The sequence below is a fragment of the Meriones unguiculatus genome, chromosome 16, assembly GCF_030254825.1.
Source record: "Meriones unguiculatus strain TT.TT164.6M chromosome 16, Bangor_MerUng_6.1, whole genome shotgun sequence".
Classification (NCBI taxonomy): domain Eukaryota; kingdom Metazoa; phylum Chordata; class Mammalia; order Rodentia; family Muridae; genus Meriones; species Meriones unguiculatus.
Window position 1 is genome coordinate 63,659,209 of NC_083363.1, and position 72,089 is coordinate 63,731,297.

At 41.6% G+C, this 72,089-nt stretch overlaps 1 long non-coding RNA gene across 3 annotated transcripts; it reads left to right on the forward strand.

The window, feature by feature from the left end:
* The first annotated feature begins 11,386 nt into the window (after positions 1 to 11,386).
* On the forward strand, positions 11,387 to 57,809 carry LOC132648256 (uncharacterized). 3 transcript variants are annotated; one of them, XR_009586629.1, is made up of 5 exons: positions 11,387 to 11,542; positions 52,843 to 52,983; positions 55,549 to 55,867; positions 56,148 to 56,263; positions 57,033 to 57,809. It is a non-coding gene; the product is annotated as an uncharacterized LOC132648256 (long non-coding RNA). The 3 variants fall into 3 exon arrangements; XR_009586627.1 differs by lacking the exon at positions 57,033 to 57,809 and having other exon boundaries at positions 56,148 to 56,291; XR_009586628.1 differs by lacking the exons at positions 52,843 to 52,983; positions 57,033 to 57,809 and having other exon boundaries at positions 56,148 to 56,291.
* The last annotated feature ends 14,280 nt before the right edge of the window (positions 57,810 to 72,089 follow it).

Below are 72,089 nucleotides of genomic sequence, written 5' to 3' on the forward strand. Positions count from 1 at the left end.
AACCAATTTACTTGGAAAGCCTAATAGATGCTTACTATAATTTTACAAGACAATTTATCCAAAATAGTTGATTAATAAATTAATGGAAGATGTAAAGTTGATAATAAAATGTATGCACTGGAAACTGATGAACATAAATATTTTATTTGCACAGATTTTTTTTGCTGTTGAAAAGGAAAGAAACTCCTATTAGTGTATAAAATACTAGGAAGTACTTTGAGGAGGCTTCTTTTCTTTCTTAAAATTTAGCTTTTTGAGAATGTCATACAGTATTTTGATTATATTCACCCCATCTTCCAGTTCCTTCCATGTCCCTCACCTCCCAGCCTCTTCCATAAACTCTGTGTTGTTATTATTGAGCCATCAAGACCAATTTGTTCTTTCCCAGTATTCCAGGGGTGTATGGCCATCCGCTGGACTGTGGCTAACTTACCAGGGGCTATCCTCTCCCCCAGCAGGTAGCAACTGACCATAGCTTCCCAGCTCAGTCCGGCTCTCTTCTGCACTCTGTGGTTTGGCCTGGCGTGAGCTCACATGGGTCTTGTGCGCCGTCATGACCACCGTGAGGTCATATGTGCAGCTGCCCCAGCCCAGAAAACAGTTCCCTTGCAGTAGGGCTCGACCTACGGGTCCTACACTTTTTCTTCTTCCTCTTCTGGAGTGACCTTTGCCTGAACCATGGGAAGAGGGACTATGGTTGTATGTTCCATCTGGGGCTCCTCACCCTTCAGTTGCTTCTTCTCTGCATCTCAGCCAGTTGTGAGTCTCTGTGTTAATTGCCATTTGCTTTAAATGAAACCTCACTGATGAGAGTTGCGGGATGCGTTAATCTATGAGTATGATGAAAAGTCGTTAGGAATTGATTTCATTCTGTGTCCATTTACCAAATTAAGAGCAGCAGGCTCTCCTCTGGAACATGCGACCTGGCCTGTCTAGCCACAGGTGTCTGGGGCTCTAACTAATCCAGGTATGGGCTTCATCTTGTGCAAATGCCTTAAGACCTCCCAGAAACTGGTTAGTTTCTCCAGTGATGTTCAGGCCACAGTTGTATCATTGAGCATGTTTCTCTTGAGCACCCATTACTGTAGCTTACTAGGGGTAAGACTGTGTTTACTCTCCTCCAGCACTATGCATGCTAGCCGATAAGGGTGAGGCTCTGGTCAGTGTCTGCTTGACTGACTCAGGTTGTCTGACTCAGGAATAGGGTATCTTCAGCACTCGGGTCTTGTCAGGTTCTAAAGGGTAACCAGGGGTCCTGACTATACACTGTCCTATTTGGGGATCTATAGGACCTTAGTGACCAACGACTCCGAAAGAAGTATTTACTCCTGGCACTTTGCTTTTCATTTCTCAGTCTCTGGTATCTAGTAAGGGCACTGTTGGCCCCACTAAATAGAAACTATTTTAACTTATTTACATTTTATGCTATTTCACAGTTCTGTCTTTTTTTTTTTTTTTTTACAATTTCATGCTTTCTAGTCATACTCTTTCGACGCTAGTGGTATCCTTGGCAAGAGAGGGTGATGGTAGAAGCTGTTAATCAGGACATGAATTATGGGTTTTGCCAGGGCTAACTGCTTCTCCTGTAAGGCAGATCTCAGTGGTCTGACAGCTCTTAATAAGTGACCATGTCCAAGGTGCATAGCTGAGGGGAGAGAAGATGTTTGGGTGTGAAATCAACACTCTCATTTGTTGTTCATGCCAGGGACCTTGAAGAGGTTGTTTAAAAACAAAGCAAAGTGAAACTTGGGTTGGGGCGATGGCGCAGTTGGCAAAGGGCTTGGCCCTTTGCCAAGCATGGGGACCTGGATTCAGATCCCAGTACTTCCGTCATCCTGGATGCAAGCATTTATAATCTTGGTGATCCCGCAATGAGGTGGGAGGTGGGTATGGAGAATCCTTGCAAGCTCACAGACAAGCTAACATGCCATCTGCAGAAGCAAATGACAACCAGAGAAGGTGTAATGAAAGGACTAAAACCCAGAGGCTCATCCTCGACTTCCACATGATGGTACCAAGTGCCCCACCCCTCTCTCTTTCTCTGTGCGTGTGTTTCTCTGTCTCTCAGTCTGTCTCTCTATGTCTCTCTGTGTCACTCTGTCTATCTCTCTTTGTATGTCTCTCTCTTACACACACACACTCAGATTTTAAAGGTGATTTTAAACAACTCTCTCAGCCGTCCCCAAAAGACAAAGGGCATTCTTGTGCATATCCTACACTCTGTAGTCCCGATCTGGGCAACGGAGTATTTTTAAAATGGTCTCCTTTCCATGTGTCTTTTTTAAAATGATTTTTGTGTTTCTAGTGCAACAAGAATAAGTTTAATTCTTTTTATCATGAGACTGACATGATACTGGACTAAGGAGTCATATAACTTTACACTGTAAAACCTGTTTATCATTTGTACGTGTGTGTTTGGTGCATATGCCTGGCCATACGCCACTCTTTGAGTGTGTGGGGTCACAGACACCCCCAGGCCGTCAGCTCTCTGCTCCAGGATCTGACCTAAGGGCCTCAGGCTTACCTCATCTGGTGGCAAATGACCCATCCTGCTGTCTCTCCAGTTTTGTTCTTCTTTTGCTGGGACCATGCTTTATTTTTGTGTATAGAAATACAACTTACATATTAAGTAACTCTGCACTGTTGGTTTTGAGACAGAGTTTCTCTGTGTTTAGCACTGGAGTTCTGAAACTAGTCCTGCAGACCAGGCTGGTCTCTAACTCACAGAGATCCACCTGCTCTACCTCTGAGTGCTGGGACCAAAGGCATGCACCACCACTGTCTTGTTGATAGAATGATTTGATATGGTTTTAAACAGAAGAAGAAAAAGGAAGAATTATCAGGTTTCAATCCCCCCCCCCAAAAAAAGGTTAAATCAGTCTTCCTAAATGGGTCATTGTCGTAGGATACATACCATGTCTGATTATTATTGCTCAATGGAATTTAAAAGAATTTCATTCTTCAAAAATAATCAAAGTGATTGTGCAGTTTCATATTTCTCTGTTAGTTTAAATCTTGGCTTGGATCTAATGTTCACAGAACTCCTTCAGGATCAGAGGTCAGAGGGCAACTCTAGCTCCGCCCCAAGCAGAACTCTCTGGTTCCTGGTCTCCTCCTACTGCCTTAACCCTACACCATCTCATATTGTATCTAAGAGTATTTTAATTGATGTAAAGCATGGGCAAAATCTCCAAGGACTTTAAGTTTGCCATTCAAAGAAACAAAATCTACTTTTTTTCCCTTCCACATGTTTCTTCAGGTCCTTATATTTAAAAGCAGTTCAATTTAATAATGCAGTGTGTCTTTTCTCCAAAGCATGGAACTGTAAGTTTTTGAACTTGTTTGGATCAGAAACATGGTTTTTAAATGAAGAAACTGAGGGAGAGAGTGACTAAGCAGTTTCCTCGGGACACTCATGACTAAGCACAGGCTCACAGGGCCTTTGGAGTTTAATTTATTCCAGAGAAGGGCCAAGTTCCAGACTATGCAACTTGCACATGAAAAAGCCACCCAAACAAGACTACTTTCCTGAATTTTAAATAGAAGACTTAAATTGCTCAGAAGTAAGCACAAAATTCCAAGTTTCGCTATGTAAAATCCTTCAGAATAGGCACAAAATAGACAGAAAAAAAAATGAAGAGAATAGTGACACACACACTCATCCCTCACTTTTTAATAATATTAAAGTTATATTGTATGCTGCTTTGTATATACTACAAGATGAAATAATTTTTACCTTCTGTATATATTTCTTAGCCATTGTTACCAATACTTCTTGAAAATATAATTCAATACAAATATTTCCCTTTTGAAAGTTTGAAAGTTTTAAGCTCAATCATATATTTTAAAATGGAAGTAATCCAGACTCACCCATGAGTCTTAAAATTTTGTTTCCTAAATACCAAAGATCTAAACAAACCAATCCTACTGAGTTTGTTAGCTGGAAGCGCTGTACGTTTGAGCGGGAGGTGATGGATGGGTTATATTTTCTAGGTTTGCCCTTGTCAAAGACACAGAAGCAACATTTTACCAGGACTGGACACTTGAAGGGTGAAAAAAAAAAAAAAAGGAGCCTCAGCATTTTAAACCTCAGTGACTGTCAGAAAGCTAGCACATGCAGAAATAAGTTAATAATCAGAAATAAGAAAGATTTGTGAAGCTACAGGCTCAGCCAGGTGAGCTGAGAAACAAGATGGAAGAAAAGAGTCCCCAGCATAAAGGAAGTGGTAGTCTCTTGGCAGAAGGCACCATGTCGGCAGGTGGTGAGCCCCGGAGCTGGATGGACAGTCTTCTAAGGAGTCAGGCACCGGGAGAGTGCAGTAAGACTCTTACCAGCAGAGAGGATGAAGCAGCTCTGTAGTTTTGCTTTCTAGGTCTCCAAGTATATGGGTCACGTTGCATTTTTTTTTTAATTTTTATATTGAACTTTACATACATGCGAATATGTTTGTGTGTCTGTAACAAATCCAACTGAAAACAGCTTTGGATGTTTACATAAAGAGTGAAAAGATTAAAAGTTTCAAGGACTTTTAAATTGCTCCCTACTGGCTGCTACTGTTTACCTACAAAGGAATCCTCTTTCTGGTGCTAACACTATTATGACTTAATGCATGTGACATGTGATTTTATCTCCTCACTGTTGGTTCATAACAATTACATAATTAGGTATTTTTTAAGTTTTTTTTTTAAATAGAAATTAAGCAGTATGGAAAGAGATGCTCTACAAAGCACAGAAATGAATATAACCAAATTGGAACAAATGCACAAAATGCACACAAAAGAGAATTGGTTTCATAAGTGGGGTTTGCTATGCATCTCTTCTACCCCAGTTTAAGAGGAGAAACAAATCATGCTTTAGAGTACTGATCTTTCCATAAATTCAAAATTGTCAAGGTGTAACAACACTTAATACTATATGACGGCTTGTAGGGAAATGGATGTATGCATACATGCCCCCAAATATATTACTGAAGGCAATATTAGCAATGGAAAGATTCTCTACCAATAATTCTTTCCAGAAAATATGGATGAATTAACACCATGAGCTTGAAGTAGTAACTTTATGTTAATCATTTCTACATTTCAGAAAGTGTCAATACTTTAGGGCATTGAGTACGTGTTCTCGTGTGTACATACATTTGTTTATGTGCATGTATGTGTGTGTGAGTGTGTGCGCTCATGTGTGTATGCACATAAATGCTCTTTGTGTGTCTGCTTTCCATATACAGGCTGGGTTCATCTTAGCAAATCCCAGATGAAGAATTAAGCGTCCTTGACATTCCGTCTAATAGACAGTGGGTGGCACCATCTTAAACAGCACATGATGGAGATTTGAATTTGGAAGTATTTTCTTTATTTGGGCTACAAACTCTACCCAAATCTGAAGGACTTTCCACATTAGTAATTAATAGGGCCCCATTATGCTAACTATCATCCAACTTAGGACATCTTACAGGAAAGATAAGAGATGAATAATTTGAAGTAATTTTCTTGTAATCATGCCAATCACTTGAGCAAAGTAGTTATTAAAGGGAACGGCATTATGATGAATTATAGGACATCTCACGTTGAATACCTTTTCTTATCAGCTACTTAGAGTCTCTGATGCTTGAAAAGGGGCAAACAAGTAGGATTCTGTTCCGAATAACACTCCTGTTATTGTAAATAGAGGTTTGTTTAGTAAACCCCGCATTCTAATGAGGCACGAAAGCAGCCTTTACCTTACTTTCTGCCCATCTCTTTGGGAAGAGCCAAAGTTCACCAGCTTTGCTCTCCCTCGGAAGGAAGGCATATCAAGCATGAATCACCTTTGATGACAAGAAACCCTTCCAGTTCAGATCTGCTGAAGTGATTAGACATTATTTATCTAATTAAATGTTCAAAACACATCATTATTGAAAGGAATAAATTTAGTACATTTGTTGAGCGGTGTTAACTGAAATGTAACTGCACATCATTTGACTTTTTAACATTTTATTATATCTATTAAGTCTTTCTGTGCTTAATTAAATCAACTTATTTTTTACAGTTAATTTAATGTGATTTCATTTTCGTTACGAAGTCTGAATCAGATATTACAGAGAAAGCCAACTGTATACACAAATTAAGCCCTGACTCCTCAGGTGTTCCCTTGCATCTCATTCGAGTCTGCTGGCTCGGAATGTGTGCCATGATTTCAAATAGATGTTACTTTTCACACAGACGGAAGTTCATTTCCCATCTTTGGTATGATCTTGTGAACGCAGCCATTTTTAAAGAGTGAAGAACCATCGCAGTAATATTATTTTGCACCCGAGATCACAGCCACCATGATCTAGGGCAGGGAGCCACATTTTTAATACTTGGGGATGTAAATAAAAACAAGAACGGGAGCGTATGAGCATGGCTTGCAGCCTCGATGGACGCTGGACTTTTTACTAGTTCTTCCAGGAACCAGGGCGGTTAACCATCAGGGCTGCAATTTCTCACAAGCACTAAGTAATGGGGCAACAAGGGCTGGTCAACGGGAGGTGCAGGGCGTGTAGCTCTTTATCCTGACGACTCTATTCAAGTGAGCACCAGTCTGTGATCACACTAAACAGTATTCTTCTTGTCCCAGGAACCCTAAACTCTGAAATGGGGCTAAGAAGAAGAGCAAGATTGAGGCCATAATGATTGGTGTCAATCAAGCACTGTGGAAAATGACATGCAGGGAGGAAGGCAGCGTTTTGGAATATTTAAATCTACACTCATAATCTCAGATGGAGGTTATGGCTGAAAATAAGCAGGGAAGGAACATTCAAAGGTTGTAAATTCTAATTAAGCATTTACGTCAGCTTGCAAAGCTTCTTATTTTTTTTCCCAAATGTTAGGCTGTTTCATATTCTGTCAGCTTTCTACTAAGAACACTGAAAAGGAAGGCTTTTGAACTCCCATCTGACTACCGGATGGAAAGTTTAAAAGGTAACCAGAGATATAGTCAGGGCTTCTCTATTCCTCACCAGAGAACAAATGGGGGAGGGGGAAATGAGAAAGTTAAAGGGGGGAAAAAGAAGAAGAGAAAAAAAGAAAGAAAAGAAGAAAGAAAGAAAGGAGAAAGAAAGAGAGAAAGAGAGAAAGAGAGAAAGAGAGAAAGAAAGAAAGAAAGAAAGAAAGAAAGAAAGAAAGAAAGAAAGAAAGAAAGAAAGAAAGAAAGAAAGCGAGCTTGTGCATGCCTAGGTGCCCTCCCCCACCCCTACAAGGCCTGGGGACATCACCAGCCATGAATCCCTCCGTGGGCTCCAGGTGCCCATTCTGGGTTTACCCCATGGCCACTTGGACTGGCTTTGATTCCCCAGGGTAAGTGTTCATGATCACAAATTTGGCCAAAAGATTTTTCATTACCCTCCAACATTTCTTTTCACCTCCAACCTCTAGGCAGGACCCTGGCTTTCCCTTTGGAAGCAGGAATATAAAGACATGGGGCCATCGGCCTGACCCAGAGGGCCCTGCTGTCAATCACAGTCCCGCCATCTCTGCTGCCTTTCACAGGAGGCAGCTGGGCCCATCGCTGTCAACCAGGTAACAACCCCCAGACAATAGAGGCCTGAAAGCCTGGTCTAGACACTATTTTAGCCACTTATTCGCTGCTCTTGGCAGCTGTTGAAGCATAAATAAGCAGTTTGTAATCAGAAAGCTGACATCATCGCAGAGCGGCTGAGAGGGGAGATTGTTCCTGGGCACTGAGCGGGTTTTTTTGTGTGTGTGTGACAACAGATTCTGGGGTGGGGATGCAGATTTGTGCCATGCTAAGCTGGTCTTTCTTTGATTTACAGAAGACAATTGGATCAGGTCCCCAGCTCCAGGGAACACCAGGATTATTTTTTCATGTTCAGCTCCTGATGGCCAGTCATATAGAATAATAAACTGGGTACAAGTGGCACAAGAGCTCGGCAAAGGTGGAGACATAGCAGGGTGGATTGACAGTTTGATAGTCATGAGGTAACTCCCCAGCCCCTGGCAAAGGACTGTGTGATATGGTTTTGGCGGGGGACACAGGGTAGGTTGCTACTGCGTGAGAGCCGGCCTGCTCTGCAAGATGAATGGTTTCATGAAAGGCAGCAGAGAAACAGGGCACGCTTACTTCTGCTGCCTGTGTCTGAGCGTGCCTGTGTGTGTTTCAGGATCAAGTCTGCCATTCAAAGTGACTGGCAGCCATCCTCAGGAAAGGGAGTAGGTCTGAGCATCCACCAGAAACACTGACTCCCCATCACCTCTGCAGCAGAGCTTCTTGCAGATTCTCCCCTTTCCCCAAGACTGCCTCTGCCATTAGGAGGAGAGGTAGAATGTGTTATTTGCTTATCATAACGGGTGTCTTACCATTATTTGGGGTTGCTCGTAAAGGAGGAAGGACTTATTAAGCACTATGGTTCCGATTGTCCTGCTGTCTGCTGGAGACACCTGACTCAAGCTCTGCTGGTCCATAGTGGTCGAATCCACGCCAGGACACTACAGACCTTCCCACCTGAATAGCCCAGTTAGCTAGCTTTGCCCATCTCCAATTTCCTCTAAAAAAAAAAAAGTCCAGTTCTACAAAAATATTGCCTCCGTATGTCCCCGAGGGGTTCTGGTATTAGTTTGTTCTAAGTAGCTCATGATTTAGAATACAAAGGCATTTCCAGAGTGCATGTTTAACAAAATGACATAGCAGATAATTGAAATTTATTTGCAATTTTCAAACTACAATAAACACAATTCTCCTTTTCTTTCATTAATAATCGCACGGCTAATGCATAGCAATCCCTCTGCAGCTTTTACAAGCAAACTTGAGCTGCTGTGCTGTAATAGCTGGAAAAGTTAATGTAGCTTGAACGAGGTTTCTAATTGTCCCTGTCTCTGTCATATTTGTCTACTTGAATGGTCCTAAATACCACAGCGATTAATTACTACAGAGCAGGTATTACAAGATGTTATCATCCTTCCCCAACCGTCGGGTGAATGGAGAGAAGGGGAGATTGTTGCAGTGTTTCATCTTTGCTCTCGCTGTAAGACACTTTAACCAGAAGATTTAACGTGTCAAAGTTACCAGCGTAGCTAGCAGATACTCACATTCTAATTAAAGATTAAGAACGTGGTACATTACACTGCGATTTGTCATACATGGCTTGTTAAATAGGAAACCTACCGGGATTCCCTAACATTTTATAAACATTATTCAGGGCTTTTAATGTGGGCAAAGTGAAAGATTGTTCAACTGCATTGCAGCCTGGAAAGCAGGTCGCCCTCAGTCCCACCCCCACCCAGCTCCCAATAAATAACAAAATGAGACAACTTGGGCTGTGGGAGGCTGGTCTGCAGTGAAGGTTCTGTTCAAGCCATGAATCACCGCTGGTTAGTATTTGGCAGTAGAGGGAAGATCTTCATTATTAACCCTACAATTCCTTTTTTCCCCCATGTTCTTTCTTTTAATTCTCTCCCCTCTCCTCTCTCTCTCTCTCTCTCTCTTTCTCTCTCTCTCTCTCTCTCTCTGTCTCTTGCTTTGGCTGTCAGCTAAGTGGAGGAAGGTAAGAGTCTTTGTTTGAATTGGAGTGCCAAAGGACAGAATAAAGATGAAACAGTATTTCAATGTGCAGCCAGAGTCTTCAGCTGCCTCTAGGAGCCCTGATCACACCAGCTCCAGCTCTGGTGGCCCAGGACTGGTGCACATTCGATGATTGCCTGAGGAATAAATTAATGAGGTTACTGAGATACTGAACATTTGCATATTCACGGATGCTTATTAGGTGGAAAGTGAATGCCAGGTGCACTGAATTTGGGGGTTAGAAGATTTGCTAAGAAGTCACATCTTTCTCTTGCTCAGAAACGGGGAGCCCTGGCAGTAAAAACAATACTCGGGCAAAACTCTTGCTTAATGAATATCTGAGTAATTATATCAGCAAGGCAAGGCAAAACGGATCAGTGTAGCTTACAAGCCCCAGTGAAGCCAGCATTCTGCCCTACTTATAGAGAGACCTGGATGCAATAGTTAAGGGGCCATAGAGGGAACAAATCCCACTTGCTCTGTCTGGATTTTAGGCTTTAATTATGCTGCTGGTGTGCTCAGCTGAACACAGGATGCCATGGTACCTAATGCAAAATGATCAATTGAAGGAGACCTTTACATTTGTAAACATTATTATTGACTGGTTGCCAATCTAAGTTGGAACAGGGAAAAGCTGTTCTAAAAAAATTACATGCAAACCCAAACAGGGGGGTAGATCTGTGCTGTTTCAGTAGGGAGTGTGGGTCTCCACATCTCTGGCAGTGGCCACTGCCAGGATGGGAGGAGGCACATTGTTTAAAGCGTTTGTATTTCACGGTGGAGCTAAGTTTCTGTGCAGCTGTGGGTTGTGGCTTGGAGACTCCCTCAGAGCTGAGCTACTCCTCAGGTCCTCAGACTATTGCAGCACAGAACAGTACTGTCCATGTTTTCCAGAGCACTGTGCACTGGGAAAGGCTGTCTCACATTTTTAATAGTTTACTTTTATTTTATACAGGTTGGTATTTTTTCTTTCAAGTGTATTTTTATTTTCTCTTCCAACAAAGCGATTAATAGCACTTAACCTCAAGGACTGCTCTATGGAAATGAAAGTATAATAAGAAGTATATATATTTTTTAATAATGATGCATATTTACTAACAAGTCCCTTTCTGACCTCCTGTTTTCACGGGACCTCTTGTATCGTCTGTTTCTGGCAGAGCAGGCAGTAACCCCGCATTAGAAACAGTTGTGTACACACTGCAAGGGCACACGCATAGCCAACGTACCCCATGGATTCCACGACGGGCGTGCTCTGCTCCACAACGGGTGTCTCTGCACAGCTTAGAGGCCTTCCACTCCATCTAGAGATAGTATTGCCAACATCTAAAGCTCTTTCTAAAAAGACTTTCTCTCCATATTTACAAACAGTCTCTGAATATGAATTATTTAAGTGCCTTCCCAGGGAAAAATCAAAGAGGCTCTTAGTACCCGTTTCAATGCTGCTTAAAACTTAAGCTTTTAATTTATTTTATCAAGGCTCAGAAAGTACAGTAATTGTCAGAACAAGGCCTCCATCCACCTCAAAATAATCTGCACATTTGAAAATTCAATTTCTTTTTCTCATACAAATTTTGATATGCTCACAAATGTAGAGAAATCAATTACTTTAAGGTGGCACAATTATATCCAGGAAACTACATATTCCTGTAAACTAAAGAAATATAGATTTATTATTATGTATCAATAACACCACTTAAGGATTTTTGAAGGCGTATTTCACCTTGGAAGGACCTGCTTGAAGCCTGCTCGGCCGTGAAGTCACTGTAGCCCAGGGTTTTTGTCACACACACAGAGCACAGATTTTTTTGATTATGTAGATTTCTTTTCCTACTGCAGTTTCATATGCAAAGCATGCATCAGCCACATTCATGCTATCTCCTAAAGCAGTCATTCTGAAACCCAATCTGGGGACAGTGCAGACTAAATAAAATTTCATTTTGATTTGGCCTCCCGCTGCGAACGGGACTGCTTTGTCTCAGCCGACAGAACCAGCAAGCCAGAAAGGTATGTGGCGCTTTGCATGGCTGGCGGTGTGTCTGGAGGCTCAGGATCGCCTCTGCTCCGGACTTGCCGCTCTCCCAACGCCTGCTCCCTTTCTCCCTTCGCTGAGTGCCTTCTACCCGGCTAACCCTACCAGTTGTTGACTTTGGCATATGTTTAATTGCTCCTGTGGCTGTTTGCATACCTTCCACCCCACCCTACTGTCTTTGTTATTGTTAGGCTTTGGTTTTTGTTTTTGTTTTGTTCTGGGTTTTTTTTTTTCCCTCCTCTGCCTCTATTTTGGTTTTTTGTTTTGTTTTTGCCACCGTTGGTTGGCTTCCCGTGTTTCTCAAGGTGTTGAATACTAAAATCCTGACTGAAAGGGAAATTGTGTTAGTGCTGTTCTGATGCTCCTGAGGCTTTACTGGAAAATTTGTCATGCTGGATTTTATTGTAAATTTGAAGACGCCTTTAACAGCTTTGAAGGACTTTAGCTTTCATGGCCCTTTTGAGTCGCTTTGGCAGAAAAGCAATCGCCCATTTTAGAGAAAGAGGAAGAATATAAAATAAAGAATATCTTCCAAGGGGACTGAGTTGTTTACCATCTTGATACGGTTTGGTGTTTTGTTTGTTTTTTTTTTTCTCTCACATGCGTCGTGGTGCTTGCTGCATGGCTGCTCAATATGGCTCTCCTCCTGAACAATGACCTTCACTGGGAGTCATCTCCGGAGAGGCCACTCCTGTCAAAGCTCTTCTTAAACTTGTCCCACCTTTCAGAGAGTGGGTTGTTGATCAAGTGACAACCTGCTGTGATGTTCTCAGAAGCTTTCCACACAATGGCAGAGTGCCAGTGGGGGTGGCAGTCCTGGGAACTCAGTGGTCAAATCCAAATGTCTCCTTGGTACTGCCCTTGACCAATTCGCAAGGTTCTGTGAGGGAAAGATGTGTTTCTCCCTGGTTTACTTGTTGGCATATCATTAATCTAAATTAGATTATAACAAACTGGTTAAAATGGATGTAGACTAAACAAGATCTGAATCCCTCAGAGGAGTTCAGGGAGTACCTTCACTGTGACCCAGGACCTCTGCACAAGCGAGTCCACCGAGAAGGGCGAAAGCGTGGAAACACAAACAGTTTCTCAGGGCTAACATAAAATAAGACATGTCATATAACTTTGTACAGGGTCAGAAATAACTTTTAGAAACCCCAAATATGGCAGCCTTCTGCCCCAGGGCCTTCTGCTGTGACCACTGGGCTCAGTGGTGAGCACTTTGCCCCTGAAGCTAGAGTATCTCCAGGCTTGTTACTCTTCTTCTGTGATGCTTGAGCCTCAGGTGGGGAGGAGATTGACGGACAGCTCAGGAACTTGCTACAAGGCCTCCCGCTAGGATTTCATGTCAAACAAATGGAAGAAGAAAGTAGAAGTTGAAGATGATGTTGGAGGAGCAGGAGAATGAATCAGAAGCCAGATGCCATTTGGTGGAGATGTCACCATTTATGGAGAAGAATGTGGCAATGCTAGGCTGACTTGAAAGTCTGGTGCTACCTAACAGGAGTGTGTGCTGTAGCCTGACTATGAGAGCTGCATCGTTAGTCCATTATCTGCTAATGATAACAACATACCAGTTTGGTTTTGTTTCTAAGGGACACTTACTGGAATTTTATAAACCTCCAGCACTGAGTGAATGTTTTAGGAAGTAATATATGCTAGGTGCTATCTACATTTCTTTAAATTAACAGCTTTTAAGTAAGAATGCCTTCTTAAAAGTCTGAATTTAAAAATGAATATTTAAAATATAAAAATAAAGTATAAAATATGGAAACACAATATTTATACTTTTAGTATACAAAAGTGTACAAATATTTAAAAATAATGTACACATAGACATATGAATATGGAAAGAGACTGAATTATTTATTTAACAAGAGTCAGCAAGATTATATTGAGGACAAAAGTTGATAAATTGTACCTAGTGTGTCTAAACTCTAGTTCACTGGGTATGTGTAATATGCACTAATGGTTACTACTATGCAATAAAGTATTAATTGATGTGCTCATTTTGGATTCATTTGGACTCTCTCTGAAAGAGAAAACTATTGCAATATGATTTAAGCAACCATGAGCGTTTTGGAAGGCAGGGAACTCAGTGAAGATGCAGCATGTTCTCCCTGGGATGGGATGGTGTACACCTTCCCCCTTTGGTATCTGCCTGAAGCTTATAACCCTTGGAGTCCACATGCTCCAGAAGCATGGCATTTCTGTGTGTCTGCAAGCACTAAATACACTCTTTGAAGAAATGTTGACAGCACCTGTAATGGAGTCTCTTGTGGCATGTTTCTATTTGTTTTCTGAGAAGCATCCTCTGGTCTTGCACATTTCATTATCTGGGTCTGTTTTAATACATGGGAAGGCTAGATAACAAGAGTTCCACATTCTGGCCACAGGCAGAGAATTCAAGAAGAACCTATCAGTCCTGGAGATGGTCAAGAGTATTCAGTGAGGGAAAAAGTGAATGAAGCAGTGCTACTAAGTGAGAACGCAAAGGGCAAATACATTCTATGAAGAGCTGCTCTCTTCATGACACCTCAGAGTCACCGTGTGTGGGGGGAAGAGACTTAAAAGGCACAAATCCTCTCCTGTGGGATCCAGAGACCACCTAGGCCTCTCCGTAGACCTGTGTGAGCCCCAAAGAAACTGCTTACCGTGATAGGTTCACACTGTCCAAATAGGGCATCTGCATCGTAAGAACCTAAGATGGTCAGATGTAGGCAAAGAAAAGTCCTAAGGAGCAGAAGGAGAATTATGACATTCTCTAAGTCATTGTGAAAACCACAACAGACGTTCAGTGGACCTCCTGCAACTACTTCCCCTACAAAAACAAACAAGCAAAGCATCCCGTCACAGAAACTAAAAATAAATTTATTTTTAAACCGTTTATTTACAAAGAATTCACCTTATATTTCTATAGGTGAGGCCAGCAAAATGTGAGTGACTAAAGAAAATGCCAACTAGAATCCAGATCATGGGAGCTTGTGAGGTACCACTGAAGAAACAGACTCTTTAGTAGTATTCCTCAAAGCATCACCTGCTCTTAGAATAAAGCAATTTATACTATCTTAATACAAATAATTATGTTAAATAAAAAGATAATTTACTATAACCACCATGACCATACTAATCTGAAAAACCCACAGGATTTGCAAATATGTAATAAATAATAAGAGACAATATTCTAGATCCATTAGCCCTCTGAAGAAGCATTTAGACATTTTCTTTACAATTAGGCAAACTTGGAAATTTTCCACAGCTCAGGTGATAAGGCAATATTAGCTAGAGCTAGTCTCTGAACAAGATTAAGCCCATATTTGCTCTTGAAGGTGAGACTTGTGCTTGATGGATCAGATCAAAAGTGTGTAGTGAGAGGCCCTGCAAACCACAGCTTACCTGTACCCAGAGCTGATCTTAGACCACAGTATCTTATCTCGTCGGAATGTCCAGTAAATTTTAAAGTCCAGAATAGATAGGCCCTAGAGAGATACAACTATTCTCCATGGGATCTTCTAAAAGAATGGAGGAGTAGTCTCTGTCTACGAAGTCCACAGAAAGTGAAGATTGTTCTTGTCAAGTGATTCGGTAGAGGTAGGCCCTTGGTCTGAGTTTTAATGGCTGCTCTTGGCTATGTGAAGCAAAGAATAGATTCTGACGTCATTGGGCAAAATGGCCTGCATGGCAGCTGGACTGAAAGCATGGTCCAGAGTCAAGGTTCTGTAGGCAGAGAGATGGAGGATATGTGTATAAGGTTCGGTGCGGGTTTTCCATAGCCCAAATGAAGGGCCAGATCCTTACGAGCCCTGCTTGCTGCACATTACAGTTCTCTTTTCAACAACGACCTTCATTTGGAGTCACCTCATGTGTGGTTATTGGGTTTCATAGAAATGGGGTGGGAGCAGCTGGAGCTCAGAGGTTATGAACACTGGCTGCTCTCCCACGAGAGCTGGGTTTGAGGGGCTCAAACCCTCACCTCCATGTACTGCTCACAGCCTGTTCACAGCTGCAGCTCCAGGGGACCCAGTATGCTCTTCTGGCCTCTGCAGACACCAAGGTTGCCTGTGCTGCACAGATATGTACCTAGGAAAAACATCCACCCACATAAAATTAAAACACTTCCTTAATTTTTTAAAAGAAAAATGAGATTGAGTAGCAAGATTTAAAAATGACACACGGACACTACGTGAGTGGAGGAATCTAATTAGTTCCTATAGCCACTATGATCCATAAATTGCACATACTTTTCCCCACCCTCTAGAACATTATCTTAAAGAACCGAAGGAGTATAGGAAGAAAACATGAGACTGGGCTTTTTATCCAAATGGAAGAATGAACACCAACTGAGAAGGACGGTTTAAATTATGAGGCATGACAGCTCAAAACTTGATTGGACATTTAATTAAATTCTCGTCCCTATCCTCACTCATTGACTGATTGAGAGCTCAGGAAGATGCCTGGATGAACTGTAACCCAAACACAAACAGTCAATTATATTTTCATCTTATGTACAAGAACTATTGTGACTGAGACTTTGAAGGTCAGGTACATCTGAAAGATTCCAGATTTTTACCCCCATGTCTTTGCTCAATAATGTTTTTAAAAATATTAGAGACAAGTATATATTAATCTCGGGAGGGAGGGGACAGCAAATGTGCACAGAATAAAAACTGATTACATAAGACAAGTTAAAACTTCTCAGTAGCTCCTTGAAATGTAACTTTAAAAGTGCAAAGAATCGGGTATCTTTGCTGTGTAGCCCTCTCCCCGCAAGCCCCCTTCTCTGAAAGGGATATTTAGCACAAACATGGGCCCAACTGTTTTGCCAATGTCTGGTGTCTAAACCCATGGTCTAGTTTATGCACCAGGCTCAATGGGGGCCCAAAGAGAGCCCATGTCTCTCCCAGGAATTTATAACATAAACATAGAAGCCAGCATGCTAGAGTTGTTGGAACAGGATGCATTCAATGACATGGCAGAAGACGCATGAATGCATACATTTTACATTTGTTCCAGGAAGCTAGAAACGGGCCGGCTTTCTCTGCCTTTCATAGACCTGTTTGGTCAACTCATGTTGTGTTCTTAGAAATGCCAGAGAGTATCCCAGCCAATTCCCTCCCTTATGCTTAAGTTGGCTAAAGTTTATTTCAGTTGTTTTCAACTTAAAAGAGCATTGTGATGCCAAAAACATGTGAACAAGAAATTCTTAGAAATTGCTGTAACATTTTGGACCTTCTACCAGTCTGCCAAGGGAAAAAAAAATACAGATAGTGAATGCTCACTTAGTCTTTGCTCATGAATTAAGACTGAAGAGTTCTTGAAGCTGATAATGACTGCAAATTTTCAATATTTCTATCAGAAGTCTCTAAAAGATGAAATAAACACCAGAAATGCCACTCCCTTGGAACCAAAGGCTGCCACATTATAGCGCCCTGGTTCCCAGCTTGTAGGTCTTGAACCCCATAGGAGTCACATATCAGACACCCTTCATCTCAGATATTTACCTTACAATTTAGAAAAGTTGCAATGAAATAATTTCATGGTTGGAGGTCACCACAGCATGACAAACTGCATTAAAGGGTTGCAGCTTTAGTAAGGTTGAGAACCACTGTGATAGCATGAAATGTTCCAAGATGTTGTTTGTATGATAACTCCACCAAAGATGCCCAGGGCCGCTCTGCTGCTCCAGCTAGGTTAGTCTCGTAAAACATGCATCAGGGTCAATGTCAACAGAAAATTGACTCAAAACGCATGACATCAGGAAAAGGACCTGGGAGTATCACCTCACTGAAGATCCAGGCTGACTCAAGTCACTACTGAAATGCTATAGACCGATCAGTGTGGAGGAGGAGTGTTGATTATTCCTGAAAGGAATGTTATATTCTGAAAGAGAGAAAGTCTGAGACTGCTGAAGACAGTCAAATGGAAATCTCATTTTTTTAAACAAACCAAAGGTTTGCAACTAAAGTACAGGTTTGTTTGTTTTGTTTTGACTGTACCATTAAACCAAATGCATGGGATGGTTTAAACTTCGAAAAGAACAATTTATTCTCTAAATAAAGCATAAATTGAGGCTTAGCTCTCTGTGAGACCACCTTGTAAAGCTTTGTATAATCATGAGGTGATACACGTTTTAGAAATATTTTATTTACTATGAAGTATAATGTACCTATTATGTTTATGATATTTAATATTGTGTAGCATTAAATATACCTGTGCAGTAGAAGACTACATTAGGGGACAAAAACTTAACCCAAATGGTTCAACGGTTTGTTCATGTCTGAAGGGCAAAAGAAGGTGACTCTAACCATACCATTATCACTTGCCCACATTAAGGATGCATTTATTCCCCTCTAGCCCATTACAAACTGCTGTGCCTTCCATTTACAGACCTTTTTGTTTCACTTATTGAGAAAAATACTTGAATCTTTTAATATTAAGGAAAAGTATCTCAAGAAAAGCTGTGTATATGAGAACTGATTTAATTTTTTTTTTAAATATGGGTTGAATGAGGGCTTTCTTTTCACCAGCTATTTGTTAGTATTTGGAGAGTATAAACACTAATGAGGGTGAGGAACTGGGTGGAACCAGGGGATAGGGGCTGGAGTAATGGCATGAAATTAAGAAAAGGGAAATTTAGGTTGATTACCAATTACCAATTGAAAATCTTCTTAATGCTGAGGTCTATTAGGCTGTAGGGTAATCTTGTGAAGGAAGTGGTGGGACTCCCATTGCTTGGATGTTTAAAATTAGAGTGGACAGAGCACCATCAAGGGCACCCTGTGGTGAGCTATCCACCCTGTTGTGTGAATGAGGGAGTTCACCTTCGTTGCTTTTATAGGCTCAAACTTCCACTCTATCTGGGGACAGAAGAGGAAAAAAGGCACACAGGCCTCCTTTGCATAGATCAGGATTTGCCCCAATGATCATGGGATCATCTGGAAATATTTCTTCTGTTTCTCATCTGGGGCAGTCTCTGAACACTTTGATGAAAGCTCCAAAGAGACAGTTTTGTTGGCAAGAAACACCTTCCCAAGATATATGTTTTCCACCTGGGAAGCTGACATCTTTCCCAGATTCATAGAATCCAATATCTTGTGTCATGCAGCACTCCAGTTTGCAGTAGAGTAAAAATTAAAGCAACCAGGCAAGTGACATTTTAATAACATGGTTAGCAGGGCACGGTGAGTGTGCATATTCTCTCTTTCCTAAGAGGCAAACAGATGGGAGGAATGGACGATGAGAAAGTTAGAAAAGGAAGGGGAACAGATTTGATTCGCAACTGATAAGCATTCTGCCATGTGCCAGAAGCCAAAGTAGACATGCATAAAAATGTGGGGAAAAATGGCCATTTCTCTTTGTCTATGGGTGCCCATCTTTCTGTCTGGGAGAGAGGTTGAGAGGAAGGTCTTTCAGTTAGTGGGGATCTCTGTATAACTCAGTGTGGCAGCATTGAGGTGGTTAAATCTGCTGACTTTAGCCACAGGGATTCTGTATCTCATAAAATAAAAACAAATACTATATGCACGGGATACTGGTCTCTTTTTGGAATGTTCTGGGTTCAATCAACATACCCAGGCTCACGAAAACCAAATGGCATGTAGGATGAGCTAACTTGTGTCTTGTCATAGTTTATCTCCATTCAAAGCCACACATAAAAATGTAGCTGCCACCGTGGAGCCTAAGAGGCTGTAGGGTCACTGCGAGGGGAGGAGTTCCTGCTTTCATGAGACTGCACGCACCAGTGTGTCACTACATGTAAGGCATCAAGTTTGTGTTTGTCTTTTCTGCACACCCACTTCCTCCTTTAATTAATTCCCTTTATACATTAAAGCAGCAAAGGCTCTTGTCAGTACCACACCCCTGGACTTCCCTGCCCCCAGAACAAAGTCGGTAACATCTTTGGCAAGCAGCTTATGCACGCAGGCTCAGGTGCTATTAGAACAATAGAAAACGGAGGACGGATGAAGAGTTACCGGTAGGCTGATGACTAAAGCAGTAAAACTATGTCATTCCATCGGATTCTACACGTAAAATTAATGTTGTCTAGAAAGGTCTGATGAATACTTCCTCAAAAACCCGTGGTTGTGCATAAGGATGTATATACTTGAGATTTCAGACATTATAAGGAAATATCCTTCACCTCTCCCTGTCCTGGCACCAAGGATTCAATCCAAGGCCTTGCACATAGCAGACAAATTGTTCTACTAATGAGTGACAGCACCAGGAAAACATTCGTGCGATCTATTTTCTGAGACAATGTTCGTACGATACGGCCCAGGAACGGCCTTGTGAGGGGAGCTGCTAACTGTGCTGTGTGCGGTACTGATCCTCAGTGAGCAGTGCCCTGACTGTGGGCTGTCCCCAACACCTAAAGAACTGACTCGGCCACATTCAGAATGCAATTACACATATGTTCTCCACCATAGGCTCAGGAGGTTCCCTGCTGGCAACAAGGTCAACTCCCCAGTGAGTCATACCACCTCCACTGGGAAATACGTGAGCTACTTTACTGAATGGGAGCGCATTTGGTTAAGGGTCCACTCCTCCAAACACATGCTCATATTCTGGGAAACCTCCAACCACCAGTCAGAGAACCACAAAGTCAAATTACAGACCTTAGGCCCTGACTGCACAAGCCAAAGGGTTCTAGGCTGGAGAAGCAGCACCTCAGAGAATTCCTTTCAGATTTTTTCAGAAAATATGGCATTAAAATTCCTGGTAATTTTTACTTCTTACATTTAGTTTAAGGGGAATAAGTCCTCCCTTAGATCTGAGCAATGCAACTTATGTCTACAATGCTAATGATAGTACTTTCTGTGGAAATATAATTTTAAACACTTTCATGTATGTTAGCTCATTCAATAATTTAAGAAATACTTACTTTTGTGTTATCAAAAGTAAATTCCATGATGCCTTAGTTTTTATTAATCAATTGCTAGAAGAAGAGTTGAGTTGAACACGTGAAATGACAAAATTCACCATAACCTTGTTCATAAGAGATTTTTGATAGGTATTACTGCTTAACGTATTTATGTCATACTGTGGAAGTGGGTTTTCACATTCCATTAAAAATATGATAGCCTCCTTGGAAACAGGAGTCAGGTAACCCTTCCCTGCAGTTCTGTTTTGGTACCTGGAGCCATGACTAGCGTCTAATCTGGGGAACACGCTATTTGTGGCAGAGGGATCTTGCATTCTGGCATCACTCATTGATCCCCCAATGCCCTCCACAAACCATCCTGGCTGTAGCTGTTGTGAGTTTGCACTGGATCTGGACTGTTTGCCCAAAGTTAAGTGTTAAAGCTTTAAAAGATGAAATCATGAGTTCAAACTCAGGTTAAGATGTCTTTTATGGTTCTAGAAGCTTTTTAGCTCTTTTTTGGTGACTATACACAGTGCCCAGAATCATCAGTTCATGGATGATGAGCCCAAGGTATTTACAATGGGATCTCTGTCCAACATCTCTGATGACCTTCTGTGTTCTTAGGTCCTGAGTGTGGGGATACTCAGAATTCTGCTCTGGGGTGGTGCTTCTGGAACCTGCAAGGGAACCCCACAAAACTCCAGCCAGGGTTGACTCCACAGTGCTCTTATTCCAACTGTGGTGAGAGCAAAGGGCAGAGGTGGGCACCCTCATTTTGCAAATGTGAAAAAAGTAAAGTTATCTGTAATTTCAAAGGGATCTGAGCCACTAAGAAGCAGACAAAGATTTTTTTAACCAAGTTTTGCAAGCTTTGACTGGCTAACTTAGTTATAATATATACTTCTACTTTTTATTCACAAGGGAGAATTTGAATTAGTGTTTAAAAAGCAAAGGAGAGAGAAGTTAGGTATTGCTGAAGGCCAGAGACTATACTTTCCTGAAGTTTCATATTGCTTCTCTCTTCTTCCCTACTTGGATGAGGTAAAATGAGGACCAGAGTGAAGAAGAAACCACAGAGAAGCCCAGAAAATCTACTTTGGAAATAAAATCCAAAGAGATTAGATATTTTGCAGACCGTATATACATACACCAAAATATCATGAACACTTCCTATTTAAAAAATGAGTAAAATTTTTTAAACTGTTTTTCAATCAGTACCCCAACTGTAAAGCTTCAATAAGGCTCATCAGCAAAGTCTAAGGCCAAGTCCAAAATGAAATCATGGGGACCTCTTGTATGCTAGTTAGTTAGCAGTTTGCTTTTTGGTTTTTAGGTTATTTTGTTGTTCTTGTTAGTTCAACTTGACACAAAGCTGGGGTCATATGGAAAGAGAAAACCTCAACTGAGAAAATGACTCCCTCAAACTAGACCAGGAGTCAAGTCTGTAGGACACTCTCTTGAAGATGGATGCAGAGGGTCCAGCCCACAAGAGATGGTGCCACCTACTCCTGGGTAGGGGATCCTGAGTTGTGTAAGAAAGTCATGAGAAGCAAGTCAGGAAGCACTAGTCTTCCATGTCTTCTTCAGTTCCTGTCTCCAGTATCCTGTCTTAGGTCCTTGCCCTGAATTGCCTAAGTGATGAGGTGCAACCTGGGAGTTGAGAGATGCAATAAATTCTTTCCTCCCCAAACTAGGACACTTTGCTCCACAAATAAAAAAGATCTAACAGCAGACCACTAAACCAAGCATGGGCTTGTGTGTGTGTGCACAGAAAGCACCCAGCCCAGAAAGCGGCTTTGCCTGGCACTGCTTCCGTGACCTTATGTCAATAGAATACGTAGGAGACCTAGCCTCCAGAGCTGCTCATAAATGAAGAAAACCAGTTTTCTTTCCAGGGTCTGAGCCATCCAGAGAGGGTCAGCCTGAATCTGGCAAGTTTTCTACTAAGGACAGAGAAGGATGTGGGGATTTGACATTAGGAAAGAACCTAAGTTATCCCTAGAATTTTCTCCTTAGACCAAGCCTCTGGGAGTCAACTTTGAGAGAAGCGTCTTCCACAGATGTTGCTAATGGAGTGCAGCATATTTTATTTTAAAGATGCACAAAGTCTGCAGTGCCCTTACCTTTTGGCGTTGATCCTTTACACTTGGTAATAGGACCATTTATTTGGTTTCATTCACTGCATGATACTCATTAAGAAGTTAGTGGGACTTGGACATTCTTGAAAAGCAGATCCCCCTTGCCCCTGCTGCTGTGCAGATGTAGAGACAGGTCACATCATCAAAGAGCATCACAGCATCTCCTGGCAATAGCATCTTCATGGAGCTACAATGCTATTGTACACAGAGAGCAACAAAGGCCAGTCTGCTAGGACTCACGTAGAACAGTCAGGGCTGTACTGTGCCATGCAAATTAGGGTGATGGTACTGGCATTACAGTGGCACGTGCATTACCCCAGGCCTTCTGGAGTTGATCAGAAAATAAAAAGCCAGCCCCTACACACAGTTGAGCAGAGAAACAGTTTAGACCTCCAAGTCTCTAAGACCAAAACCAAGAAGAGAAAAGGTGAATCTACATATATCTTGGGACTTGCTAAGGGAGAAGCATCACTAAAACATCAACATCTTATATTTTTATTGAGCGTCTTCCACGCTGTTTGAAACATACTCATGTAAGCTAAGTGCCACAGGGATAGCAGTCGGGTTGGTGTGCCCCTGTTTCCAGGCAGAGCCATCCCATCATTCAATAGCGTTTGCCATTGCCATTTTGTCAATAAAATAAGGACAGCATTGGTTTCTAGCATCCTGGATTTCTGTTGAGCAAAGCAACACTGAGGCGCATGAAAGGCATCAAGAGATCTGACGTAAATGGAAATCATCGCAGCTTCAGAAATGTGCACAACAGGTGCAAAAAATAGATGTTCAAAACGCGTTCTATTATTTGGCTTTTTTGGAATCAAATCAGAATCAAGAACAATAGTGGCCATTTCAGATAAATTACTTCTGCACATTCTTGCAGATTGAGCAGCTGTAAAGAAGGGGAGGGGGAGGTTGGGGTGCTAGCTGTTTGGAAGGTGGATGCGAGTACATCTGTACTATGTATATAGTTCATTCTGTATATTAAGTTTTTGCTTTTTATATTCAGTGATAAAACTAGTTTTCTTCCCAGGATTGCAATATTCATTAATTTAATAATTTAATAATTAAAGAGCACAACTCTAGAGGCAAGAAATGACTAAGGCAGAAGTTTGCAGACAATCCATTACTTTTCTCAGACAGTCCCTGTGAACAGTCCATGGAGATGTGATTTAGTGATTTAAGTCCTAGACTGGGCTGTTTAATAAAATACTGAGTGTTTCTGTCGTTTTACTCTCACAGGAAGCATCTCTTCAGTCACCAGGTATGGCTTTGCCAATGGTAGGAGGGGGGCCAAAGTCATCCCTCCCTTTCCCATCCTTGTCCCATTCTGGACTCTCTTTCTTTCTCTCTCCATTTTGGTGCCTTACTGCTTCTATTTGTAATTTTTTATGTTGGTCAGGGAGAGGCTCCTTGTCTTCTTAGTCCTGTCTGTTAGCACATTCTATTTTATTAGACATTATTCCAAGTAGTGAGGGAGAAGGAGGCAGGCCCTAGTTAAAGGAGAAATATAATTGGATGTAGTTGGATTAAACTACTATCAGAGTGTACTCCTAATGCCCCATAAAGAACTCATGGCCAAAGTGTTAATGAGGCAGAGGCAGAGGAGAAGGAGGAGGCAGAACCCTGTTTCCATTATTGTAGTTCTGTTTAGGCACACTGTAGGAGCCCCAAACTGCACACATGTAAGCAGCCATAGTCCCTCCTGCTCCTGTGCCCCTTTAAGCCTTGAATTTCTGATTTTTCTCACATTTCAATTGTGATAACTTAGTTTTGCTACAACCTCAAGGCTTGACTCAAATTCTCTCAAAACGTTATATCTCACATAGAAACTGATATGTTTATCACATGACTTTTTTTTTTTAAGCAAGATACTGATCGAATGCCTATGCCCTCGTGTGATGGGAATAGGGAATAAAGTTAATGAGCCTATTTTTAGGTGTAAGTATCTTGAAGTTAAAAAACAAATTAAATGCAAATATCATAACGTGCTTTTTTTTGTTAGAGTTGGGAAAGAGCCCCGTCCTGCTGCTGAGCCCAGGCTTTGGCCACTGGTGCTGCAGGAGAAAGTAGAGAGGAAAGTGAAACCTTGCGGATGGCCTGACAGCACAGACGGGAGGGTGGATCAGGGGTTTCTCTTTGTCACAAGCCTGTTATCTGATGGATTGCTCTCCGCTTACACTGTGTAAATACGCACAGCAAATCCTTTCTTCCGTGGGTCCTGTTTCCAGCGTGCTCCCTTTTACAGTAAAGCGGGATGTCTTCTCCCCTCGTTAAAGGAAAGAATAAAGAAAATGTAGGAGAGATCTGCTGGCAAAAGGAGTGTCATCAGTACGGGACACTTCTCTGTTTTGATTTTAAATCATCTTAATCTGATAATTTTTTCATATAAGGTGAGACTCTTATTCCATTTTCCAGGAATTTAATATCTTATAATTCTCCTAAACAAAATCCCTATAACTCCTTGGAATTCTGTTTCCCTGACTTCTTTATATTAAGCATGTGTGTTAGTGCTGGGCGCCCTGTTCAAAGGTAAAGTTTTAAATATAATCCTTGCTCAAGTGACAGGTTTACAAACTAAGTCTCCAGCAGGCTCTGTGCTCCCGCAGCCGCCTCTATAAGGACTCTGTGGAATCTGTCCAGCTTTTGTAACCTGGAGTGGGCAAGTCAGAACCAGGGCAGGACCTGGAGGCTGCCTGAGCTGCTCCCTTGATGTAGCCAGAGGAAGGGGCTCCACAGGAGACACACCGCACACAGCCCAGATTTAAGCTTCCAAGGATGCAGTTTCTGCTGTGTTTGATCTGTCTTTTCCCTTTTATAAAACAGGCTTCGGGTCTCATGCATAAACCACTAGGTAGAGAAACGAGAAGTCTTCTGCATGAAAAACAGTAAATCCGAAGGTGTTTAAGCACGTGATGTTGAAAGTAATTTTTCACTTTTTTTCCATTCATTTTTATTGCTTTCCAGAATGAAAATTCCACAGCCTCAGAAGCCAAGGGGCCTTTGGGGGGAGTACAGGGGAGAAAAAAAGAAAAAGAAAGAGAGGGAGAGAAAGAGAGAGAGAGACAGAAAGAAAGAGAGCGAGAGAGAAAGAAAGAAAGAAAGAAAGAAAGAAAGAAAGAAAGAAAGAAAGAAAGAAAGAAAGAAAGAGGAAGAAAGCCCTCACTACTTTCGGATCTCAGCCTCAGCTAAAGCGACAGGGGAGGGTTCTAAGGAGACAGTTGCTCGCTGCCGGCTATGGTTCCCACTTTTGTTTCCTGTGAAAACCAGCACAGAACAAATTAAAAGAGTGATTATTTGAAGGCTCCACAGTCTTCCCCGATCCAGCATCTCCAGGATTTTCATGGAAACCCGAAGCTGGGAACGCAGGGGAGATGTCAAGCTTGTCAGTTTCTGCTGGGCTCCTTGGCAGGGAGCTCAAAGTTTGAGCTTTGCAAACAAGCTGAAGAAATCTCTGTTCTGTCTACTTCTGAAACAAAAATGTTAGTTGAGAGTCGACTTCACCTGTCCCTTCCTTGACTTCCTTTTGCTTCCATGTGATTTTTTTTTTAAGGGAGGAAGAAGAAAATAAAATAGTAGTTCTCGTGGGTGGTTATGTGGGGAAATTCAAACTGTGTTCCGTAAATTAACCTTTGAACAATGGATTCCCTGCAAGCCCTGCACTCACCGGCCTGGGACTGGCTTATCCAGCAGGAGATTTAGCCCAGTCCTTTTATAAGTCTATTGTTTCTATTCTTCTGGCCTTTCTAAAAATAAACCCTGCTTTTTATGACATGGAGACAGGAGGCTGGAGTGCAATGGATACAGTTTGCTCAGAAAAGAACAAAACCTGTAAGTTATTGTCAGTGGTCAGATACAGAAGTTGAAAACTACATTGTCTTTACGTGGGTAAAACTTGTCTGGGTCTCAGTGCTTCTAGGACTGGCTAGCATACTTCTGTAGAAAAACCTTTAGAAAAATCACCGTTTCCAGAACAGTATCTTAGTGGGCTTCGACAATGCAGTAACTTAGGATGTCATCGTTTCTTACAAATAAACTTTTTAAAGGCCAGACTATCACAGTAAGCAAGGAAAGGCGACTGTTCCCAGGGCAGCAGAAAGGAAACCCACTGTGGCTGTCTCACACCCACCGTCGCTGTGTGTCAGCCCAGGCCAGCTCCCCAAGCATCAGCCCGGTGACTGCCCCACAGTGTTTTGGGGTGCCTACTTCCATCCCTATTCTGTATATGAGAAACTGAATCTGGGCTGCGTAAGCCTGCAGCGTTGGACACTAATGGGTGCAGTGGAGTGTCAGCACAGGGTGCTCTGGCCCAGGACACTTGCTCCTAAACAATACTCTCTGTAGACCCCCCACTTACTCATTCCTGTAGGGCGAGAAACTGCAAAATGTCACTCATTTCTTCATTGTCTTTGTACGCAAAAAGAAGGCCTCAGACTAGCAACTGGACACAGCAGTCTGCACAGTAGATGAACTCATTACGTTGTGGCAAGGTAATTAGGAGGACTGGGTACTGCTCAAAAAAAAAAAAAAGACTCAAAAGAAGGCAGCCTTGGTGTGCCTTCTCAGGCCTTGGCATTAGCAGCTGGGAGTGGGGGGAGGGAGGGAGGTGGGAAAGAGACAGAGAGAGACAGAAAACCTTTACAACGGGTAAATCTAATATTTCTTAACATCCAAATTTAGACTACAAATCGTGATGGTATACACAGGATATATACATATATCTACACAGTTATACCTTATCTATGAAAAATTTGTACCCAAATCTCCAGCAGATGGCTCAAAGTATGATTAGAGCCAAACCTTACACATTATGTCTTTCCCCTATACTTACACGTGTATAATATACAATCTTTTCAGCTGGGAACACTAAGAGGTTACCAAGACCTGCCATTACTGTTTTATTGTTTGGTGTCATTATTAGTTAAAAAGAAAACGATTAAGTAACAAGACCACACAAACTCTGTGAGCAAATTTGATGACGACGCATAGTACTGGGCAAAGAGTTGGTTGATGAGGTATACACTGAGGATACACAGGACAAGGGCACAGTTTATGTTCCTAGAGGGATGGGCTTGGGTGGTGCCAGGTCTTGCCCCACTCTGATGGCACACAGTTAAAAATGTGTGAATTATTTCAGGAGTTTCTTCATTACTGTTTTCTGAATTTGTGTGGGACCTGGGAACCAGCGTGAAGCAAGCAAAGGAAAAGCTGTCTTTTCCTCTGGTGAGGAAAGACAGCTGTACACATGGCATGCCTTTCAGATGATAGGGTTTGAGCAACACAGACTACCATGGCACTCTCCGCCATTTTCTACCTGTGTGAGCCTGGGTGAGCTCCTGCTTCCTGAAGCTTCATCTTGAAAACAGGCAACAGCGACAACTCAAGTTAACACAGAGTAGACATGTCTGTAGGCTCACAACAACTGATGGGGTCTGCCCTCACATCAGTCAGTCTGATAACACAGGCACGTTTATCACACTCAGCTTGGTGAGAATCCCAGTCCACCTGGACGTAAAGGCTGTGTTCTGCCCACAAAGGGCAACACCTTTCTTGAGATGTGTAAAAGGTTTTCTTTCATGTACATAGCTTATACTTTCTGCTTGATGTTCAGCACATATTGGGGATGTGTTCATTGTCACTGGTGAGAGATGGGCACGTGTGTGCACAAACACGTGAGTGCAAATGCAGTCACACACAGGAACACACACACACACACACACACACACACACACACTCAGCTTAAAGCAGCTGTGTCTGAGCTGGGATACCAAATAAGGAAAGAAACGATAGACTTGTCAATGAACGATTAGGGAGAAGAGATATCAAAAGTTAAAATTAGATCTCTACCTCATCCAGTTGCAAGAATACCCTGAAGACGGAAATGTTACCTATGAAAATCACACCAGACAGCTCAGAAAGGACCTGTCTTCAGATGAGCTGGACCTGTCTTCTTGACAACTGACCACAGAGAAGTTGCCACCAAAACACTGAGGCAACTTTTCCCTCTGTGAACCCTCTGTGCCCCAGTCCCCTGCTGTCTGTGTGCTCAACCTTCTGTGTTGGCTTGATGAACTCTTGCTATCCTTGGCAAAGCTTGTCTATCTGTCTTCCTCCTTCTCTTACGTTCCCCTAGACCTGTTGATTTTGTCTTCCTGGATTTCAATTCACTTTTGTCTGTTTCCACTTTCTGGAGGAGCCACATTTTTCTTTATAGAGCAACCCCTCTTCAGTAATACTTCTTAGTGATAGACAGTTGGGCTCTTGTCCTCAGAATTCCAATTCTAGTTCCCAGTAACTACCAATACATGAACTTATTGTGTTCCTCCAACCTCTTAACATATTACTCCATTGGCCTCTTTATTTGGGGGCACCAGAGCAATTTCCACTCTAGAGTTCAGCTGAATGATAGAAAAACATATTCAAGAGAGGCTAGGCAGATATCTCAGTGATTAAGGGGGCTTGCCGCTGTTCTGGAGGACTGGGGCGGGTTCCTAGCACTTACGTGGTGGCTTGCTTTTACTCCAGTTCTGGAGAAACTCAATGTATTCCACTCCACAGGTGCCTGCATACACACGGTACACATAAACTCACTTAAGTACACACACGCTCATAAAAACAACAAATAATTTTTTAAACTGCAAAATATTCAGGAAATTGGATCAGTGACTTCTAATATCTGAGTCAGGTCATCTTCTTAGCATCCTTTACACAGCAAGAACCAGGGTTTTGAACATTTTAGCAGATCTCAGCCGGTGCCATGTTTCAGAGGACTCAATGCTAATTTCAAAGACTAAATAGCCTTGTATTTTAGAATTTCATTTCTATATTCAATGGCGTATTTGGGGTGTGTTTTATTAACATGTATATAATGTTCTATTTATCAGTCTAGATATTTTGTCTTTGACATCAGCTGAATATGCACAGCACTGAGAGGGTACAAAGTAGGTCATGGGAGGACCATGGATCCCTCTGTCCTGTGCTATGCCTCCCACACAGGCTACCTTACAGGAATCCTGCTGCTGCTGCTGAGGAAGAGGAGGAAGAGGAGGAGGACAATGATAATGCAGATGATGCCTTTGTTTCTTATACCCCAGTGGACCACGCTATAATACAAATATATATATATATATATGTATATATATATATATATATGTATATATGATGAGAAGTAGCTTTGCATCCTATAAGCTACTTCTCACCAGAAAACTAACGCAGACGTGTGTGAAGGGAAATGAAATGAAAACACTTGTTTTGCTAACAATGAAAGTGCCATGTCCATGAGCAGGAACATGTTCTAGGGGCTATATCTCGAGGAGAAAGAAAACTTTAGTTTAGAAAGATGGAGAAGTATTAGAGAAATTAACTTGTTGAGAACAGAGCATTTCCAGACTATAAAGAACAACCTTGCCTCTCCCGTAAGGATACTCATCAGCAGAGCAGGAATTTGAGTCCATGAAAAGATCTGTTGCCAGCCTCACAGCCGTAGCCAGGACCTCGTGTAAGACCCTGACGATGACTACAACTATGTGAGACTCATCCCGAACGGTGCATGTTCTGAGAGTCCCTTCTTACTTCCAGCTCCTCTCTCGTTTCTTGACCAGACTACAGTTTATACATTCACAGAAGCAGCGCATAGATACTCAGATCATCTCTAGTTGTGGTTAGGGGTAAACTTGGACAGATGTTGATGTAAAACCTTTTGCATGTACCTATGTTTCCATTGTCCTTTTATGGGTAAATCTTAACCAGTAAGCTTGCCTCCTAAGAATGATGGCTTGACTCTTTGCCGAAGGCTGACAGTTATCTCCCAAGTAACTGTAGCTTACACCCCCATGGATCATTTTAGCTGTAGCTACTGTTATGATCATGGAGACTCTGCTTCTTGGTAGGTGGCTCTTGAATGAAGGCCTTTGCATGAAAGAGTCTTTGAAAAACATATTTTAATGTACTTGGATTATCATAATCAAGAATTAATATTTTTTACATGTTTGGGATTCAAGTCTTTTTTTTTCTGATACAACCGTCAGGGACATTTTCTGCCAGTTCACTGGTGTTTGTGTCTGCTCACTCTGTCTTTAAGGAGCAGGAGATTTTAATTTGATGAACTCCAAGTTTGTGGTTTCATTGTTTTAGCTAAGATCTCTAGTTGTTCTGACACTATTTTATACAAGTCTCACTTCTTTGCTGCATCTAGAATGTGACAAGTGTCCCATCAAAGAACAACTACTAATACTATGTTAATAAAGAAAATCCACAAAATTACTACAGAAGATTCTCAAAGCTTCATTTTAACCTTTGAAAAGCTGAGAGCACTGTAGATTCAAGCCAAATTATGAGAAATTAGACAAAACAGCAGCAAAAATAATTTTCTAGTTTTCCCGATATAACATTTCAGGTCAGTATAGCACATGCAGCAAACTCACACTGAAACGAGATTCTTCACATTATTTAGAACTGTGAACCCTCATCGCAGATGTTCTGCTCAGTTTAATTACAGGTGTGGAGTTGCCACCCAAGGAGACAACAGCTCACCTTGAGGGTCATCGTGGCAACTTTGCCAGCCACACCACTGTTCTGGTCTGTAATTCAATGCGTTTATCATTTCCTTTTCGGAAATGTTCTGCAAACAGAATCGAAAGTTAGCCGACCCTTCTGAGACGGCTTTTTTCTATTTCACTCAAATCCATCCGCACTGCGGCAGGTAACAAACGTTTTCTCCTTTTCCTACTGAGTGGAAGGATGGGTCCTTCATCGGATGGATGCAGCACAGCCTGCAGAAGGACTTACAGATCGTCTCCGGCTTGCAGCTACAATGAGTTTTAGGAGTAAATTCTTGTTTTTATGTGCTGTAAACATATTTTTGTTCAAATATTTAAAGAGAGCATAAGCTGGATTATGTAATTCGCATACACGTGATTAAGAGCATGCTTCTTACACACATATGTCCACCAGCAGGGAGTGAGGGGATTTTCTTTGCATTTTCTCTGGCCTTTGGTGACACTGCTGCTTTTTATTTGAGACCTTCCTTGAAGTGTGTAGAATTATGGTTTACCACTGGGCTTCCCTAATAGCTGATGATACCAAGCATCTTCACCTGCCTGCCTGCCATCTGTGTCCTCTACACTGAACTGTTTCTTCACACACACACACACACACACACACACACACACACACACAAATACATCTATACATATATAGATATTTGCAATTTCCCCATTATATTACCTGCAAATATTACAGCAGTCTGTAGCTTGTCTTTTCATCTTCCTGTCTTCCTGATAGTGGTTTTTGTTTGTTTGTTTTTCCCAGTGAGAATTTTGTTTCTGATTCATTTTAATTTGCATTGTGGTTCTGACCTGGTGTCCAAGAATTCTCTTTAGCCTCTGGTCCAAAAGTTTTCCCCTTATCTTCTAATACTCAGTGTTATATCTCATCACCTTTAAGATTGTGGCTCCTTTTGACTTCATTTTCATGTAAAGTCAAAAACATGGGTAAAACTTCATTATTTTTCACTTTTATAGCCAATCACTTCAAGAACATTTAATAAGATGTCTACCTTTCCTGTAAACTGTTTTGCACTTTTGCAATAGATACTTACTAGCAAATAGAAAATCAGTTTTCCCCAATGTATTGCCACTAGTTATATCAAACATACTTCAGGCCAAGCCCGTGCCCAGGTAGCTGGCCATCAGAAAAAAAATTCATGTTTTGTGTATGTGAGGGGGCTTTTGTTTCTTTTTGGATTTTTTTTTGTCTTACTGGTTTTTGTTTTGATTTTCACATTTGTTTTGTTTTATTTTTGACACACACAGAGTACATGAAGTGGGTGGGGAGAATCTGGGAGGAGTTGGAGGAGGAGAAAATGATCAAAACATAGTGTATGAATAAAATGTTACAGAAAAACAATAACCACAATAAAAATGCAGTTGTGCATGCATGCATGGGGCTGTCCTGTGTTTTTTCTGTTTTGTTCTTCTAAGTGTCTTTCCCTGTACTGATTGATACCTTATTGTCTGCAATTACTTTAATAATGTTCTTCTAAAGAAATTCCTTTAGTTTAGGGCCTTGAGTTTCCATACAAATTAAAATTGTCCATTTTGTAGAAACCACTGCCAGAACTTGAAATGAATTACTTTAAGCCAACATAAGAAATTGAGAATTAATATCTAATAGGTTGGGTCTTCCAATCCATGAAATGCTGCATATGTCTTCATTTAGTTAGGTCTTTGATTTAACTCACCAGCAATGAATAATTTTCATCTTTGAAATTTTATATATGCTATGTTAGATTCATAGCCATTTCATTTTCTTTGCAATAATTATATATTTTGTTTTTAAGCTTTCTAATCATTTGCTACTATTTCATAAAATTATGACTATTTTTTCCATCTTGATTTTGTATGCTAGAAACTTTCTGAACTTGTTATTTCTGAAAAATACTATTGAAATTATTTTTATTTTTTTATTTTGAAAATTGTGTCAGCTAGAAATTGGGAGTTTTGTCTCCTTTAGATGCGTTCATGCCCTTTGCGGCCAGGCTAGAATGTTCAGCATCATGTTCCTTAGGAGTGAGGCACCTTTCTTATTTCTGGCCCGGGTGGGGAGAATCTAGGCCTTAGCATTCTGCATACTGGAAGCCACAGGTTGTTGCATAGTCTGTACTTAAGAAATCGAAGTCCCCTCCCTGCTCGTTTTCTGCATCTTAATCATGACTAATATTGGTATTTGTCAAATGATTTCCTGTATTAATTGATACAACCATATCATTCTTTTCCTTTTAACTTATTGATGTGGTGGATTGCATTGATTATTTATTGAATGTCAAATCAAATTTGTACATCTGGCATAAATGCTGTTTGGCCGTGGTACAAAATTCTCTGAATGTGTTCCTGAGTTCAAGTCATTAATGTTTTGTTGCAGCTATACATGACTGAGTTTCTGAGAGTTATGCTCTGTTAAGTTTTGGTCCTCTGCACTGATATTGAGTACTGATATGAGCTTAAAGGAGAGATTTGCTGCGGAATTCCTATGTAACTTCTGAAAAAGACAGTGAGTAGGTGTGGCTTTTGTTTTGAATGCTTTGTTGGGTTTTAAGGGGAAACATCAAGTGCTGGAGATTCCTTTACTGAGAGCTTTTTAATTTACTGATGCAAAATCTTTAGAAGTTTGTGCCTGTTTTACACTTCTTGATTTTTCTTAGTTTGTAATTTTAAGGAGTTAGGTTTCTTCAACATCACTGACACCATGAGCATAAATTATCGTAGCTGCTCCCTAGCACCTCCTCTTCCTTTACTTTTTCTTTCTTTTCTTTGTTTTCTCTCTTTTCATTTCTCTCTGCAGTGCCAGAGACTGAACTCAGGGACTACCCATGCTAGGTAAGAACGCTTCCACTGAGCTACACTGTATCTCACATCCCCTTTTCCTCTTTGGTGTCTACAGAGTCTTCTATGGCCTCACTCGTTTCACTTTTGGCATTGATGTCTGTCTGTCTTTGTCAGGTTTCCAGACATTTTTATTTCATTTTTCCTCACCTGTCTATGCTAATTATACTTCCTTCTGCTTTGTGATCTTACTCCATTTTCTCAACTACTTTTTTGTATCTCTTTTCTTTCTTCTCTTAAACTTCGGTGTAGAAACTTATATCTAATAACCTGGGATTTTTTTTCTAATGCAAGTATTAATGCTATGAATATTTCTCTCAACACTACTTTTCTGGTGCCTTACAAAGTTTGATATACTTAATTTTTTTCTGTCTTTTTTTGTTCTTTTATTTCTTTCTTTTTAAGCTATGATTCATGTACAGATGTGCTGGACAATTTTCAGGGCTGTGGAAGATTATAGGACAGAGAATGTGCCTGCACAATTTCATTTTCAAGAGAGTAGAATTGTTTGTGACTCAGAATCCGCTCCATCTCATAAAAGTTCTCTGGGCTCTTTTCAGTCTACAGTGTTAATCATTTTTCTCCATATGCAGGCATATTTTCCTACCTATAAGATAGGAAACCGGTGATTATTCACGGGGCTAGTGAAGTCTGAAATTACTTGGTGTCTTTGTCTTCTCCAGATCTGTCAGTTCTGACATGAGGGTGAGGTTGCATGTAACTGGTACTTCTGCCTTACTTGTGTATTGATCCCTGTGTTGTATGTGTGTGTGTGTGCCTGTGAGTGAGCTACAGGTGTGTGAGCATAGGTGCATCTCTCTGTGAAGGTGTGCTACAGTCACTTGTGCTCGAGTGTGGAGACCAGAGCAATGCCTCAGATGTGTCCTTCTCTCCACTCTCCTCCTTGTTGACTTAATGTGGGGTCTCCCTCTGAACCTGGAACATGCTCCAGAATCTCTCCACTCCACTCCCTCAGTTCCAGAGTCATAGACATGCACAGGGCCACATCTGGCTCTCCACCATGGTACTTAGATCTGAATGCCAATCCTCATACCTCAGATCCTAGATCCTTTCATTATTAGGAAGTTTTCTATTTGCCCTGCAGACTGCTTTATCTTTCATTATTGTCAAGCGTATTTTTCCAAATTAATACTCGCATACTCTCTTTTACGGCTCATTTACCTTACAGGTACATGTGCTTTTGTATCTGAAGTGAGTTTCTTGCAGCTAGTATAATGTTGGATCCTTTTTAAAAAATCACAGTGCCAACTTTCATCCTTTGACTGACATCTATATCTAAGTAATTATCACTAGGGTAATATTGATAGGTATGCATCAACCCCAAAAGATACTGACTTCTCAGTTTTCCTTTTGTTTTTCTTTTCTGTCTTGATTAAACCTGTGCATTTTCTCAGGATTCCATCATGATTTCTTAATGAAAATATCTTTTCTATTTTTAATTTTTCACTTTAAAAAAATTCATTTATATTTAAATAAGTTACAGTTTATTCACTTTGTATCCCTGCTGTAACCTCCTCCCTCATTCCCTCCCAATCTCATCCTCCCTCTCTTATCACCTCCTATGTCTCTCCCCAAGTCCACTGATAGGAAGGTCCTCCTCCTCTTCCCTCTGACCCTCGTCTATCAAGACTCATCAGGACTGGCTGCATTGTCTTCCTCTGTGGCCTGGTAAGGCTGCTCCTCCCTCAGGGGGAGGTGATCAAAGAACCAGCCACTGAGTTCATGTCAGAGACAATCCCTGTTCCCCTTACTAGGAAAACCACTTGGACACTGAGCTACTATGATCTACATCTGTGCAGGGGTTTTTGGGGTTCTAGGTTATCTCCATGCACAATGGAATGCTCCTCAGCAATTAAGAACAAGGAAATCATGAAATTTGCAGGCAAATGGTAGGAAATAGAAAAGATCATCCTGAGTGAGTTATCCCAGAAGCAGAAAGACACACATGGTATATACTCACTTATAAGTAGATACTAGACATATAACATAGCATAAACATACTAAAATCTGTAAAACTAAAGAAGCTAAGCAAGGAGGAGGACCCTAGGTAAGGTGATCAATCCTCATGCAAAGGGGATAGACATCTGAAGAGGAAGAAAACAGGCAACAGGACAGGAGCCCACCACAGAGGACCATTGAAAGACTTTACCCAGCAAAGTATAGAAGGAGATGCTGAGACCCATAGCTAAACTTTGAGCAGAGTGCAGGGCATCTTATGAAAGATGGGGAAGATAGGAAGACCTGGAGGGGACAGGAGCTCCACAAGGAGAGCAACAGATCAAAAAATTCTGGGCACAGTGGTTTTTTTTCTGAGGCTGAGACTCTAACCAAGGACCATGCAAGGAGATAATCATCATGATTTATTAACAATATTATTGAGTATATAGCTTTCGGAAGTTTTATTACAGGTTGTTTTATCAAAATTAAGTTTTAATGCATGCTTATCACTTGAATGAGATCCAAGAAAATTAAAATTTTATCAATTTAAAGCAGTACCATTTTTGACTGCCTGTAAGATGAAATATGAAAAGAAATAGCTTTCTGGAAAGAGCCAAAGGGGTAACGGATACCCCCCAGAAACCCACAGAATCTACTAAACTAGGCCCATGGGGACTCATAGAAACAGACTTCCAGCCAGAGAGATAACAAACACTATTTGCTTTGGTAAATATGTCAGTAATATTTTAAAGACTGTCCTGTTTTTGTTACATGCCTTTTTTTATTTTCAAATGCCCTCTGCTCAACAGTTTCACAGAACATTGACCTATTTCCCTCTCATTTCCTAAGTCATGAACTTGGTGCCTTTTTGTTACCATGATGTTTCTTTTATTTACTTTTTTCTTTTCTTTCCTCATAGCGTAAACAGTAGTCACTTGATTAGTTGTCTTCTTACATTCTCTAATGTTGTGGTCCTGTTTCAACTATGCTGCTCTCACCACCCTTACCCCCCACCCACTCTCTCTCTTTTCAGAGATTGAACTTCGGGTTCCCCATATACCAGGAAAGCACTCTACCGGTGAGCTGTACAACTGGCTCCCTGTGAGATTCCTTTAAGACACAGACAGCTTTGGAGTAGGCCTTGCTATGAATGTCTTAGCGTACCAAGACATTTTTCTGCTCTTCTTTTCTGCTCTCTTATCTTCAGCCAGAGAATTGAGATGATATTATCTGAAAGCTGCAAAAATAGACTCTGAGTTTGTAACCTGTTCTCAGTCCTCTGAATTGGGATAATAAGCTTCCAAGTTTTCTCCCTACCTTTCACTATAGCATAGTTCTCTTTTTGGACCAGAGAATGAGGGTCTCCTATCTAATGCAATTTTAATTTCCAGAACAATATTTTTCTCTACTTTACTTCCTGGTACTGTTTGCTTGTTTTCCTTGTTGTTGTTTCTGTATTTTGCTCATCTTAATTAGACTCTGTTGTAGGCTTAAATTTTACAACAAACCTACTTAACTGTGTCTTAAGGGTTCTTAAATACGTCTACCTCCCTTCCAAATTACTGACCAGAGGTAGGAGAGGAAGAAGGTTATTAGGAAAAGGGGTTGTAGACCTTTTTAGAAGTAGTTTCTGGATGTGAGTCTACTCTTAGTTGTCTGGATACTAGCAGTTCAGTCCAAATGCCAACACCAAACAATGACAAAAATCAGCACAATTCAAAAGACCATAAAAAGTCAGCAAAAGCTGCAAGACTCAGTTGGATTGCCCCAATAAGTTATTTGGAACATTTCTGTCTGCAAACTGAAGTGTTGAAGAACAAAGCCTAGCACAGCAATGTCAATCCAAAAAGTGTTGTCTCACCGTCTATATATCTCTTTTCCTCAAAGTCCACACACAGATATTTTCAGCTGGCCATTCAGGCCCCTAGCACGAGACTGCTCACAGCAAAACATCATCTATCCACTCACAAGACAGCTTTCAGCAAAACATGATACACCTGAGTCTTCAAAGAAAATGGAAACTTCTACTTCACTCTGTGGAAAAAGGATTGGTGTCTGAGTTCAATACTTCTTGAGGTTTGATTGCCACACACTGTAAAAGAAAAAAACTGTAAGGTAGTTTTTAAAATGGCAATTTGGGTCTTGAGCATTTACTAAAAAATAAGCAGTTTCTCAAACTATGAAACTTAAATAACAATGTATCCTAGTGAATAAAAATGGAATATAAAAACAACCTAAGAAAATGGATTTTAGAATATAGACCTGATCTGTTAACCTTAATATTTTAAATCTAATATTTAATATGTGTGGAAATATTTACTCATATTCCTCCAGAAAGGATTTGTTAGTGTGTGATGCATTCCCTAAATGTGAGTAAATCCCACAGTGGAGTCCCAACTGATATTCTTAAACCATCACAGGTACAACTGTTGATGTACTTTTATATAATTCAGTTTCTCTAGAATTGCTTCAGTGATCTCATGCCCTACAATCTTTGAGGTCTTTCAGAGGGCATGAATGCATCTTAATGAGAATATTCCTGACTTATGACCTGTCTAGAACCTGGAGGGACTGATACACTTGTTTTTCAAAATGGAAGCTGTTGCGAAAGTTCTTCATTGTTCTGATAAACTCCTGAATGTGGTCACAGTTTGGTAGACAAGAGTTCCATTGGGTAGAATTTTTTTTTTAGAACTGAGTATAATTGTGTTATTTTTATAACTATTTCTAAACATTACCTAAATAAAAAGTCCATGGTTTTCTTTTCATGCTTACAACTGAAACATTTTATAGAAGTGTTTTGAACTGAAAAGTAGGAGTTTAAAGCCCTTATTATAATTGAAAGTTTATTTTCCTATCATTAATTCATCCTACAATGGCATGCATCAAATAATACAAAAATAGTATACTTTGGAAAGAAATTTGGATATTATTTGTCAAACCTTTCTATTTACAGATGAGGAACCAGGTCCCCTTGTACACCAGTGATTAATGTAAGCAAAGAATCACAATGTTTCTAGCATTTGTGTTTCCCAATCAAAACTTACTAAAGGCAGAAAGCTGAAGTGCTTCCCTGAACAGTTCACATCAAAGGGAGTTGAAGTTCTGAGTTCAAAAAGCTTGATTGGATGTTTGCCCTCAAGTAACGGGACAGATTCCATGTATTCATGCTATTTGCATGTCCTCCGATTAAATACCCATGGTGAAAATTTAAGTACATGAAATGCAATACTCCTTCTGCTAACATGTATTAAACATTTATTATGTATGCACACCATGGTGAGTAAAATACGCATATTGTCATTCAAACCTCACAATCTCACAAGGGAACAAGACCATTCATATTCTCATTTCATAAAAATTCCAAGCTCTTCTCTGTAAATTTAAGCACCTTATGCAAGTCTATAAATCTAGGGGAAAATGGCCAGAAGGAATAATTTGTACATCAAATTCCAAATGGTATCTAACAGGCTTTTTGTAGATCACGGCTAATGAAATGTTTCTCTCAGAACTCTTTGACCTGTTTCATGGTAGTCTCCATCTCTTTTCCTTGCTTGCCATGCATGCACATGGACCTTTGTAGGATCAGTGCTTGGATCTCCTGTCATGAATGTCCAGCTCCACTTTCTTAAATGAGCACGTGAAGTCTAACTTGCCCCCCTAAAGTTCCAGTGGCTATGTGACTTCCTTACCTGCCTCCTCTTTCCCTGGTCTGCTCTCCCATCACTTTCTCTTGGGAATCTTTCACTGTATATCACTGGCACACATGTCCCCATCCCCGTAGTCCCCTGGTTCCCACCAGCCCATCTAGAGATGCCTATGTATCCAGCCTGAGTAGGGAAATGTGAAGCTGGGGGAAAGCATGACAGCCAGCTTCTGCTTTCATCTGTCACCTCTTCCTGCATTGTGAACCAGAGAAGCTTTCCACTATTGCAAATAAACAGTTTGCTGAAAGCTTTGGCTCTTTAACTCTACAGACTAAGGGCCTTATTTGTGTAATCATTTACAAAGAAGCAAATACATATTTTTTCCTTTCCAGCTTTGCTCAATAAAATTGTCTGTTTGGATTCGTTATTGATTCTTAGCACAAATTATTCCCATTGTCACTAGAGATGTATAAAATTAGTATCCATTCCTCCTTTAAGCCCAGGCTACCTCTTGCAAAGCCCCTCTGAACAGCAGGTTATTGCTCTGAGAGGACACGTGTGTGACTATCTACATATGTCTTTCCAAAGTCCAGTGGTTCTGACCATGGCTGCATGTCCATCTTCTGCCATTCCACAGACTCTGGTATGAGAACACATCTTCATCTCTTGATGAGTGATGCTGTCCTGAGCTCTGTCTCAGCTTGGGTGCCTAGTTTCATCTCCCATCCTCTTTGCTTTGTATGTGCTGTACCTAACTATCTTCCCTTCTTCACCAAATTTTCCATGACCTCACCTTACTGCAAGAGATTTCCTTAAAGGCCAGTCTCACTGCAATCATAGCAGAGATGAATTTGGTCCAACACTTCAGTTCCACAGGGAACCCATTTCTTTCACGGAAAGAACTTGAGTCCAGAGCAAGGTTCTCCCACTGGACTTGAAAAGCCCAAGTGTCACTTCAAATTACTGAGTGTGTTTAGTGAGAGTTGGTAAGCTCTGGGTGTACTTTGCCTTTTAATATAAGCGTCTTTGGCCAGGAGAGCCTCAGGACCCTAATGCCGTAAAGCTACAGTGTTTCCCTCCAGAACGCAGCTACTCGAGCGCAATTCTGTCCCCTCAATTGTGTGTCTATAACATACACGGTGGCCCCAGCTAGACACAGTCAGACGGCTGGAGTCAGATGGGAGCTTATGCCTCCTCACCTAGTCCAGCCCTCCGCTGCCTGATGGACGAGCAAACCGAGACCTGAGAACTACAAGGTCTCTAAAGAGGCCTCTTTCTTTACTGTGGCATGGACTGAGGACACGTAGAAGGGGGCCAGTGAGAACGAGAAAGAACATGTCTGTGAGCAATGTTAGAGAGCGTTAGCACTGCTGCTTTGAACTTAGGGCAGCTAGTCAGCTGGTTCTGAGTCACATGTCGGCAAACGCCCCTGTTTATTTGCTATGCCTATTGTGTCATAAAAATTATCTAACCACATCTTTTAGTAAAGCTCAGTTTAAATATCAGTTCTCCAGTTTCAAACATGGAGGTGAGATATATGAGTACTTGCCCCTGAAAGCTTTATTGGTATTGCTATTCAATCAGCATGTATAAATTAGGATTGTAGAAAAACAGACTTGGAGATATTTAAAAGCAGGTTGTAAAAAGAAAACAGCCAATTGACTAACTCCATGTTTTCCTCCAATTTTGAAAGTCATTTAAAGTTCTTAAATTATTTTTTCCCTTTTATCTTAAATTTTTCATCAATTACACTTTATTCATTCTGCATCCCCCATAAGCCCCTCCCTCCTCCCATCCCAATCCCACCCTCCCTCCTCCCTCTGCTTGCATGCCACTCCCCAAGTCCACTAATAGGGGAGGTTCTCCTCTCCTTTCTGATCTTAGTCTGTCAGTTCACATCAAAAGTGGCTGTATTGTCCTCTACTGTGGCCTGGTAAGGCTGCTCCCCCCCCAGAGGGAGGTGATCAAAGAGCAGGCCAATCAGATTATGTCAGAGGCAGTCCCTCTTCACATTACTATGTAACCCAATTGGACTCTGAACTGCCCTGGGTTACATCTGTGCAGGGGTTCTAGGTTATCTCCATGAATAGTCCTTGGTTGGAGTATGAGTCTCTGGGAAGTTCCCTATGTTCAAATTTTCTTGTTCTGTTGCTCTCCTTGTGGAGACCCTTTCCTCTCCAGCTCTTACTATTTCCCAGTTCTTACCTAAAATTCCGTTCACTCTGCCCAACAGTTGCCCATCAGGCTCAGCATCTGCTTTGATAGTCTGAAGGGCAGAGGCTACGTCTCGCCCTTGGGGGCAATGGTCTCCTGAACCTACTCAGACCTCGGACACCACCACTGCTAGTTCTAGAACTGACGCAGGATGTTCCAACGAGGGGTTAAGGCTTCTCATAATATTTCCTATAAGCCCACACCTGGCTGTCTATATCCCCCATTTTTATTCATTATTAGCCAGATAGAGCCAAGTAATTGTGGTAATGATACTTGCTTTTTTTTAAGCCTCAATGCTAGTAAAGTTAGGTATGCCCTGGTTACTCGCATGCCTCACTGGGTGCCTATGCCCATTGATGCCCCTCACGCTATGACTCTCTTGAGACAGAAAAGGGATCTTGGAACTACAGCCACCATTGTTACTACCATCTCATTGACGGCTGTTGGAGCTACCACCAGGGCATTAGCCATGAGTCATACTGGGCAGACTGCTCAGACCCTGAATAATCATTTAGCCAATGTAGCTCATGCCTTAGTTGTACATAAAGGAATTAATGCTCAACTAAAAGGAAGCTTGAAGGTGTTCAATCAGAGGATTGACCTCTTGCAGGAGCAAATTGATACCCTATGGCAAATCGCTCAACCTGGCTGTCAATGAAAGTATGCTGGACTTTGTGTCACTAGCATACAACATGAGAATTTTTCCTGTGCTGCAAATCTGTCTAAACAATTGTCGAGCTATATTTTAGGTAATTGGACTGGAGAATTCGATACTACGATGGAGCAGCTGAGAGTGGCCATTGTCACAGTAAATTCTACCGGAGTGGACGCAGGACTAGCCACAGGATTATCAACATGGATTGCTGCAGCCATGAATCATCTGAAGGAATGGGCGGGCATGGGAGTGTTAGCAGGCCTTCTGGTGTTGGCCTCCTTGGTTTGCCTGTGGTATATATGCAAGATTAGAGTCTCACAACACTGTGATGCAGCTATGATCATTCAGGCCTTTACAGCCATTGAAGCAGGACATTCTCCCCAAGCATGGTTGGATACCATAAAAAGCTAAAATGATACGCTCAGGATGCGAGGCTAAGCACTGCACTCAGGGTCAGCCGCTTTGGACCCAGAGAAGAGCATGTCTGATTGCATGCGGGTTGATGCCCCAGGTCCCGCCTCTGAGAAAAAGGTATCGGACGGGTCCGATGCTCTTTGGGTGGATGACACCTAAATGAACATTTGTACAAAGTCCCAATTTATTTCTAATATCAGAGATCAGACCTCTACTCTTGCCTGATGCGTCTAAAACAAAAAGGGGGAACTGTAGAGAGCTGCGGAATGCTATGCCTTAAAGATGGAGCTGGTTTCCGCCTTCCACCTTCCTGATGGTGAGTGCTCTCTGTCACGAACAACTCCACATTTGGCTAAGGCTGAGGATCTGGCTTGCTTCCATGTATGTGGACCTATCTGCATTGCCCCCGTGGCACGCCTGGGTTGGCTACCCAGAGGCTATTTAAGCTGTGGGCTGGCTTTCCCCGGGGTCCGAGGATTGTTCAATGTTCCTGAATAAACTGCATTGAAAAAAAAAAAAAAAGAAAACAGCCGTGTGTGGAGAGTGACCATGGGGTATAGTGGCTCTTGATATGGCAGCAGGTGCCATGAAGCTGGGAACCCTGATAGCAGAGAAGACATGAGCTTGCAGAGATCACATAACCTCCTGATAAACAGTTATAACAGCTGGCTTGCGACATATCTCCTATGATAAAACCTGGTACATACCATATGCCTGGAATTTGGTGCTGAAGCAAGGAGCTTCCGAGCTGGATGGTCCCACCATCCAGTCTCTGCTTGTTTACGCGCTTTGCATGTGTCTGGCTAACGGAAACACAGTCCAAGGGTCTCAGGGCACCCCTCGCTACACAGCTGTACCCAGTCAGTAGCCCTGAGCGGCAGAAAAGTGCAGGAACTTCACTTATGACTCCCCACTAAAAGGGTTCAGTGGTAAGCGTCCTGGGAAGGTGAAGACAGAAGATAAGGTAACAGTCTCCCTGTGCACAGCAGCATGGCTTGTGCCGTCCCCACCACGGCAGCCACAGTGAGGAAGGGAAAACCAAAAGAAGATTCACACAGCTGCCACAGAGCCAGGTGCCCTGGACAAAGGACAGGCATACCAGTGTCTTCATGCTCAGAATGTGCCTTGAGCATGAACAGCGTAACCCTACAGCTCAGGAAAGTGGATTTCCGGTAACCCTTTACCCTGGTGCATTTAAAAATGCCGATATGAAATTCTGTCTGTTCAGGTAGATCACCAAGGCATGGAAATTAATTTCCTAAAGTTCAAATGGTGGGTCTGCATTCCTTAGCTGGTGGACTTCAGGACAGTCGTTTAAAGTGTTAATTCTTTGACTTTTGTGCTTTGGGCTCGGTAAGGAATGAAGAAATACGCATTTTGAGTAATAAAACAACAGAAGGGTCTCATGACAGGCACCGCCCAACCTGCCCCTTCCAGCAGAAGGACACATACAACTTCCCTTCCTGGCTTTACAGCTCTATCTCCTCAGTGGAATACAAATGAGGGACCAGAGCTTCATTGTGTCAGACATCCACAAAAGGAGCATCATTTGCCAGTGGATTTAAGAACAATTGGAAGCTTTTCCTGTTTGAAGAGGGATCTGAAACAATACCTCGTGATGACTAGAAGTTGTCATAATTGTCCTAATTGATGTTGTTCTTGTGTTATCCGGGTTTATTGTGTATTTATATGCATTTGCTTATCTCAGGTCATGCTTGAGCTCAGGCTTTCAGCTCCGCTCACATAGGAAGCTAACAAATCAATCGCGGCATCTATGTATACTTCTCAGCCCCACTTGTTTATGTCACATGGGCCTGCCATATGTACTCTCTATACATTTTATGCCCACATGTTTATATCACACAGATAATCCATCTGAGATTGATTTCCACTTTACTTTTAAGTCCTGGGGACTGACAGTGAAAATATCCATCCTGAAATACAAGCTGAAGTCTGATTTTTGCCGTAGAAGAACAAAAAGAGCCAATTTTTTCCCTCTTATAACTCTACTATGGATCTATTTAAAGTGATGTTCCTGTGGCTTGTTACTAGCTTTTGCCGGAGAAGAAAGTTGCCTTCGGGATGTTGCTGTTCTCCAGTTTCACACAGGCTTTTCCCTCTTGCCCCTTTTTACCCCCCAGCAGCACTAAAAGCAAAAAGATGGTGTGAGGGAAACCCAAAGACGGTCCCTTGCAGAGAAACACGCTGACATCAAGCATTTCCATCCCAGCTGACAGAGAAATGGCATGTTCAATTTGCACGTCATTTACCAACGATAAACGTCTATGCGCGCGCCTACCTCCTTCATGTCCCGGTGTCTAAGACACGAAAGACAACAAATGTACAAGACGCAAGGGAGCGTGCGCGTGCCTCATCTATGGCTGTTCACAAATGTGCAAACCACGGGCACACAGCAGGGAAATAGGCCTCTCGGGATGTTACATGCTGGTGTGCTAATTTACAGTTAAAGGCAGCATGCACTCCTTTTCTGTACCCACCGTCCTTGTTGTCCACAGAGCGGTGACGATTGAAGTTACCATGCAGAAGCCAGAGGTCTGATATTTTTGTACCCTAAATAATTTTCTCATCTGAACTGGGAAGAAATCTCTCTTCTGTGTGTGGAGTTTGGATGTTCAGAGGCATAAATGTGTGGGAAGGACAAAGTGCGTACACCCTTTAAAGCCTGGGTCCTTAGAAGTTCCTCGCCCTTGATTTTACTTACTGAAGTATCCAAATCCAAACATCAGCCAGAGTGATGGTTTGTAGGCAAATCCTCTGGGGGATGAGAGAGGACTGCAGTGTGCAAAATAGTCTAAAAAACCTGCCAAAGCTATTAGGGTCCATTGTGTCATTCCAGCTGCTACACAGACATACTTCATCCATGTGTCAAAAATGCTTACTAAGTTCTTCTCTTAGAAGAAAATAAGCCATAAGTACACAATAGTTTCTGTTTGCTTTGAGGCTGGCTAATTCAGGGGTTCCACATAGGTACCCTTGATTCTGCATATTTTTCTTCTACTAGCACTCTGCTCTCCCTGAGTGCTATACAGTTAATTCCTAGGGGCCAGGGAAAGCTCTGTGCTGGAGCCCACTTTGATCAGGCCTCTGTGCTCAGTGCCTTGAGAATGCCCCTGCTCCTCTTCACAGTCTCTGCCCCGAGGATTCTCTGGAAGTGTCCTCCATACGGAGGCCCATGCACTACCAGGATACTACCAACCCTGAGGCTCTATGGTGACTCTAACCACGGTTAGAGGCAGCAAAGAGGCCGATGACTTTACAAACACACAGGACAAGAAGCAAAGAAGATTAAAAAAAAAAAAAAAGCCAAGGAAAATGTTTTGCTATCACAAGAAAAATTTCCAGAGCTAGGAAAAACTAGCCAACCCATATAAAAATGGAAATATTCTGACACAGGGACAGAGGTCTCCAAGGGCAGTGGGGTACAAACAGGACTAGATGCCAGGTATTTTGTATGTGGGGTTGTATAATTCCTGATCCTCAAACAATACAAAGGTCCAGGTCTCCTGGCTCCTTGCTTGGTGCTCTTCATGCCAGGAGCCTCAGTCTGCTCTCTGTGTAGCAGAAAATTCAAGCCTAGGCAGTTTTTAGAGGAAAGAGGTCTGTCTTATCTCAAACATTAAGAAATCCAAAAGCATGCTGTCCGAATCGCACTAGTTTCTGTCATGGAACTCATGCTACTTCAATTTATGGAAGAACATGAAAAGGCAGTAGATGCTCCTGAAAGAAGGAAGAGGACAGGGCAGGCTAAGCAATTTACCAGAGCCTGCTGTTAAGACAGCTAAGCCATCCACGTGGGAACAGCATTCATTCCTTTGTGAGAATGGGCTCCTTGATGCAGGCCTCCTAAAGCTCTCTCTACTACACAGAGCATCAAGCCCTGGCGTGAATATGGTTAAGAGCGAACCATGCCTAAGCAATAGTGTCATGCGGTGCCTTCCTACAGCACTCAGTAGTTTTTTGATAGAAAAAAAACTAATGAAATTTCAGGAAAACAATTGATTACACAAATTAAATAATATGATAACATATGTGGAGATTGATTGTGTGGGCTGAGACTCTTTAAAGGAATTATTAGTAGAAATATATATGCATGACTCTCTCCCTATGACCTGAGACATTTTTCCTAACCTCAGCATACAAGTAATCTTTTTACAGAGTTGGATCTACGATATTCTGCTTTGAGACTTTAAAATGAATTTCTGTCCCTTTTAAAATTTGTGCCCAGTATGGCTCAAATAATATTGCAAGAACATTTCTCAGTACATGTATTCCTCTAAATATAAAACCATTCTTCTCCTGGCCTGTGGTTCTCATCTAAACTCAGGTAACTCCAGTCTTTTGCTAGGGAATCCTGTTTGTTCAGGGAGCCTGCTTTGGGAGTAACAGGTGAAAGTCCACCACAGAGACACGATTGCTTCTGCATCTCAGCATGAAGGTCTCCCAGAAGCAGAGGCCGATGGCAGTATCCATAATTGTGAACAGAAGCTTGTACTATTTGAAATTTGGAAATTATTTCTAAAATAAGCTACTTTTCAAAAAAATTTTGTTCCAATCTGTCTTGTATAGCAGGAAAGTACTCTCATATATGACTTACTCCAGTTTACCTTATTTTAATGAGCAGTGGCAGTTAGAAGCACTCAGGTAAACACAAATATACAACATTACAGGAACTTTTCAAATAATTTTCCTGCTTTCACACTAGAAGGTTGGGCTATTAATCAGTATGATGGGAAGTCAGAAGAACATAACATACCACTAGAAATGCTGAGATGAGCTCTGTCTGCAATGGCACACCCAGCTCTGTGTGCGGTTAAATGGGTCCGGGTGTGTCGCTGAAGTAATATGTGGGGTGCCCCCAGTGCACAGAGCTAAATGAGTCATTAGGAAGCTTTCATTAATGCAGCTTCAACTAATGGCTCAAGGAAAAGAAGTACCAAGGTCTAGAAACTTTGTAGCCAATGAGAGAGCAGAGAAATAATTCAGTAAGCTTGTCCAATCTTTAGATAGATAAAATTGCAATAAGCTTCAGTAGGGGGTAAGTGTTTGGGATTGTATGTTCACTGATTCCAGGTGTGAAGGGTTTTCTGCATCCTGGCTGAAACAGGAAGAGGGGAAGAAGAAGAGAAAGAGCAAAAGAGAGAGAGAGCAATAAAAGGATTTCATTCCTAGAAAGCATGTTTTCATGTTCCTGTCATGTGCTTGTTTAGACATTACTGAGTGTTATGTTTCTGCAAAACACTTCAGAGTCTGATGGAAGCTGTGCATTCCATGAATCATGGAGCAGCACACTGAACTCTCTAATAACAGATATATTAAATGTATTTTGACATGTGCTTAAGAAGCATCCCTTCTCTTGACACTACAATGTAAAGACGCACAAGAGGAAACCCTCAGACGCATAGATGTTCACACTCACGTGGATCCCCAAAGCAAGGAAAGTGGAGTGAAAGGACCAATTGACACATCAGGCTACAGGCACCAGAGAGGACTTGGTTTAAAACCTGTTAATCTAAGCGTTAAATTCAGTATCAGCCGTCTCCAGAGACTATGCCCACTCTAGCCCATGCTTTGTCCCTAGCCATCTCTAACATCTGTTAAATTCTTCCTAACATTTAACCTAGGTCTGTCCTACCATCCTTTAAGCTTATTACTTCTTGTTTTGTCCCCATTGACCATCGTGAGCATGCTTGGCCCTCATCCTCTTTATACCGCCACTTTATGGGAGTAAAATACATGGTATGTCTCCCTCGTGTCTTCTTGTCTGTGGATTGGATGTGTCCAGTTCTTCCAATCATTTCTTACAGGTCACAAACCTCTATCAGAAGTCTCCCTGCCCCTGCTAGTTGGTTCTTTCTGTGAAAGGCAGGAGGCCCCAAACCCAGGATCCAGACAAGATATGTCCTTGTCAATCAAATGGTGTTACCAAGCAAGGTTTATTCTTGAGAGCCTCTTAGCATAGCATAACCAGGGCAACTCAGACTTTCTTGGCTGCCCTCTCTACTGGCATTTTATCGGATTCTGAACTGCACCATCACCTGGAGAGGGAGATTAACTGCCTTTCTCAATGAAGCGCTCACAGTCCTCTCAGCGGGGCGGTCCTTACTGGAGTCATTCTGCCAACGGAACCCTTGATTCCCTAGTGGGCTTCTCCAAATGAAGCTCTTGTTCTGAGTGGTAAACTTTTATTTTCCGTATTGCTGGCTAAAGAAATTCACCTGAGGTACCTTTAAAAAAAATGTTTAAGAGTCATTTTGAGTTCGCAGAAAAATTGAGCAAAAGGCACAAGGATTTCCCATATATACACATGCACACATGCACATTCATATACATGCATGCACGCCCATGAAAACACACACGCAGTCACAAGCACCCCACTAAGACGGAAGCCACTACATTGAGTTTGTGTTTGCGCTGACTTGGAACTCTCCATCGTGTGGCTTTTGAGGAACATGTGAGAACATGCGGCTCCCTGATCCACAGAGGGTCGTTCTGGCCTGAAGGCACTCTGGAGTCCCTGCCTTCCTTCCTTCCTCCAGTCCCAAGTGGCTGCTGCTCATTTTCCTATCACCGTGGCTTCTGTTCATCCTGAACGCCATATATTTAGGACTATGAATTAAGTAGCTGTTTATGAGAATGAGTTCTTAGTTCTCAAAGATGAAAAAGTTGATATCATTTCCAAAACATCTAATGTCTGCATTATAATGGAGTTGGTCCTGGTTGTTTTTTCCATCTCTCTCTCTCTCTCTCTCTCTCTCTCTCTCTCTCTCTGTGTGTGTGTGTGTGTGTGTGTGTGTGTTTCTCTATCCCTTTCTATCTCTCTCTTTATTTTTTCTTTTTCTTTCTCTCTCTCCCTCTTTCCATTTCCCTCCCCTCTCATTTTTATTAGTTCTTTTAGAATTTCCCACAATGCATTTTGATCATATTCACCCCAATGTCTTTCCCCTTCCTAGATGCCCCTTTGCTACACAGCGTGGTGCCTTTCCCCCTAACAAGTACAGTTTCTGCTCTGTATACCCTTGGAGGTGTAGCTTTTCCCTGCAGGATGGTCTACACATCAAAGGCAGCACCAGCAAGGAAAACTGGTTCTCCTCTGAGCAGCCATTCCATATTAATACTTTCTGTATTGGGTTGGAAAAGAATATTATAGTCTTTATCATAACTATCATTGTGAATGCTATAAGGCAATTGTACAGGATGGAAACTCAAATCTTCAAGGATCAATACATAATGCATTGATGCAATGACAAATAGCACCAATAATACATCCCATAAAGCAGATCCAGGACCTCAGGACAAGGCTGCTGGATTTCAGAGCCTGTGAGTGCCTTTGAAAGAAGTCTGGAGTCTGCTGGCATTAGTCTCTTTGGAATTATTTAACTGTTCTTTCCTGGTATTGCAAAGTACCATCAGAAAACATATAAGCATTTTAATGACAGATGAAAATATAGACAAAACGTGAGGATGGTGCAGACTGTAAGAGGCACTAGTCACCGAACGCTTCGTGAGCACGTCCTGTCCTGTGCGTTTCCCTGTTCAATCCTCTTACCGACCTAACGAAACAGACTTCTGTTGCTGCTGACTTTGACACTGCCAGTAACTTGCAGTCTACAAAATCAAGCTTTGTGCAAGTTAAGTACAAAAGGTGTTTATGTCTCATAAGTCATGATTTAAATGAACTTTACAAAGTGTTAAAGCCTGTGCTCTACATAATGTATTCTCTTTGCCATCTGTCAAAGAAAAATGGCAAAACCCAGAAAAGCATGTGTTAAATGTATCTAACAATCACAGATGTAATAAAAAAATTAAAAGGGAAAAATGAAAATAATTGTAATAGGATGAGATATGATTTTTCTCTAACACTTAAGAAAAAAATTGTTACTTTTTCAAAAATTTGCTTTTGAACAAAGAGAGGCCCAGGCTAGTGGAGAATCAAGGTCTTCTGGACATAATGTGGCCTTTGCACACGTAAACTCACAGCAGCTCTGGTTATCTGCATGGAGCACACACAAGTTCAAGGTAGTCAAACTTTCACCATGGATAGGGGAGGGGTTTATGAGACACCAACTCTAGTATAAAAGCTATTGACAACTGATGGGTGCTAGGGGAAGAAGAGTAATTTTACTGTGGGGGAGTGCCCAAGCTCCAGTGGATGGCCCCACACCCCCACACACATAGGCAGCTCTAAGCAGACTCGGTGAGGAAAGAGAATAGGATGTACAGTTGGCAAGGAGGGAAGGAGATGTATTGGGATGGGCTCTAGAAGGAGTTGGAGATGGGCTGGTTGGCTGCGGTTTATGATGAAAGCACACATATTCAGCTATGAAAATCTCAAAAAGAAAATAAAAAACATTAAAAATAAAAAAGAAACAAGTTGTTCTTAGTGGTTCTCAGCATTCAGAGAGAGAGGTGATATTTCCATGAAGTCAGATACAAATACAGAGACTTGGAACTTTCTCCCCTTCCATCAACCATTCCAGATAGGACTCTGTATATCGGCTCATTTCGGTATTTAACAGTTCTGTTCCATGGCCTCAGAAAGCAGCAAAGGTTCTGCTATCAGCCATGGCTCTTAATTTTATCATCTCTCAGTAGCTGCAGTTTTGGATTTGCAAATAATATTTTGCGTGTGGATACACATATGTATACAGGTATGTACACATATATACACATACATATAGATATGTTTTGTGCTCTTTTTTATGTAAAAATAAAATGTGAAATCACCTTGAAAACTACCAAAATATAAGGTGATCCAAGCTCACCCAGCCACAGTCTTCAGCTCCAAGGAACAGACAGACATCCCTTGTGTCCATTCTAAACTCACTACCACAGAATCTGCACGCATCATAAAATGAAGGTTTTCAAGGACCTAGTTTTGGAGAAATATCCTGGGCAGCCATAAATAACAGGACATTTTACCTAACAGTTTTGAAGAGTGTCAGTGTATGTAAGATAAAGCAATGTTACAATTAGGATCCAAGCAATTCCTGGCTGCCCAGTGTAATTTTCCCTAGTAAGACACACCACCAGGGAGAGAGGTGAAGAAATATTCACAGCTGCTCAGGAATGTATGACTCCCTTCAATATCTGTGAAATGACTCCAGTCTTGAAGCCAAACTAAAGTCCCAAGCAAATTGCAACATGCTAGAATACCTCTATTCCTCCTCCTCTGTTCCTCTTTGTCATCTTCCTTCTCCTCCTTTTCTTCTCCTTCTCCTTCTCCTTCTCCTTCTCCTTCTCCTTCTCCTTCTCCTTCTCCTTCTCCTTCTCCTTCTCCTTCTCCTTCTCCTCCTCCTCCTCCTCCTCCTCCTCCTCCTCCTCCTCCTCCTCCTCCTCCTCCTCCTCCTCCTCCTCCTCCTCCTCCTCCTTCTCCTCCTCGTACTACTGGAGTCTCAGACACTCTATGCTCTGCCTCTGAGCTACATACACCTTTGGCCCCAAACATACTCTTTAATGCAAATTTTCTTTAAGAAAACAAAACAAAAAAGCAAAACAGTACTAATTCCAAAACCATAAATACATATCTCATTTTCTAATGCTTCCTTCTAGGAGTTTCACATTAACAGTTGGGTTCAATATTTCTTATTCTTCAAAGACACACATATTCAAAGTATTGTATTAGTACAAAGTATTCATATATGTAATAATGTATAATATATTCATTGTATATTATATATATTATGTTATGTTATATATATTAAATATAATATCTAATATACATTATATATTAGGTACATATGTTTAAAACCAATCCTTGTAAACATCCATGTTTTGGCTAATTTCTTCTGTTAAAAGAATGCAAAATTCAAAGAACAAAATTTTTATCTAGATCCTAAGAAGGCTGGCCCTCAGTTGCCTCTGAGTACTGCTCTGGTTTTAGTCTCCTAATATCTTGTTAATCAATCTGAGAAACTGGCCAGCCTATGCTGTGATGTGACTCATTGGTTGCCTTTCTGAACTGTCCTTTCCTCTCCTGTCCTCACTAGAGAACATTGCAAGCCCAGGTAGTCATTTTGCCCCAGATGCTGAAAAAAGGAGATGGCTCCTCTTTCACCTTCTAGTCACACCACCTATTCTCCAGAAACCTTTCTTCCTTCCTTGTCTTTAAAGAGAGGATACAAATTCAGGTGAGATGTAAAAAGAGCTTTTCCTTCTGCTGGGTGGGTGTGTGCAGTGTGGTTTCAGTTTTCTAAGCAATAGAGTGGCCTCACGTCTCTTTCTTTCTCTTCCGTTTTAAATATCTTTGTTCAGTGTGTTGGTGTAACTGAGCTAAATGCCAAGCTAGGCCCCTGCTGTGTGTGGTCCGCCACCTGCCACCATCCCTTGGCCATAGAGATTCCAGCTATTTAACTTTGGAAATGACATTTCCTCACAGTTCTTCCAAGATAGCAGTGCATGTCAATCACCAGGAGCTCTGCCAATGACAATGCCAATGGATTTGAATTTTCCATTGATGCTGAGGTGATGGGGCTATCTCTTTGACTTCTCTGACTTGTGCCTTTCATATCACTCAGAGAAGTTTATTTCCCAAGGAATTTTCTCTGTGATCTCAAACTCAACACGACCTTCCTTTTATAGCCTCAAAGATCACCCAGAGTTTATCGCAAGGAAGCCCTTCCTTGATGACTTACTTAGTGTTGGGCTCCTGTGATCTCATTCTAGGGAACCTCTAAAGTCGGGGAGAAGGGTAAGGAGAGTGATCTGGTCTCCACATTTGGGAACATCAGCTCACTGCTGACCCCTAAGAATAGATGAAAAGTAACCTGTCAAATGCAAACTCTAAAAAACATGGGGTCATACTTACAGAAAGGTGTCTCCTTCAGTCAATCAATGTTAGCACGATGTTTTCAGAAACAGTGTGTGCACTGTGGTCTCTACAATGACCAGATCTGCTTTTGTGGCTCCCTCCCAGGTGCATAGCCATGACTCTCCATGTGTCACTCATACATATCAGGTAGCTGTGTCTTTGCAAGGGTGTGGGTGGCAACAGGCCAGTCATTGAGAGCAGAAAGACAATCTGAATGATAGTCACATTTCACTCATAGTTGTACACATGTTGGCCTTTAGGTGGCCTGGATATTTTTATTCCACAGGAACAGCTTGCAAATTCTGTCTGAAGGGGTGGGAGGTGTTATTGTCATCTAAGGAAGAGAAGTGCTTGGGAATAAGGAAAAGGTGTGAGTTGGAAGGGAACACTCTATCTGCCATTCCTCTCCCCGCACCCAGGATATGCTCCTGGCGGAATATCTAAGAGCAGTGTACAGCAGTCTCTACCCCCCACCCCGGCCAGTGCTCACCTCAAGGAAGACAAAGGCACAGCTTCTCTAAAAACAAGACTTACTATCCTGGAAGGAACTTCCATTTTCCTCTGCCTGGGCCAGGCTGGGCTTATAGACTATTCTGGGCATGGCTGTCCTCACTTAGGGCTATGGCAAAGGTCTTTGAGCACTTCCAAATCCATACACAAAGATTTGGCAAATCCCTATGTTCTTTAGACTAACCACTTTTTCCTGTCTCCAAAAGAAGAATGTATTAGACAACTTTATGTTGCTATGATAAAATACTTAAGATAATCTCTAAAAGAAAAAAAAAATATTATTTCAGAGGTTCTAGTCCAAGGTGGATTAGAATAACTCTGGTATTTTAGACAAAGGAGGGCAGCAGATCTTAGAGCCAAAGATCAAGAACTGAGAAATCCCCTTCAAAGGTATGTCCTTGCTGACAGGAGACCTCTTTCTAGCAGCACAGAGCTGGGGAGCCCACCTTTTAACTTGTGGGGCTTTGGAGGAGGTCTCAGAACCAAGCTAAAGCATGTGCAAGAAACGATCTTCTTAAAGCCCATGTCCTTATTGCAGATCAGTTCTTACATTTCTCGGCAAGCACTCTGCTTACTTTTGGCCTTCACTGAACATGTTGTTAGTACAAAGTCAGTTTTACAGTGTTTGATTTTCTGACTTGTATTTTGGTCTGGTGGTTTCGGGTGGCAACTAAAAACCCCACCTTCTACTCGGTCCTTGGCAGCTATGAATAACTCAGAAGAGACAGAAATGCAAAGGAAAACATCCAGCTGCAATGTGACTTCTGAGTTGATGATTTAAGAATCTGGTTTACCTCCTGTCCACACCTGGTCCTTACAGGTCTGAGTCCCACACAGGCACAACTTGTTACTGTCATGCTCAGCGCCATCTCCCAAACTCTGCTGCCAGAAGGAAGGTGGAAATGTTTCTCCTTTATTTTTCCTACACTGGAAAAGTGAAGCAAAGGTTCCTTCTCTCCAGGGGAAGACATAAAATTAAAACTAAATAGTTCAGGCCACATTCTTATTAGCATGCCTGCCATCCGCAGTAGACTCCCAACTTTTACAGCTTTATTGGGTGTCTGGGTATGGCAACCACTGTCGTATATGAAAATTTATAGTACTTTCAGATTCTGAGGTATTTGTTTCTAAACAAATTGAAGTAGTCTGCTTGCCAATCTGGAAATGATTCTCGGTTCATTAAAAATGCCTGCTAGCTCTTTGACAGCAGCCCTGGGGAAAAAACTGAGAGATACAGACAAAGCTCCTTGGACACATAGGTCTATGTGAGTTCCTGAGTAGACCATGGAAGGCTTCTGAGCAAGCAGTCCTACTGTGTGGGTTTTCAAGCAAGCAAAACTCTGACGCCTCTGCCCTTCACTCACTGTCTTTACAGCCTGAAGCTGGGAGCCCTTTGATTTCTGCTACTAATGTAGCACAACAAAGCAACAGGACACAGAACCTCCTCTGCTCGCTTTGGCTGGAAGCTTCCACGCTAATGGCTTGTCCACACTGCTTCCCACGAGTGCCTGCGCTGGTGGAGCTGGGGTATGCTGACCTGCAGGCAAAGGTGTGAGCAGGCTGCACCCAGAGGAGGAGACGGCTCTGCCATCTGCCTGTCAGATGCACAGTTCTCCCATATGTCCCCGGAACGACCCGCGATGTTATATCTAAGAGTGTTGTGTGGACGCCACTGGAATATGCATGGCAGGATGGTGAGCCTTGAGAAATCCCGGATACACTGTAATTAAATGCCATTGCTGTTATTTCAAAGTTACACTTATTTGTGTGTGGACATGTACATGAGTGTGACATCTTGTGGAAGTCAGTTCCTTTCTTCCACTGTGTGGGTTCCTTGGGTCATCAGATTTGGTGGCAAGCACATGGCCATCTCACTGGTCAGCACAATTCTTATTTTATAAATAGATTAAGTGAGTCTCTAAGAAAAGAAATGCTTCCCAAAGATATAAGTTCATTCATATCTTTCTATTGCAGAATCAGGATTCATTTTTAAATTTAAAGGGCCATCCAAATTACCTCCAAGCTTTGTGGACAAGAAGTAACTGTGTTTTACCTGTCATCGTTGTTGTCGCCACCACCATCATCATCATGTATGTATGCTGTACACCTCTGCAATAAACTCGGTCCTGAAAACTAGGTTGCCCTGATGACTGCAGGACAACAGACAGGACAAAAACAAGGGGTTTGGGACAGGCTATAGCCAGAGAAGAACCTCCAGAGAGCCATGGGTTTTTAGAAGTCTGCTGACTGGTGAGAGGCACGCCAGAAGAGGGGAGAGAGAGCAGCATTTAGCCAGAAGCAGCAAGACCTTGGGAGAGTAAACAGCGTGGAAACAGAGGGACCAAGGCAGGTGGCGGGAGAGGTCACGTCTCATATGTACACACAGCTAGAAGCAGCTCGGTAAAGCCACAGCCACAGCAGCGACAGGGCTTTTACAGAAACAGAAGGAGGAAGTAAGTGAGGGATACTGCCTTCACCCCACAGGCGATGGGAAAGCCCGGCAGTGCCTGAGACTATGGTAACCAGGAAATGGAGGCAGGAGCCAGAGAGAACGCTGCCCGCAAGATGAGATGAAGGTGTCAGTTATATCCCGTCATATCTAAGCTGGACTCATCCATCTTTAAACTGAGTGAAGTTGCTGTCCATGACAAATAAGCATTAACCAGTGAGGTCACACACAGCGCTGACCAAGCTTGCCATCTTAAATGGTTTAATGTACCATTCAGTGTTACGGGTTGTAGAAGCCATAAGCACTAAGTGGAATCCAGGTATATGGGCTGGTTTTGGTGTTTGTTGTTTTGTTTATTTGTTTGTGTTGTTTTTTTGTTTGTTTGTTTCTGTTTTCTTTTTGTCAAATAGACACAAACTTGAGTCATCTGGAAAGGAGGAATATCAACTGAGGATTACATTCATCAGACTGGCCTGTGAGCAAATCTGTGGGGCATTTATTTCATGACTGATAATTGATGTGGGAGGCCTCATCCTGCTGTGGGAAGTGCCCTTCCTAGGCAGGTGGCCCTGGCATGCATATGAAAGAAAACTGAGCAAGACATAAAAAGCGAGCCAGGAAGTAAAGTTCCTCAATGGTCTCTGCTTGGTTTCTACCTCTGGTTCCTAAGCTGGCTTCCTTCCCGGGCAGACTGGATAGGATGTGGAAGCCAGATAACACTCTCCTCCCCGTGGCAATAGAAAGCAAAGGAAGCCATTACAGTCTCATCTCGAATTTGAGTGCTTTACTGGGCTGAGGAGATCCCTTTTTACAATGCAGAGCAGTGGCAGTGAGCGAGTGTTGGCTGGCACTCATTCCTGCCATCCTGAGCGGGAAACAAGTCACCCTCCAGTGGGCTGGGCTGTGCATCGTGAAGCTCAAGAGGTCAGCAGTGTTCGACATACTCTCCACTCAGTGTTTTATTTGGCAGTGAGTTTATCAAGACAGAACCTCATCTGTTAAGGAGCTGAAAAATCAAATACAGTTTAAAGTTATGTAAATTATGCATGAGATCTTTTGACTTTGCCTAACACATGAGCAAAGACGAGGTAATGAGTTCCTTGAGCTGTGGGAGAACAGCAATATTTATGAAGACTCAGAAATCCGGAACTGAAGAAGGCTTTCATTGGAATAAACTAGTTTCTTCCCACGAGGGAAGCCAAGTTTCTTTTAGAATTCCTCATTCTAGATTTTTTTTTTAAATGTGATCTAGAGTTTAGACCTTCTTTGGACATCTCAGTTCTTTATAAAGGTGATTTGGCCAAACAAAAACCCAGGCCAATCGTGCTTCAAATTCTTTTGGCCTCTGCAGAGCCATCAATTTAAGCTACCTTCTGTCTGGATTTCCCCTGCCAACAATTTGCTGCTTGGTCACTGTTTCCAATTGCTAAAGTGACCCTGAGCTGCCATTGCTGGAGCATGCCCCGCTTTTGACAAGGTGGTGGAGACACTCCAGACCATCAGGCTGTTCATTGACCTGGTAGCCATGGAAAGCAATTCAGGAGCCACATTTACCTGTGACCTAAGATGTTAATAAGGTGACATCAAAAAAGGGCATGACATCAAAGACAGGAGACCATCAAGGAGGACTGTCTGCCCTAAGGGCTGCCCTTTGCTACAAGCTCTTAACTTTAGCTCAATGCCCACAACATATGGGAAGAGATATGTACTTGAACAGTCCAAAATAAACCTGATAAGGTAAGGTGGTGTATGTAAAACCTCCTTCCCGATCCACGGGAATGTGCTCTAGGGATCTAGGTGGATATCTGAAGCAATAGACAGTCTGCAATCTTATATAAATTACAATAGTAATTTCTCAAGCCTGGGTTAACCTCAGTTTTTCCGCTTACACCAGGTCCACCACAGCTTTCTGTCTGACCTGTTGGATCACTGCATGTGTCTTTAATGAGTGAAGTAAGGGTTACTTACGCACAAGCATGTTGTACTGCTGTGCCATTACACCAATAACTGTGACAGCTGCAGTGAGCAGTGAGCAGTGAGCAGGAGCTATCCCACCTGGGTGTGCTGAGCAAAGACGCAGTCCACTTCCTTAGCGGGGGGCAAGGACACGGCGCCACCCTGTCGGCACAACTGAATGCTTCCAAAGCTTTCTGTCTGAATTTTCCCCTTCGTATTTCCAGATATCTGACCCCAGAATAGGAGGGAGGGGCTACTGTACTAGTCTGGGCACACCATCGAAAACTAAGCATGCGAGTTCCCTATCAGCTCCAAGTTAAAGCTTAGCAAAGGACTACGGAGGCAAGAGTGGAAAAAACACAGCAGGTGTGTTGGCACAGCCTGCCATCTCAAACTCAGGAGCAGAGCAAGTCAGGAGATCACCATAAACTGAGGCCAGCTTGGGCTAAACAATGAGACCTTGTCTCAATACATTCTAAAAGATTCAGAGAAGGGACTCTGGTTTGTCCAGTTCCCCAGAAGCCCAATTGGTGAACAGCCCTTTTCCTCTCCCCGCCTTCTCTGGCTCCGTGGCAAGTGATAGGGAAAATGACCCAGCAGTCATAGGCTCTAATTCAGTGGTTCTCAACTTTTGGTTAACAACCGCTTTGGCAAATCTCTATCTCCAAAAATATTTATATTATATTCATAACAGTATCAAAATTACAGTTATGAAGTAGCAGCAAAAATAATTTTATGGCTGGGGGTCATCTTAACATGATGGATTGTATTAAAGGGTCACCACTGAGAAGGTTGAGAATCATTGCATCTGCTTCAGTGACAACAAAAAGAAGCTAAATCTTGGTTGTTGTTGTTATAACTGCCCAGAAAATGAGCTCAAAGGCAAGGTTTCTGGATGATTATTATAATTTTATCTGCTTATGGATATTGATTTATTTAACAGCTACTGAATATCTTCCACAAACTATTGCTGTAAGGATTGCTTGGATCCATGAAAAGGGAAACTTTGCATCCTCCACTGTGGGAGTATCCAACAATTGTGTGTGTGTGTATGTGTGTGTGTGTGTGTGTGTGTGTGTGTGTGTGTGCAGATACATGTGAATGCTTGTGCCTGGGGAGCCAGAAGAGGACAGCAGGACTTCTGGAGCTGGAGTTACAGGTGGCTGTGAACCATGTGATGTGGTGTTGGGACCTGAACTCTGTAAGAACAGTGAGTAACTCTGAAAAGAAGAGGTCAGGGTGATGCCTACCTGGAGCCTTCATGCCTACTGACAAGTGATCATTGTGTGGGAAGGGAGGCACCAGAGGGGAAGTATAAGCACCAGCCCAGCTACAAGCTCTGTGACAGAGAATGGTGCTCTGCCTGCATGTTAAGCTGGTGAAATAATAGCATGAAAGTTGTGGCCACAGGCAGCCATTCTCTGATTGGAACTGACTCCCTCTCCATGAGAGGAAAACCATGCCTGACATTGCTCAGGTGATAATGAACCTGAGACTAGCAGCGGTACTAGGAGAAAACCAAAACTACTGTTCCACTAGTGGAACACAGCAGTAACTTACTCCTAACATTATTTTGCTGTACTCAGAGATCAGCATCTTGCCCCACCATCATCAGAGAATCTCCCTCCTACAGCAGGGGGACCAAATTCAAATGCCCACAGCCTGACAACAGCCTGACAAGGGCACTGAGTGAGAGATCTGGGAGCAGTCAATCTTAAATGGGATTTTTCCATCAAATCAATGAAAAAGGTGTTTGAGTGTTCTGGGCAGCTTTGCATCGTCAACCTGGATCCTCCACAGGCACACACACACACACGTGAATAACACACACAAAGATGCATATGCTCACATACACACATGCGTGAATGACATGCATGCAAATTTAATATTTAGTAAGAGTTTTCTTTTTCCATGTGTGTGTGTGTGTGTGTGTGCGCACATGCATGCATCTTTGCACATGTGTCATGCATGTGTGCATGTGTGTGTCATGTATATGTATGTGTACACATGCATCTTTGCATGTGTGTCCTGCATGTGTGCATGTGTGTATCATGCATGTGTGTTATGTGTGTGTATGCATGCATCTTTACATGTGTATGACATATGTGAATGACACACATGCACACATGCACAACACACATGCAAAGATGCATGCATGCGTGCACACACACACACACACACACACACACACGGAAAAATAAAACTCTTACTAAATATTAAATTTAGGGGACAGTTGGTGCTAAACATACATTATTGAAAAGAGATTCCTTGAATATACGTTGTTTCAAATTTTACAAGTAATAGTTGCCATGATTTGGCTGTTACTGCACCAGCAATACTCATGTGTTAGAATCGTGGTTCACAGAGTCGTACTGTTAAAAGAGAGTGATAACTTTAAGAAATAAGGCTTTGGGAATTATCATCAGTTACTGATGGGTAACCCCAAAAGGAATTGCAGTAGCCCCTTCCTCTTTTCTCAGTTGCTTCCGGGTATGAGGTAAATGGTTTTTCCGTGTTCTGTGACACCACCGTGACACACTACCTCACCAAAGCCTAGAGCTACATGCCTATAGACAGGAACCTCTGAAACTGCTAACCAAATTAACCTGTCTCACTTTATAAGATCTCAGGTATGTTCTTGTAAGAGCAGGAAGCTAAACCAGTAGGTGGCATACATCCAGTTAACATCACACTTAACCAGCTCAACTCTATTGTATTCTGGGGGAAACAATGACCCTTGCTTTGTAAGAGTACTGCAGACTCAAGAGCAGTGAAAGCAAACTGGTTTATTTTCCATCTTGTAAAGTCAGGCACTGAACTTGAGAATGAGTCAGGCACTGAACTTGAGAACGAACAAAACATCTGGTAAAACAACATAACACCAAACAGTGTTTTTTATGGACCTTAATTATGAAAAATCCCTGCCCCATCTTTGCCTTTGCTAATACTCTAGATAGTTGGACCCCTTCCCTTCATCTAACATAGTACACACTATAATTCTCCCATCCTCCTGGAACCTGAAGATTTCCTCCTTCTCTTCTGACACATGGGGTTTGAACTGTAAAAAGAGAAAGCTTCCAGGCAAGCAGGTTCCTAGTGAGAGATGGTGTCCTAAGGAAGACAGGCTGAAGGCCTCCTGCTTATCTATGATTCACTGCAGAGAACTACACAAACCTCATACTGAAAATGAGCAATGATGACTGATTTCTTAATCCTTCCATTTGTTCAGGCCCAAATCCCCCAATTTCTCTGATTTCCAGTACTTCAACTAATCTATCAGGAACTCCTACCTGAAGATACAGAAGATAAAACAACAACAACAAAAGCGTTTTATCATACATTCATAGCAGAGCTCACTTCTGCGATTCCCAGAAAGTATGTTAAAGCTTTGTATCAGAATCAAACAACTCTTAACAGACTACACTGGTGCCTAGTCAGGCCACCTCTGCTTGTGCTGCTCTTTTTTTCATTTTATTATTTTTATTACAATTTATTCACTTTGTATCCCAGCTGTATCCCCTCCCTCATTCCCTCCCAATCCCACCCTCCCTCTCTCTTCTCCTCTCATGCCCCTCCCCCAGTCTACTGATAGGGACCTCCCCTTCCATCTAACCTTAGCCTATCAGGACTCATCAAGAGTGGCTGCATTGTCCTCCTCTGTGGCCTGTCAAGGCTGCTCCCCCCTCAGGGGGAGGTGATTAAAGAACTAGCCACTGAGTTCATGTCAGAGACAGTCCCTGTTCCCATTACTATGGAACCGACTCGGACACTGAGCTGCCATAGGCTACATCTGAGCAGAGGTTCTAGGTTATCTCCAGAATGGTCCTTATTTGGAGTATCAGTCTCAGAAATGATCTCTGGGCCCAGAGTTTTTGGTTCTGTTGCTCCCCTTGTGGAGCTCCTGTCCCCTCTATGTCTTTCTATCTCTCTCTTCTTTGGTAAGATTCCCTGCACTCTGCCCAAAGTTTGGCTCTAAGTCTCAGCATCTGCTTTGATACCCTGCAGGGTAGAGTCTTTCAGAGGCCCTCTGTGGTAAGCTCCTGTCCTGTTTCCTGTTTTCTCCCTCTTCTGATGTCTATCTCATTTGCCTTTCTGAATGAGGATTGAGCATCTTACCCAGGGACCTCCTTCTTTAGGTGTACAGATTTTAGTATGTTTAGCCTATATTATATGTCAAATATCCACTTAAAATGAGTATATACCACATGTGTCTTTCTGCTTCTGGGATAATTCACTCAGGATGATCTTTTCTAGTGCCCACCATTTGCCCACGTATTTCATGATTTCCTTGTTTTTAATTGCTGAGTAGTCTTCCACTATATAAATGTAACACAAGTTCTGTACCCATTCGTCAGTTCAGGGAAATCTGGGTTGGTTCTAGATTCTGGCTATTACGAATAAAGCTGCTATGAACATTGTTGAGCAAATGTCCTTATTGTGTACTTGAGCTATGTGTCCAGGAGTGGTATGGCTGGATCTTGAGGTAGCACTATTCCTCATTGTCTGAGGAAGCGCCAGATGCTTGTGCTGCTCTTAAGCTCCAGGCTCCAGCAGCGCCTGTTCACAACCTGCCCACCCCTGATGCACCACATCCATCTTTTCCAGACAACACTTGGTGCCTGAGCCTAGCCAAGTGAGTCTGGATGATCCTCCTTTCAAAGGTACCTTCCTCAGTACTCCAAACTCCAGGCTGAGAACAGGATGCATACTCTGTATGCCAGTCCCTATATTCACCTGACCTTCTTACATCTAAGCAATATCTAACCATCATGTACAACCTGGCAAGTATATCCTGTGCTCTTTCCCAGCCTGCTGTCTTCATATCAGACACAGATCTTACAAAAAAAAGTACATGTGCCCAGACCTCATCACAAGACTATAAACGATATGAAAGATGAAGACAATAACCCAGCTCTCAAGATCCATAATTCCTATAGGAATGTTCCACAATGAGAGTTACATAGATGAACCTCAGAACAGATATTTTTATCAGAGTAAGGAGTTTAAGGAGGACACAGAGAAACGTACCAACAAACATAAAGAAAATTAACTTAATAAGAATAAATGCCTTGGTGATGTCTAAGAAAACACAAATAAATAAGGCTGGTTGAAATGATGAAAACAGCCCTGGACTGAAAAACTGAGTTCAATAAAGAGATAGAAACATTGAAAAGAAATCAAGCTGAAAAGAAGGTGGAACTGAAAAACCCAACAACCCAACTAGAAAACACAAGGGAAAGCTTTAAAAGTACAATGAATAAAGCAGAAGATAGAATAATGGGAGTTGACTATAGAGCAGAATAAACAGACTGAACAAGTAAGCAGCATGAATGTAAAACACAGAGAAGGAGAGAGAGGACGGGGCATGCAAGAAATGTGGGATATGATGAAAGACCAAAACTTTAAAGTGTAGACGTAGAAAAGGGAGAAAAAAACTGGTGCAGTGGCATAGATCAGACTACAGGGTAAAACGAAGAGACACAGCCATACACACAGAAAAAAGCACAGGACACCAAGTAAGATCACAACATAAATTCCTTACACCACATCATAATTAAAACTCTTAAATATACAGAACAAAGAAAGAGCATTGAACTCTACAAGAGAAAAGCACAAGTAACATACAAATAAATATTAGAAATATCAGCTGACTTCTGAGTAGAAGTTTTCAGAGTCGCAAGCAATGATTTCAAGTTCTGCAAAAACCAGAACTGCCAACCCAGGATAAGGCACCGAGTAAAATGGTTCATTATGGTTGAAAGGGAGAGAAAATATTGCCCACAATATAACCAGCTAAAGAACATCTGTCCAGAAGACCACGCCTGACCAATCACTGGGAGGAAACCATTGGCTGAGGAGAGGAATAAACAGGAGCACGAAACTGTAGAGCAAAAACAAATGACGTTGTAGTGAGCGGGACACAAAGTACTACCGAGAGAACAACAACAACAAAGCTTCAGTGACTGCACTCAGCACACACCTTTCAATGACAACTTTAAATGCAATGTCCTCAAAACTCTAATCAAAAGATACAGGCTTGCCTTATGGAGGCCAACTCACGGAGATTAAACAATTTATTGCCGAATGATGAACGAGACAAAGAGGAAATCAAAAAAGAAAAAAATCTCCTGGAGGTAAGCAAACATGAAAACACAGCACAATGAATTTCTAGGAAACAGAAAAAGCAGTCCTACCAGGGAAACTTATAGCTCTAAATGTCTACATCAAAAAGTCAGAAAGAACACAAGTAGATGACATAATGGTGCACCTCAAACATTTGGAGAGACAAGATCAAATCAAAACCAAATCCAGTAGATGCCAGTAAAAATATCAGCACAGAAATTAATGAAAGTTAAAGAAGTAAACAATATGGAGCATTAACTTCTCTGAGGGATGGTGCTTTGTGAACATAAGATTGACAAGAACCTTGGCCCAACTAACCAAAGAGAAAGAGGTGACCCAAATTAACAGGTCAGAAATGAACATAGACTCCCACAACAGACCCATAGAAATTCAGAATATCGTAAGGGAATGCCTGTATATCATGAAGTTAGAAAATAAAAAAGAAATAGAACTTTAGATACATCCAGACTACCAAAAGCAACCCAAGAAGTTATCAATAACTTAAATAGACTCATAAAAACATAGAGGGAAAAGAGTTATAAAGTTATCTTCTAATTTTAAGTAGTCCGGGCCCAGATGGATTCACAGAATTTTATATTATTGAAAAGAAAATTTAAAGCCAGTCCTACCTAAATTATTTTTTAAATAGAAATGTTTTAAAATAAAAAGGAGCACTCACAAAGTCCTTTTTTACTTAAAGCCAGTATTACTCTAATACCAAAACCAGGTAAACACACACACACACGCACACACGCACACACACACACACACACACACGCACAAACACACACACAAACAACTAAAAGATTATGTACCATGACCAAGTTTGCTTTATCCCAAGGATGCAGGGATGGCTCACCATTCATGTCAATAAATATTAATCAAATGAATGGACTTAAAGGAGAAAATAATACAATCATCTCAATAAATGCAGAAAAAGTCTTTGACAAAATTCAACACATTTTCAGGAAAAAAAAATCTCTAGAAAAGCAGGACTATAGTACAGCTTGAGAACAGAAATAGAGATAACTTCCAGAAGAATTTTTTTTTTAATTGCACAAGATTTTTTTAGCTATTCTGGGTTTTTTGCTGTTGTTGTTGTTTTTCCATATGAATTTGAGAATTGTTCTTTCAGGGTTTGTAAATAATTGTGTTGGTATTTTGTTGGGAATTGCAATAAATGTGTAGATTACTTTTGGTAGAATGGCCATTTTTACAATGTTAATCGTTCCGATCCGTGAGCATGAGAGATCTTTCCATCTTCTGATACTTATTTCTTTCTTCAAGAGACTTAAAGTTTTTTTCATAGAAGTTTTTCACTGGCTTGATAAGTGTTACACCAAGATATTTTATTGTTTTGGTGGCTATTATGGAAGGTGTTGTTTCTCTAATTTCTTTCTCTGCCAATTTATCTTTTGTATACAGGAGGGCTACTAATTTTTTTTGCTGAAGGTGTTTGTTAGCTGTACTATAGAGCAACAGTAATAAAAAAAACACATGATAATGGCATGGAAACAGACTGATATATCAATGGAATCAAATAAAAACCCCAGAAATGAATCCACTCACCTATGGACACCACATTTTGGACAAAGAAGTCAAAACCATACAATGAAAAAAAAAAGATAGCATCTTCCACAAAGATACTGGTCTAACTGGTTGTCTAAATGTAAAAAAAATGCAAATAGATCCATATTTATCACCCTGTACAAAATTAAAGTCTAAGTGAATCAAAGACCTCAACATAAAACCAGACACACTAAATTTGTTAGAGGAAACTTTTGGGGAAGAACTTTGAACTCATTGGCACAGGAGACAACTATTTCCTGAACAGAATACCAATAGCTCAGTCTCTAAGATCAATAATTAATAAAAGGGACCTCATGAAACTGAAAAGCTTCTGTAAAGCAAAGGATGCTGTCAACAGAACAAAACAATAGCCTACAGACTGGGAAAATAGCAGCAATTCTACATCCGATAAAGGACTAATATCCAGAGTACATAAAGAACTCAAGAAATTAAACACCAACAAACCAAATAACCCAATTAAAAATGGGGTACAAAGCTAAACAGAGAATACTCAAGAGAGGAAAATCGAAAGGTGGAGAAACACTGAAAGAAATACTCAATGTCCTTAGTCATCAGGGAAATGCAAATCAAAACGACTTTAAGATTCCATCTTACAAGGGCTGGAGAGATGGTTCAGTGGTTAAGATCATTGTCTGCTCTTCCAAAAGATGTGGGTTCAATTCCCAGCACCCACATGGCAGCTCATAACTGTTTGTAATGCCAATTCCAAGGGATCTGACAACTTCACACTAATGTACATAAAATAAAATTAAATAAATATTTTTTTTAAAAAAAAAGATTCCATCATACACCCTTCAGAATGACTAAGATCAAAAACTCAAGTGGCAACACATGTTGGAGAGGATGTGGAGAAAAAGGAACCCTCCTCCATTGTTGGCAGTGACTGTGGAAGTCAATCTAGTGCTTTCTCAGAAAATTGAGAATAGCGCTATCTCAAGATCCAGCTATACCACTCTTGAGCATATACCCAAAAGATGCTCCACTATTCAAAAATGGCTATTTGTTCAACTATGTTGATAGCAGCTTTATTTGTAGCCAGGATCTGGCTACAATCTAGATGTCCCTCAACCAGAGAATCGATACAGATATTGCGGTACATTACACAATGGAATACTACTCAACTATGAAAAACAAGGAAATCATAAAATTTGCAGGCAAACGGATGGAACTAGAAAAGATCATCCTGAGTGAGGAAACCCAGACGTAGAAAGACACGTGTGGTATATACTCACTTATATACAAACTTATAAGTAGATATTAGCCGTATAATACAGGATAACCATAATAAAATACACAGAACTAAAGAAACTAAATAACAAGGAGAACCCTAGAAAGAATGGTTAATTCTCAATCAGAAGGGCAAATGGGATAGACACCAGATGCCATGGAAGAAAAGGAATAGGATGGGAACCTACCATGGATGTCCTTTGAAACACTCCACTCATCAAGGGATCAAAGCAGATTCTGAAACTCACACCAACTTTGGGAAGAGTGCAGGGAGTATTATGGAAGAGTGTGGGGACAGAAGGACACAGAGGGGACAGGAGCTCCACAAGAAGATCAACAGAGCCAACAAATCTGAGCTCAGAGGGTCCTACAGAAACTGATGAATCAACCAAGGACCACCCATGGCAAGGTCCTAGGTCCCCTGCTCAGATGTAACTAATAGGCAGCTCTGTCTCAATGTTTCCTAGTAGGGGGAGCAGGGGCAGTCTCTGACATGAACTCAGTTGCCTGCCCTTTGCTCACTTCCCCCAGCTGGGTGGCCTTGCCAGGCCACAGAGGAAGAAGATACAGCAGTCTTGATGAGACCTGATAGGCTAGAGTCAGATAGAAGGGGAGAAGGACCTCCACGGTGGACTTGGGGGGACGTGGAGGGAGTATGGGGAAAGGGTGGGGCTGGGAGGGGATGAGGGAGGGGCTACAATTAGGATATAAACTGAGCAGATTGTAAAAAATAAAAAAGTAAATAAATTAGAGATAAAATATAATGAATATTTAAAAAAATGAAAGGAAAAGTAGGACTAGAGGAAACATAAGCAACACAGCAAAAGCTACATATGAGAAATCTACAACCAACATCATTCTAAATGAAGAAAAACTTGACACAACCACACAGAAAATAAAAACAAGGCAGTGTGCCCACTGTCTCCCTCTGTTTTAGCATTGTGCTCAGCACAATAGTAATCCGTATGTACAGCAGTAAGCAGAAGAAGGATGTCAAAGGTTACAGCAGAAAAAGAAAAAGTAAAAGTATTCCTATTTGCAGATGATAATGTGCAGAAGAGGTCCCAAAAATTGTACCAGAAAACTCTTAGAAAGAAAACGCAATGTCAGCAAAGTGGCAGGAAACAGAATCAACTTCTAAAATCAATAGCTGTTTGTAAACTAACGTCAAATATACAGAGAAAGCGATCATGGACACCTTTCCATTCTCAATGGCCTCAAAGAAATGAAGTATCTAGGAATAAATCTAGCCAATGAGGGGAAGCACCCTTACAGTGAAAACTTAAATTTCTTGAAGAATGAAGTGGAGACATTACAAAATGGAAAATACATCCTGTACATAAATTAATAAAATGATCATTTTTACCAAAAGCCATTTACTGATTCAGTAGAATCCCAATCAAATTCCCATATCATTCCTCAAAACAGAAAACAACTATCCTAAAAATCTATGTGGAACCTCATTAGATAACAGATTTTTTTGTTTGGTTGGCTTTTCCTTTAGGGTTTTTTTTTTTTTTTTTTTTTTTTTTTTGCCAAAGTACCAAAACATTTCCAAGAAAAACAAAACAAAAAACAATGCTGGAGAGATTGCCATTCCAGATCTCAAGATATATTTATAGCGCTGGCATAAAAACAGACATATAGAACAAAACAACAAGCAACAAGTGCTGGAGAGGGATGGGAAAGCAGGAGACAGTCACCGTTGGTGGCATTGCAAAGGGTGCAGCTACTCTGGAAACCAATGAGGAGGATCCTCCAAAAGCTAAAAGTAAATTTCCCATCTGACCCCAATATTGCTCTTTGGTATATGGTCAAAAGTATTTGACATCTCACCCCACATAGGTGCTTGTTCATCCTTGTTCACTATTGCTATAGTCACCATAGCTACGAAATGGAAACAACCTAAATGTCCCTCACCTGACAAATGGATTATGAAAATGTGGCACATAGACACTATAGAGTACTACTCAGCTGTAAAAAAATTAAATCCTGAAAGTTTCAGGTAAGTGGGTGGAATTAGAAAAAATTATACTGAGTGAATTAACTGGGATTCAGAAAGATCAGTGCTGCATGATTTCTCTCATCTGCGGCCCCAAACTTCAAATCTTCAGATGTGAGTATATAACTTGGAGTAACAACAGAAACTAAATAAATAAGTACATAAACAAACAGGACCGTGGGAGTGTTGCAGGCAGTGAGGGAAATAGCAACACACGAATGATTCAAAGGTGGCGATGGGAAAAATGAAGGAGTGCTTAATTAGGGAGTGGGAAAAGAGATAACACAGAAGGAAGACAGGAGGGGGAAACAACAGTAAAAATGTCTTAGTTGATACTAATATCTATATAGCTAAAATCAAATATACTATATGTAAGACTGTGTAAACACATACATACATAGTTTAAATGAAATTTCTCCACCTGGGCTGACAGTGTTGCATCCAAGGGCCATATACTACCTAACAGAAACTTCAACACCAGGCTTGAGAAATCCCATTTGAGTTATTGGTTAGGGGTGTCCAACAGGCTTATAAAAAGTTGCAGGCTATTACTCTTGCCCTTAGTTACGCCCCACAGTTTAAAGGGAAGTCCTTCTTGCTGAAGACCTTATGCCCTTTAAACACAGGACTCAAAGAATATGAGCTCAGTCTAACCTAAAACATTCTCCTTGAGGACTAGCTTTTATGGTACCAGAAGGTTCCATGCAAACTTTCAAAGGAAGGCCCAGTTACGAACAGCATGATCTTGACAGTATAATAGTGACACACCTATCTTGGCAGCAACCAATATATCTCTGAATGCACTTAAGATTCACCCAACAAATGTCCTTATTGTGTACTTGAGCCTCTGCTGGATATATGCCTAGGAGTGGTATGGCTGGATCTTGAGGAAGCACTATTCCTAGTTGTCCTAGAAAGTGCCAGATTGATTTCCAGAGTGGTTGTACAAGTTTACATTCCCACCAGCAGTGGAGGAGGGTTCCCCTTTCTCCACAACCTCTCCAGCATGTGTTGTTTCTTGAGTTTTTCATCTTGGCCATTCTGATGGGTGTAAGGTGAAATCTCAGGGTCGTTTTGATTTGTATTTCCCTAATGGCTAATGACGTTGAACATTTCTTTAAGTGTTTCTCTGCCATTTGATATTCCTCTACAGAGAGTTCTCTGTTTAGCTCTGTTCCCCATTTTTTAATTGGATTACTTGGTTTGCTGCTTTTCAGTTTTCTTTATTTCTTTATATATACTGGATATTAGCCCTCTGTCAGATAAAGGGTTGGTGAAGATTCTTTCTCAATCTGTAGGCAGTTGTTTTGTTTTGATGACAGTCTTCCCAGAGACTCATACTCCAATCAAGTACCAGGCATGGAGATAACCTAGAAACCCTGCACAGATGTAGCCCATGGCAGTTTAGTGTCCAAGTGGTTACATAGTAATGGGAAGAGGGACTGCCTCTGACATAATCTGATTGGCTTGCTCTTTGATCACCTCCCCCTGAGGGGGGAGCAGCCTTAACAGGCCACAGAAGATGACACACAGGAGCAGCCACTCCTGATGTGATCTGATGGATTAAGATCAGAAGGAAGGAGAGGGAGGGGGGATTGGGAGGGGAGGTGGGAGGGGCTGATGGGGGGGATACAAAGTGAATAAAGTGTAGTTAATTAAATTAAAAAATTTCACCCAACAAGAGGTAAAGCACACTTGGTACTGGAACCATAGCCAAATTCCTGGGGCTAGTGAGGCCCTGGAGAAGAACACAGAGCCACCATTTTTACTAAACCAGCATAATTCTAACTGCATTTTTAATTGTAGCTCTTACTACTCAACAAAGATACTTTTCATTGAAAAGATGGAGACCACTACAGAAAACCATGAACAATAAAAATGCAGATAATAATTGTGTGATCCCCAGCCTCAACTGACAAATCTATAATACAACTCCTTCACCTAAAACTCAGGGATCATAGCTGAAGAGTGCTGGAAAGATTCTAGTCTAATGTAACATTGTTTCTCCTCAAAATGTTAAGAAAGTCTAAATACCTAAAAAGTCTTATATGTAATATTATATGGACTGATGTGGTTGTATTTATATATTTTATGTTATATAAATATTTAAATGTGTGTGTCTCTGTGTGTGAGCACTTGAAGGAAAATAAGCCATGAATTTGAGAAAGAGCAGGGAGGGAGCAGGGCCCTTCCTAAGCAAGGAGTCTTATGATCTCCTCTCATATAAGGTAGGTCAGAGAATCTCTGCACCAGCTCCAAGGTATGCAAAAAGGAAGTTAGTTTCTATGACCTGCCCTTGACATGACTTCCACAATGTCTACCTTGGTGTGGGGAGTGGGAAGTAAGAGAAAGGATGGGGAGGGGGAGTGAGGAGGAAAGAGAAAAAGGGGGAAGAGAGAGATAAAGAGAGTGAGGGTTCTGAATTCTGTTCAGTTTCTAGAGTCTCGAGTACCTCAATATTTTAAAACTTTCTTTCAGCTTTATTATTCCAAACCAGTTTGACACAATGAGAGCAAAGCCAGCTATAAGCCAGGAACTATGAAAAATGTCACCACACATCACATCTGAT